The sequence below is a fragment of the Lepisma saccharinum genome, chromosome 21 (assembly GCF_977018435.1).
Source record: "Lepisma saccharinum chromosome 21, izLepSacc3.1, whole genome shotgun sequence".
Taxonomy (NCBI): domain Eukaryota; kingdom Metazoa; phylum Arthropoda; class Insecta; order Zygentoma; family Lepismatidae; genus Lepisma; species Lepisma saccharinum.
The window spans coordinates 6,172,087-6,244,175 of NC_139249.1; the positions used below are offsets into that span (position 1 = coordinate 6,172,087).

A 72,089-nucleotide genomic window follows, 5' to 3' on the forward strand; every position below is an offset into this window, starting at 1 on the left:
CCCTACAGTATTGCATACCTTTTCCCTGTTCTTGCGTACTGGTTAACCTTGGAAAAACCGGTTCTGAAAATCTACCGACGCGTTCTCTGATTGGTGAATCAGGTTCTCGCGTTCTTTCTTTGTTCTGGCGTTCTGACGTCATTTGACCTTGACCGCACTTCCCCCAAATTCCTTTCTCCTCTACCTGCGCGGAGTTCACCCTTGTCTGTCTGGCGTGTCGTACCATCGTCTTTAATACAATAATAACATACATTATTACATAGTGCACTATATTTATTACCGTTACATATCGCGGGTTCGAGTACCGGGACCGTCTTCTTTCGTACCATTAACACCTTTCATAGCGGTTCATAAACCGTAAACTCTTATTTTCAATACTATAAACATTAATATTATCGATTTATACATTACATACTTTGCAGTAATGTATATAAAACCATATGCATAGCGTTTAGTACCTCTAATTACCTTCTATATACATATTTTTCATAAAATAAATAATTATATATTCATAAAAGTTATAAACATGCAAATACATAAATGTAAAATATTCTAAGTACATGCTAATTAGTTCTAAGTACGTGCGAATTAATTAAAACCCGTGCAAATTAGTTATAAGTACGTGCAAATTAATTGCGAATATTAAATAACGACCGACCTTGGCGTATATCAATACTACTGACCGTATTGGCTTCCTTAGCAAGGAGTGGAAATTTAAATTTCATTGCTAATAAAATCTGCAGGGAGTCATCCTCTGAATTCACCTCAAAACAATTAACTAAGTGATTGTGAAAGTCATCATAACCACATAAAAATAACTATTTGGGTTAAAACTTGTTCAAATATGGAGTCCTCCTCTTTCAATGTAACGTCGTTGCCTTGTGATCAAGGTGTCCCGAATTCGATACCGCGTTTAGGCACATTGCACAGTGGTTCGGATCCCATTTCCAACTGCAGATCTAGTCCCGATTAGCCAATCTGTGCATAAAGTAGATTTTAAACAATTCAAATTATTTCAAGGTAAAACACGACTAAACTGACCAGACGCTGCTTATTGAAATGTAACTTTGCTCTTATTTTGCGGGGAAACAAACATTTCGCATTTTGTAATTAATTTCGGATTTTGAACCCAATTTCGCATTTTATCCCGATTTGGTCACATTTTGCAATTATCGCGATTGCGAAAACATATCACCTCTAGTAATGTGTCGTGTTGAAGGAAGCGTGAACCTAGCACTCCTAACCTAACAAAAACGCCGAAAGTTGCTATCAGCGTCAAACTTAATACTCCTAACCAAGAGCGCCCGCAGAGGAGGCCAGAGGTGGCATCATGTGGTCCCCTTGAGATATCAGGAAAATGTACGTAACTGGAATGGTAAAATTGCAGCGTGAAAACAAAGCCGAGATGTGTCATGAAAGACAGCAGAATAAGTGGTCTCTTTGCACCGTGAAAAAGTATAAAAAGACAGAGAACTGTTCATCAACAGTGACAGATGTTTGTGGAAAGGAAGCAAGTTGAATCCAGTTTCTATTTAAATAATGGACTCAGGTCTGAGCTTGAGAACAATGTCAAGGTATTTCAAATTCAATTCCAATTTTACGATTTGAAAGAAAAAAAGAGTGTTTATAATGACTGAGGGTCAAGACATGAAATCTTACTCGGCCCTCCAGTGCTCCAATTGGAAGTTGCTAGAGGTTGGTCACTTTTGGGAAATTGATTGATTGATTTAGTTTATTTTACTTGGCATTTATGCCACATTTGGCTCATTTGCGATGACATGATTAAATTGATGAATGGACATTCACGAACACACAAGCCGGGATTCGAACCCAGGATCCCTGGCGTCATAGCGCGATGTGCTAACCACTCCGGCTCACTTTGGGGAAAGGTGGAGGTAGGGGCAACATGGAGGAAATGCAGCGATTGGGGATGCCTACCCAAAGTATTCTAATGGAAGATGCTGTTTGAGAATTGTCTCAACTTGGGGATAGCATTCCCAATGTTCTCCCCACTTTGAGCACTTCTTCCCCCACCCCTCCCCAAGAAATAATTCTGGGAGCGGCCTCGCTTCTAACCTAACAACATATGAAGCGTTAGGCAACGCCTCGTCTTGTGTGTGTCGTTTTGGATTGTCATGTTGAGTAAGGGTCTGCCTCTTTTCACTTCACTTGTGCAACCTTGTGTTCTGACGTCAGACGAGGAATGTTTACGAGGTTAGGTTAGGTAGCATTAGCATATATACAATGACAAATTATCATTTAGGGTTAGAGAACTGCTACCTTCATTTGGTGCAAAGGTACATAAACCTTAATCTTAAAACTCAGCTAGCTTATCTACAGGATAGGGTTCTTTGTAGACAACGAAACCAGACAGGATGCCTTCCAATGGAGACGTTTAAACGAATATATTATTTAAACACAGGATACATGGAGTAAGAATTTTACATGATAAGCTACATTCTTCTATAATTTTCTCGTTACAGTCAATTTTCATCTCAATATTCTTTTTATTATTTATTTTCTTTATTTGGATATTCTTCTATATGTACTTCCTTCGTAGTGGGCAGATCTGGATCGGGACTTCCTTCTCAATGGGCGGTCTGGACTTCCCTCTTAATGGACGTTCTGGGTCGGGACTTCCTTCTTGATGGACGGCCTGGATCGGAACTTCCTTCTCAGTCTGGACTTCCTTCTCGATATTGAGGATCTGGACTTCCTTCTGGATATGGAGGATCTGGACTTCCTTCTTGATATGGAGGATCTGGACTTCCCTCTGGATTTCAATTGATTTCGGTTTTGACTACTTACCGAATTCCTTTATCCTTTTCCAACTTTTTCCTCCAAGCTTTGGGAATAATACTAATATCCTCCCTTGGGGCTGCAATTGGAACGCGCCACCACTAACTAGGTACAACAGAGTGTATACTTGGTGCAGCCGATTGACATGCGCATCCAAGTAGGTGCTACAGTTAAACTGCGCAACCAAAAAGTGCTGTGGGGCGTCGATCAGAACGCGCTCGCCACTGATGTAAACAAAATTTCCCCTATAGGAATGGTAAATCAATCATACAGATGCAATATCTGTTCGAAGACACAAACTTGTATCAGTGCTTTGACTTCCTTAATTTTCATATTAACTTACATGTGATCATTGATTTGATTTATAAGATATATATATTAATTTACTTCTTTCATATTTATTTTTTGTCTTCTTATAATATATTCTATTGTTTTTCATCTTTCCAATTTGCTTTGTTCTCATTTATAAAGTTATTCACATATATTATGCCAATTCTTAACCTTGCACGCCTGGTGCTGCCATCTCTATTCGTTTTTGGCAAACTATTCACATTACTTGGTCCTATTGGGTACGTAACAGAACTAAACCTAGCTAGCCTAACCTAACAATGTAGGCATTTAGCCTAAAATTAAAAAGCTATCTCCCGTGACGTCAGAACACAAGGTTGCTAAAGTGTTGTGCAATAAGTGAGACCCGTTGAGTAAAGCCTTCAGGCTGGGCTGCTTCAAGTTAAGGTAACACACAGACATCACTTCGATCACCATAACACATTTTCGATTCTCATTCCACGCACGTGATGTAGATAGCAGCAGTAGTCCGTATCAAAGACGACAAAAAAGTGCAGTAAGTAATCACCGAGACACTAAAGTATGTGGTAACTGACATCATTAGAAATCCAACCATTTTAAAATACCTGTCCACCATGATAAATTCAGAATTAAACAACCGAAACTTGAACCTAAAATAATTAATATTTATTGGCTTTTATCATTAATATTTTGTCTATACGAAGCGGTAGGCAACATTCAGTACGTCGTTTTGCATGCTATATATTCACTTGCGCGAAGATTTCGAGCTGGGCTAATAGTATTTCAATACTATTAAGCGCAAAAGAATATCTCGCTCAACCACAGTTTTCAATAGGCTTATTTTTTTTTCTCTTCAAATTTTGCCGCTCTGGGCGCTGGCACGGTTCGCCCTCCCCTTCCGCCGGCCCTGCTATGAACTTGGTCACCTATCAAAGCATGGCAATTTTAACACAGAAAACAATATGCATCGCATTAAGCAGCAAAAATGACAGCCTCCTCTATGCAATTTCTACAAGAACACGTGCCGGAGCCAAAAGTTGAAATGCTGTTGGAGCCACATAATTTATTTATTTTGAACAATTCCACAATTATGAAATATGAACAATTTGTGAATTAAACCTGTTGAAATATGTAAAATTAAGTATATTTTCCTTAAATATGTAAAAGTAAGTATTTATTAAAGTTAGAAATATGGAAAAATATTGACAATAAAATGAACTTAAATCACTACAAACATTACTATTCGCAAAGATATCACAAAATTTCAGCGATATTTCGTCAAACTAAAAGTATGTATTTACCTATAAATCCTAGCCCTGATTATAATCAGTAGATAACATTGAACACAGCTATGGGTTCGGTAAATTGTCTACAGTTCAGAAGCACCCGCACACAACGTCAAACCGGTCAAATACTTAGTATAAAATAAAAATATGGTGCTTCCAATCCAACAAAACTCACCGTCACTTTACCTGCCTTTCTCCTTCCGTGACAGAAATAGTGCTTCATTATTACAGTTGACAACACTAGTTACTAGCTAGCCAATGAACATGCACTGCATAAAAGAAGCAACCACTACACCGTGCTATATTGCCACATTACCGTCCCTGCCGAACGGTGTGAACCGCGTGCTGGAGCTCTATTCAATTGTTTTCAATTATGTTTGTGTGTCCAGGAATGGAATGACAATATGGCAACAATAGCGAAGGTTGGCGAGCATGGTAGAACACGTGAATGCTAAGAGAGAGGGAGACGAAACGAAAATTGGTATCTACGCAACGGCAAAGACATGTATGTTGTACTGTAAGCTTCTTTCTACACAGACCACGCGTCCCTCCAAGCAGTGTTGCCAGAATGTCAATATGAAAATACGGAAAAAAATGACAAATTGAAAATAAGGGTAACAATATTGCCAAGGCATAGTATATAGCCTTAACACACATTTCTACTCAGTTTTTCATCTTCAGAACAGTTCTTTCTTACGAAAAGAACCACTAGGTACACAAAGAACATACTTTGTTATTACTATCGTAGCCAGTGCCGGATTAAGGTGGGTGCTATTGATGCTGCAGCATTAGGTCATTCCCGAAATAGGCCCAGATGAAAACAGACAAGAATTTTCCGAAAGCTGAACAGTTTTCTTTTCCTATATTAACCTGAAAATAAATCTTAGCATGAAATTTGGAGCCCCAATTTCGGACGCTTATACACGGCGTTACTTATTATACAGTTACCAGTGGCGACGATTATGGAGGGGCGAGGGGGGGCAGTTGCCCCCCAAATTTTCGCCACTTTTGCCCCCGCACTATGCTATACCTTATATACAAAGGGAAATATACTGTTTTGCCCCCCAGTTTTGCTCTTTGCCCCCCGGTTTTGGAACCCAATCGCCCCCACTGACAGTTGCTATTATTATTTGCGCTGTGACGTAACTATAACGTCGTTGTGTTATTGTTCACTGAAGCATCAGGCCCAATTTCGTCTTAATCCGACCCTTAGCGTAGCCGTCTGATCAAGGGGTCCCAGGTTCGATACCATGTAGAGCCACATTGCACAGTGGTTCGGATACCACTTTAAACTCTAGTCCCAGTAGCCTCTGTGTGCATAAAGTGGACTTAAACACCAAATCAATCAATCAATCAAAATGTTTGTGAGTGTCCCTTCATCAGTTTCATCGAGCCATCACTCGTGCACATCGTCACGATTAGCCAAAAGTGGCGGAAAGGAGACGTAAAATAACAAAATTACAAATGTACATTTTTTACTATTTTACGTCGCTTTTTTACCTCTCTGTTTAATAGCGACGATGAAAATGAAGTCTGAACTACATTGCTCCACAAAACTTAAGGAACACCAAGGGATTATGAGAGGAAGTAGAGTCTTAGAGAATATTGTAAATCTTGAGAATAACATTACAATAAAATATGCACATCATCGTCCCAAGTTTATTTAAGCTTTGCCACGTTACACTGGCGTAAGCAGAGGGGGGCTGATAAAACTTCAGCCCCTCCGAAAGCAGGGGCGATTTCTCCATGTAGGAAGTGAGGAACTTCCTACAGTTCATTTGTACTTATTTCGAGTTCTCTACTTTTTAGGAGTTTAATGCGTTATAAAATTATGAGCGCAATGTACGTACAATTGACTAGATTAGCTACTGTCAAGAGTTGACTTGGCCACAGGCTTTCTGCCGCTCGCTGAGAAACCACGGCGGTCATCCTACAAACAGATGGGTGAGGGGTGGAAGGGGCAGTGAAGGGAAGGGCGTCGAGGTTGCGAAGATCGGCGAGGACTGAGAAACCAGCAAGTTGTTCCTCAATCAGCGTTGCCAATCCCAGCAAAATGGTACTAAACCAAGCACAGTTTGATATTGTTGGCACTTATCACCCTGCTTTTCACATAATGGTAAAATCTGCAAACGCCAGTCCATGGGAGAGGAAAAATCGAATTCAATGGAATATGTTTTCAGAAATAGAAATAATATTATGTCCAAATCTTATTTCTACTTCACCAGCGGACATGTTTCAAACGAAAGGGAGTATGCCGATCCAGCGGCAAGCCTTTGTACAAACATGCCACGATCCATCTTCTATATTTTCTTCATCCTGCCCGATTTAGTTTGTCAGGAGATTTTGTGGTAGGAAATTCGGTGGAAATTTGGAGGTAAACAATTTTCTCTTTTAAGTTCTATGTTGAACCCATGTTGTTTGTTGCATAATTTTAAACAATTTTGGGGAAAATTTATACTATTACATAACTGTTAAGAATAAGTAACGCAAGTTCAAAACTCTAGAAAAGTAGATGCAGAATTACAATTATCCGAAAAAAGTCATTAATAATAAATCCTAGCACAATTTAGAAACATTTAGCATAATTTGGAAGTTTAAGCAGCACTTTTTGTTATCGTGAATCCACTCGACGACAGGGAGGGAGAAGAAAATTGAAATTCTTGAAAAATCTGAAATATCGTTAATGTTATTTTCGTCGATGTTTATAGGTTCACATTTAAATATTTCGTAGTACAAAGTGAGGAGCAAGGGCCCCTTTCCCTACCTTGAGCATAGGCCTGCAGCTAACATTCTAAATGCAAAGGATAGAAGCGATACGTGTGAATGTAATTGAACGCATTTTTCAAGCCTTCCTCGGTTTACCATAAATTCTTCCTACACTCCGAAAAAGTCACGAGTCGCCACTGTCCGAAATAGAGAAAAAAAATGCGTTCATAAGTTCGCAATTTCCGTGAAGCATTTGGTCCAGAGTTCCTCATTTTAGATGAAAATGCTCGCCCGCACCGCGCACGTACTGTGTCGGAATTCCTGGAAACAGAAGACATCACCCGTATTGAGTGGCCTGCATGCTCACCGGACCTGTTCAAGGCTTATGAACACCAATAAGGTACAGATGCAACATGCAACGAAAATGACCAGCAACATTGCATAATGGTACACAGGGTGAACCCTGTTTTTGTGTTTGTTTCCTTCTCTTCCCTTGGTGTTCCTTAAGTTTTGTGGAGCACTGTAGAAACTGTTTATGGGCATCCATGCCTGACTGGGATTTGAACCTGCGTCTCCTGGCTCAATAGCCCTTACTCTAACCACTCCGCTATTGAGTCTGGCTACTGTGTTTCTGGATGCTAAAGCATTTTTTGCTCTAACGACTATCACCATGGGTTTCCTAAGGTGATATCCAACCTGGACGAAGACTTGAGAATCCTGTGTAACCTTATGGAGCAAATTTGGTCACGATTTTCTCGACTCCTAGTACATAGAAAATTTTCAAATTTTACCTGAACTCTAAAAATGGATGTTTATAAAGAACGACTTTTTGATATTTTAATTTAGTGCTTCAACATCTTCAAAATTAATTAATTAATTTTGCTATTGAAATATAGTGTTCAAATGGCCAAACATGTGGGACCACATACATTTTTCACAGATCCTGTTGTGTTTCATACGTGGGTTGTTCTTTTTTTTTTATTCACATGATTTCTCGCGCTAAATTTTAATTTTATGTTATATTGTTAGCTTAATGTACACGTGCTTCTAGTTTCATTGTTTTGACTTCGGTTGTGCGCCTGTGACAGGCTGAGACGTTCAGTTCCGCCCACGGCAATAATGGAGGCAACGCGCTGGACGAACAATACGCTGCTGCGTTCTTGGACGTCTGGAAGAGGGGCAAGGGGACCACGATCCTCACCCCTGGAAAATTAATGTCCATTTAGAAATTATATATTTCACACATAATTTCACGTCAATCACAGTAATTTATGTTAATTATTACAAGTATGTTGAGGGAACATGATAATTTCAGGCTGAAACAGTGTTTTTTGAGGGGTCATCACTATTGGGGGGAAAATGTGCCTCCTTTGCACCCCCCCTGGAAAAATTGCCTTTGCCTAGAAAGAATCCCGCGGAACGTCCATGGCTGCGTTATAATTTTGCTTTCGTCTGAACAAATCGTCAACTGAGGCCTATGGAGAGATTTTTCTTCCGTATAGCACAGCTAGTAGAAGGCGATTCTGAAGGACCTATCAAAAACGGCTACCAGCATGTCTTTGAAGACTGGGAAAAACACTGGGACAAGTGCATCCCCGCATCTTTGAAAAGGACCATCAAAATTGTGGGGATGATTGTTGTAAAATAAATGAATGGTAATTCTTTATTGAACAGTCTTCCTACATAAACTCCGTTTATGAAAAATGATTCCAGCAACAAAATGTTCCACCATTTGTTTCTACAAAGACAGAATCTGTGGAAATGGCCCTTTGTCGTGTGGAACAGCCATGTTCCAATTAAAGTGAAAGAGGCTTCACCAAATACTTTATTTCTACACGAACATATCTTCTGCACACTCGGAAGAGTCCAACCTGCAAACTAGTTCGTCTTTACAAGGGCAGTAGAGGACGTACACGTTGGTTAGGTTGAATCCAGGGGTGTTGGGGTACGCCACTGTCATGTTTTGAGGCTGGTTCATTGGTCTGCACTTTCCACCTGCAGGAACATACGACCTACATACTGCCTCGCTGTACCTGGACATTCCTGAAAAGAAAAATGAAGCAGTTAATCTTTCTGCAGACGCAAGATACATGCTTCTTTTGTTTATTTTATATACGAGGGCCATTTCTTTTTCAACCTCCGATGGACCATAAACATAAGACAAGTGTAAGTAAAAAAATGAATTTATTACCAAAAGTTATGTACATACCTGGTTACGTTTCGACATAATCGTCGTTGTGATACAGGCATTTGTCATATCGTGGGATAAGCTTTCCGATCCCCTCTGCGAAGAACGTTGCCGCCAGTGATGGGAGATGGGCCTGAACGTTGTTTTGAAGCTCCTCATTGTTGTGGAAGCTTTGGCGTCCTAGCCAGTTATTCAATGCAGGGACGATATGAAAATCACTCGGCGCTAAGTCGGGGCTATACGCAGGGTGATGAAACACTTCCCATTTAAACTGCTCCAGATGGTGTTGTATAACGCGTGGCGCAACAGCCTATTGAGCGCTCGGACATACCTACCGACTGCCGCCCTCACTCCCACGTGATCCTAGTCACTCACTCACTCCAAGTTGGACATTATCCAACAAGTTACGGGGTGACGTGTGGTCAGCACGACGAACCCCAGTCGTTATTATAGGTTTTCATGACCGGTCATTTCGTAGCTCCCCATTTCCTCACTATGGTGCATTATCCCAATTAAAATTGTAGCCATACAAAACTTCTATGTGTATTGCATTTGCCATGGTGATATACTTAGGTGAAAAATTTGGTCATGTTGGTCACATATGCTATCCGGTTTCCCCCTCTTCCCTGTATCATGCATATGTGTGTTTTATTCGTGTCTCGCCGTCCGTATTTGTTTTAAGTGTGTGTTCCCATGTTTAAGGACGCCCTGTAGTACATAGTATGCACGTTAAACTGGCTTCTTTAATGCATACGAACCTTGAAGTGAGCGCAGTGGAACATTCACGCCATAAAGGTCTACTTATTTGCTATGAGGCAGCTAAGCTATACGAATGTATAATATAGGGTGGGGCAGTCAAACGGGAAGATTTATAGAATTCACAAAAAAAAATAGAGAGGGCAAATGTTATTTATTTTTTGAACATGAATGTACTGTACATGAGTGAAAATTACTAGTGTACCTGAAAAATGTTCATTTTTTTAAATATGGTGTCAGTAAGATGTCCCTAGTTTTGCACACATTGTCGGAGTCTCAGAGTAAATCCGCCCATGACGCTTCGTAGCATCTCCAACGGAATGTTGTGGATCTCTTGCCGAATTCGCTCCTTCAAATCATCCCTGGTTCTTGGGAGGCTTGTCCTTGAATACTTTGGATTTGAGGTAACCCCAAAGGAAAAAGTCAGGAGCCCGTAAATCGGGTGAACGGGTAGGCCACGGAATATCGCAGAATGTGCTGATGAGACGACCATGAAAATGCGAGTCTAAGCACATCCATAGACACTCTGGCAGTATAGCAAGTTGCACCATCTTGCTGGAAGAGTGCTTCTTCATCTGGGTCATAGTCATCGAGGACAGGCAGCATAACGTCATGGGCGGATTTACTCTGAGACTCCGACAATGTGTGCAAAAAAAGGACGCCATCTTACTGACACCATATTAAAAAAATGAACATTTTCACACTAGTAATTTCAACTCATGTACAGTACATTAATGTTCAAAAATTAACTAATATTTGCTTTCTCTATTTCTAAAACTTCCCGTTTGACTGCCTCAGCCTACATATATAACACTGGTTCAGTTGATGCGAGTTTATTTACATAATGTGCAAGCACCTCAAGACTACATAAATCTAGTTTGTTATAAAACTCGCTGAAAGAAAAGCATTTCTCTTATCACTTAGCCAGTTTGATGGATATTCATTCAACGAACTAATAAATAACTGAATTAGTATGTTTCCTCTTTAAAGATAATCAAAATGACAATGATTCACTGTTAAATCACTCCTCCACGTGTAGTATGGAAGAGAAAGTTCATGAAATAGATATAATTATGTGAGCGAGTGCAAGTTTGGAACTTAAAAACAGATTGGAATGTACTTAGCCTTCTCCTCCATATTGTGGTTGATCGGACACTTTAACAAAGTGTTGTGTCAGAATCCAAACTGCGCTATCTGAAGGGTGCGAGGTCGCACCTAGGCTTCGTTATTACGTCATTGACCTTTAGTGGCAATAATATACGTGATTTCCATCAAACTGCCACAAATGAAAGTGATATAAACAAATTGACGGTTCCGCGCGCACTGCGGTCCATAATAGAAGTACATACAGTAGACTCGCGATTAACCGAGGCTCCGGGTTAACCGAGGGAGTGGTTGGAAAACATCGCGCTTCATAACGCACCCCCTGTTTGTTTAAGGAGTCAAGTCACCGTCCGCGCTGCACGTGTTAATTACATTGTCGGTGTATCCGATTGTTTCGGTGGTGTTTAAGTCTGTGTAGGCCTATTCTAAGCGAAAAAGTAATCTTCTCATTTATGTTGTATTAGTAATAAATAATTACTATACAGTTTTAAGTGTTGTTTCGTCATTTACGACCTATTAGCACATTATCTCCGTATTATCCGAGTTTTTCCGTATCCGAGGTAATCTCGGTCCCAATTAGCTCGGATAATCGCGAGTCTACTGTAGCTGGAAGCATAGGCGTAGCTACGGGGTGTGCCGGGTGTGCCTAGGCACACCCTAATGGGCTGGTTTATCAAAGAGAATTAAAGACAGATATTTCAAATTAGAGAGAAAATAAGCGGCAGTTTATAAGAAGTTGAAAATGTCATTACTTGGTACAAACGTGTGCATTATCGCTGATGAAACGAGTGTCTATAGATTTTCGATTTTTTTATGTCATTGGAGAAAGAAGATATTTACTGTATTCTACTCTGTACTGCAGCGTCTTTCTTCTATACCTGTCACAAGCTGCACGTGTGAGAGAGCTTCCTCCAAGCTTACCCAAGTTAAAACTAAATTAAGATCAACTCAGAAGCAGGATAGATTGGAAGCCCTGCTCTTGCTATTTGTGGAACAGGAAAAAGCTTAGTCTATTGATGTAAATGAACTTATTGATGAGTTTAAGAACATTGTACCTTTTGACAGACGTCTCTTGTTATAGATGACGTGTATTCTGATGTATTTGTTTGTAACATTTATGAACATTTTGTGTGGGTGTAATTTCTATGCAATTTGATTTTTTCTACTACATACATTCAGAAATTTTCAACACTGTCATTTAGTGAATTTATATTCCTTTACAAACATCAGTGCAGTTAAAGAGCCAAGTGATTGTGTTGCAAAGTATGCTATTAAAGAGCTACAAGACCTCATTTTTTCCTTTGTGCACACCCAAATATAAAGTTCTAGCTACGCCTATGGCTGGAAGTGGCTTGAGCAAAGTCAAAGCACTGGGTGCTGCAGGAAAAAGTATATGCTGCTGACCCGGGCTACTTTTTCGTGCGCCACCCTGTATAAAAGTACAAGATGTGGACCCAAAAGAGCGAAGTTTGCAACACTACACTGATTGTTCGTTTCGATTACTTACCGATGACACAGCATTCACCTTCCGCACAATCATCAATTGACTTGCATTTGACTTCAGGTGGCAGCTCCATGGACTGGTCCTGAACTGTAAAACCCACAACGAGCAAAGCAACCACAATCGCTGCTATTTGAGGCGCCATTTCTCCTGCGAAGAAAAACCTTTAAGAACTGATAATGGCAGGAACTCAAGGCGCCAACAGGTACTACTTGTAGCGTCGAAATATCACCTAGAGATTTTATTGTGTGTTCCTTGAAACATCTACCCACATAAGCTGCTGTTCCCGCCTGCGTGGGTTTAACTTTCTCAACAAGAGTTCACTTCCATACGGGCTATAAATGCTTTCCTTCAATACTTGTCCTTTCGTTCAGTAATTTTGTGAGATTTAAGACGCCCGTATTGCTATTAAATTATGTAACAATCTCTATTTACATACGGGGCCTTCCTGATGGCGTAGTGTAACGTCGTCTTTGCGGATCCCAGATTCGATGCACAGTGGAAGCACGGAGTCCACCTTAAACTGTGCGTCCAGTTCCGATTAGCCTATCTGTGCCTCCTCAGACGAAAATGTTCCCTTCGTTTGTGCCCGAGTGCTCTCGTGTTCAGTGGCGTAGCAACATATCGCGAGGCCCTGGACGAGATTAGAATGCGAGGCCTTAAATTTGAAACCTCAAGGTGAATCGAACAAAATCTTTAGAGATATGTCAGCAAAATATCATATTTAAATTATAATAAATTACTGACGAAAATGATGTTTAATAATTTTATTCACCGTAAAAATGTATTTCTCTGTTTTCCGGGAGCTGTAGAAAGTAAGGAAAAACTGTTAATATTATCCACGCCCTCCTTGGGTTGAAAACAACGCAAGCATTTAAATTCCTCATACTTGCTTCGTGGCAGTTGGAGGTGCCTTGTTTTTAACATTAAAATCTGGAATGCAAGGTGAAGAGAACGAAAAGACAGGACAAATTGCTTCTTATTCAATAAAATAATAAATGGGTAAAAATGACCAAGCAAGTCATCGTGAATCTTTGTGTAAATGTTTAACATGAGAAATACGACAATTTTTACTTCTTTGGGCGATTACGGCCCGTTTCGCCTTATTGCGTTCTCACCTCCCCCAATACAAATTTCGCGTGATTTATGTAACACTAACTTTATAAGGCGAAACGGGAAATCCCATTTCGCCTTATCCTGTTTCGCCTTACACACAAAAAAATTCCCACCAGGAAATATTATCGACATGAAAGGTCATTATTATTAATGTATTATTAACCTAACGTAACCTAACCGATAGAACAATCAACATCAAAAGTTCCGCGCTCCCATTATGAATTACCCTTCAAGTCGATAACATTCCCAGGTGGGAAATTTCTTGTGTATAAGGCGAAGCAGGATAAGGCGAAATGGGATGTCCCGTTTTGCCTTAGAAAGTTAGTGTCACATAAATCACCCGAAATTCTATTTGGGGAGGTGAAAACGCAATAAGGCGAAACGGGAGGACACGCTTCAGGCCCCCTTGGGCTTAGGGCCCGCCCACCTGTATGTTACGCCCCTGATTTGAGGTTTTCATGGAACGCGAGGCCCCTTCAAGTGCGAGGTCCCAGGCGGTCGTCACTGCTGGTGTTGCGATATTTCCCTCCTCTACTTCGCTGTCAAAATCTCCAAAAATGTTAAATATTACGCCTCTACTTTCTCTGTGTACTGTGTCTTGTGAACACTTTGCACTGCATAAATGTGACAGCGCCGGATCATTTTGGCATCGCTGATCGCAGAACACAATAGAAAATAACAATTGAGAGCAGTTGCACATTTTGTTTGCAGCTGCTGGCAACATTGTGTTCGATTCTTTCCTATGGGTCTCCCTTATCGCACAACGCGATTCCAACCTTAGTTCTCTTAACATAAATAACACATTTACAGTGCATTTACACTGAGAAAACCAAACCTAACAGATAAGACCTGACATAACAACGTAGGCATTCCGCGTCTGACGTCAGAACACGAATTTGGAATCGTGTTGTGTGATAATAGACACTCCTTTCGTATATTCTATCAAGGTTCAGCAAAATGGATTTTCATAAACTTCCTGAGACCTGTCAAACATGCGGAAAAAGAGATTTCCGAATCCCCTTTACCCTCACCTTCTGCCTTTTGCTAAATTCGAACTCTGAATAAAACTAGTTAACGAATTTAGTACTACTGTGTAATTTATACAGCTCAATTTAGATGCTCTATTTTAACATTTTTTAAAAATTAATTCGAAAAATTTTCACTCACAATGTAAAACTAATCACATCACAGGAAGTGATAGAAAATTCTATGAAAATACAATCTAACACTGCACCTGGGACAAGAATGCTGTTTAAAGAATCATGCATAGAAACTAAATCCTACACCGCGATTCACTAAGTTAAACATACCAGTAGTCGTTGAAACTGTCAGACTGAAAGAAACTAATAGTTTGTCTGTCAAACTCGAAGGTTTTGTCTGCGTCCTAAGTTCGTAATATCCTGTACTCGATATCAGAAATGTAGGACATTAAGATATCTGCTGACGTTTTCCTGATGTATCTAGTAGGTCCTTTCCTATGACCTTCCAGATACAGACAGCAAGCGCCCCCTCTATCGTTAAGTGCAGTCATCCATAATGGTATTTTGATGTTCACTGTATTCTGATATAACAGTGTTGCCATTAGGGGAGAAATGTTAGTCACCATAGGAAAATTCTGAACTAGGGGGAAAGAATGTTAATATTTCAATGAAGTCTTTATCTACTATGATAATGTTATTGTTGTTGTTGTTATTGTTATTGTCATACTTTAGTTCTACTATTAAATTATCATAATTAAAGTATCGTAAATTTAAACAATGGTGACTTTGTTCAGTTTAAAAGCATTAAAAAAAATGTTCGACTAGTTAGCTGAGAAAGTTATTATGAATATAAATACAGTGAGGCCCGTTTGTATTAAAAAGGGTCTTTCTCCATAAGTTCCTATGCTTTGCTGTGTTGTTTAACTTAATTGTAAAGAAAAATAGACAATAGATTGATTGATTAATTGATTTGGCGTTTTAAGTCCACTTTATACACAGTAAGGCTAATCGGGACTGGACCTACAGTTTAAAGTTGAATTCAAACCACTATGTGCCTCCACCGGGTATCGAACCCGGGACCCTTGATTACAAGGCATAGACAATAGATATCTTATGTAAGCACATATAATTAATTTATAGTTAACATATCAATAGATATATTCACGTAGCGAAACACAGTAAATATGTTAGCTGGTATAACTGCGGAAAGGGAATATGTGTATCAGACAAAAGTTCAAGTAAAATACACTCTCCTAACTTTGTAGTGCTGCAATTTCCTTCTTTATACAGCATTGTTGTCCAAGGTGCAATTTTACATCCATTATTCAACTGTTTTTTAAAGTATAATTTTATGTTCCTTCATGTAAGTAGTCTTTAATTCTTCGCAGTGAAGGTATACTTTTTTAATTTTACCAAACCTTAAAATGAGTCACCAAAATTGAGCCGTATAAATTACACCGTGCAATTAAATTCGTTGATTGTACTACAAATGGAAGACGTACAGTGGGATCCATAAGTATTGCTCAGCAAATTGTCCATGACTCTATTTTCGTTGGTTTTTATCTTCATCCTAGAGGGTACGAAATCCCCCCCACCAACAATCTTGGCCTCAAAAATCCCCCCAACAAAAATTTCCTGGGGGAGAGTTTTTGTTATAACAAACAAAAGATAAGCAATTATTTATAATTTCAAATATACTTTACTAAGAATAATATCGAAAACACACACAAATTAGTGTAGTTGTGAGTGTTGAATGCTTTCTCTCTCTCAAGAGGTCATTAACAAATCTACATCATTACGCACAGTAAAAGTAAAACAAGAATGCAAGAAAATAATAACTATGAAATCTAATTGATTTATCATAAAGCACAAAATGAACAAAAACTCACACATAATAAAACCACTTGAACTATTTCATAATTTATTAACATCTTTAACCAGTTAGTAAAGGAATGTATTAGCTGCTTTGCAATATCCGATATGTATAAAACTAACAAATTAATTTCCTTCATGTATAATTAATAATAATAGTAATAATAATAATATATTTTTAATTGAGTAATTTATTTTTACTTTTAATAACATTACAAATATCTATCGTATAATTTACACATATGTTTGTGGGGGGTTGTAGATGAAGATCTTTCTCCCCCCCAACACCAGTTTTCAATGATTTCGCACCCTGCTCCTACGTATTCTTAAGGAGTGTATTTTTACGTCTACTGGTTCAGAGGTTGTAAGCAGATTGTTTGGTGTTTTGTGTCAGTTCTTGAAGCTCTCATTGCGTAAAACAAAGGGAGTAAATGTGGTGATGGACAATTTGCCCGGTAATACTTATGGATCCCACTGTACTTCATGTAAAACATTAAAAAATACAGCAGTATTGCGCAAAGTGGCCCATTCATGGTCATTACACATCTACGTATAATATCAATTGATCATAGCTGATAATTGTATGTATATTGAGCTATCATGTCTGTTGTTATAACTAAGCAATGGATGGTCTAATCGGGGGGAAACATTTAGTATTCATTATAACCTCCATAAGATAAAGATGGCTTCGTTTATGGACGACTATATATTATTGACGTTTGGTATGAACTATATGCATAACATGTGTGTATAACAGTTGGGCTGAAAAGTTCGTAGGCTGACTCATAGATGGCGTTACTAGAATTAAATCCATGTGATTTTTACTTAGTACTAACCTTCAAAAGATACGTGTATAAATTTCACAGCTGCCGGATAATTAGTTCGTGAGATATAGCATTGTGAGTGAAGCAGCTTTTGTTATTGTGAAAAAATGGATAAAAAAGAATTTCGTGTGTTAATAAAGCATTGCTTTTTGGCAAAAAAAAATACTGTTGAAGCTAAGGCTTGGCTTGATAAACATTATTCGGACTCTGCACCAGGAAAATCAACCGTTGAGAAGTGGTTTGCTAAATTTAAACGAGGCGAAATGAGCATCGAAGGCGATGCACCCAGTGGACGCCCCAAAGAGGCTGTTACCGACGAAAACATCAAAAAAGTCCACAAAATAATTTTAAATTATCGTAAAGTGAAGTTGATCGAGATAGCTGAGACTTTAAAAATATCAAAGGAACGTGTTGGACATATTGTGCATGAATATTTGAACATGCGAAAGCTGTGTGCAAAATGGGTGCCACGCGTGCTGTTTCATCAAGACAGTGCACCGTGTCACAAATCAATGAAAACGATGGCAAAATTATATGAATTAGACTAAGAATTGCTTCCCCATCCACCATATTCTCCAGATCTGGCCCCCAGTGACTTTTTCCTGTTTGCAGACCTTAAAAGAATGCTCGCTGGAAAGAAATTTAGCACTGATGAAGAGGTAATCGCCGAAACTGAGGCCTATTTTGAGGCTAAAGAGAAATCGTACTATAAAAATGGCATCGAAAAATTGTATGACCGCTATAATCGTTGTATCGCCCTCGAAGGCAACTATATTGAATAATAAAATCGAATTTTGTCAAAAAAATATTTTTTACTATGTTAGCCTACGAACTTTTCAGCCCAACTGTTATATATACACACAAATATGCATAATATTTGAACTTATGTCGACGAATATTTGAGCTTAGAACATAAAAGTCTGAGAGTATTATTAGCAGCAACTTTATTTTCACATGCTCGAGTCTGTTACACATGTCGCTGTTTTAGTTCCACACACTAGGTCTCCAGAACAAGGGCAGTAGAGGACGTACACGTTGGTCAGCTCCACTCCATCGGGGTTGTTCGGGTAATACACGGTCATATTCCGCGGCTCGCTTTGTGGTCTACAACTGTTGGTGGCGGGAACATGCGGTTTGCACCTTGGAATGCTGTAGCGCTCCATTCCTGAAAAAGCAGAAAAAAGCCTCTTAGATTCATACAAGAAAAAAAATGGAATCACATCTATGCCATTTCCAGTAATGTCGGTGGTGCTTTCCTAAATTGAAGGGTTTTTCTTCCGTCATTCTGAGGTACGTTGACTAATTTTGCTTTTCGCTGTAATGCATTGCCAGACCAATCTGTCGTTCAACGACTCTATCTCTCTCTGTCTTCATTTATCTCTGTCTTGCTTCTTTGTTTCTCTCTCCTTCTGTCTTATCTCTCTCGTTCTCTCTCTATTCCTTTTTCATCCTTTCTTTTTATCTTTATATATCCCTCTAATTTCTTTTTCTTTCTCACTCACTCCTTCCCTTTCCCTTAATTTATTTCTCTCTCTTTATCCCTATAATTCTCCTTTATTTCTCTCTTTTTCTTTATTTCTATGTGTCTCTGTCTTGCTTTTTTGTCCCCCTCTCTCTCTTTCTTTTTGCATTTAGTATCTCTCTTTCTTTCATTATGTCTGTCTTTCTGTCTTGCTTTTGTGTCTCTCTCTCTTTCTGTCTTGCTTTTTGTCTCTCCCTTTCTATCTCTTTCTCTATCATTTTACTTCTGTCTTGCTTTTTTGTCTCTCTTTCTTTCTTTCTTCATTTCTATGTCTTTCTGTCTTGCTTTCTTGTCCCTCTCTCTCTTTCTGTCTTGCTTTCTCTCTCTCTCTCTCTCTCTCTTTCTTTATTTATTTCTATGTCTTTTGTGTCTTGCTTTTTGTCTCTCTCTCTCTCTTTTCTTTATTTCTATGTCTTTCTTTCTTGCTTTTCCTCTCTCTCTCTCATTCTTTCTCTATTTCTGTCTTTCTGCTTTCATCTTTTGCCTCTCTCCCCCTCTCTCTCTCTTTCTTTCTTTATTTCTATGTCTTTGTGTCTTGCTTTCTTGTCTCTCTCTCTCTTTGTGTCTTGCTTTCTCTCTCTCTCTCTCTCTCTCTCTCTTTATTTATTTCTGTCTTTCTGTCTTGCATTTTGTCTCTCTCTCTCTCTTTTCTTTATTTCTATGTCTTTCTGTCTTGCTTTTTTCTCTCTCTCTCTCTCTCATTCTTTCTTTATTTCTGTCCTTCTGCTTTCTTTTTTGTCTCTCTCTTCCCCCCTCTCTCTCTTTCTTTCTTTATTTCTATGTCTTTCTGTCTTGCTTTTTTTTCTCTCTCTCATTCTTTCTTTATTTCTGTCTTTCTGTCTTGCTTTCTCTCTCTCTCTTTCTTTCTTTATTTCTATGTCTTTCTGTCTTGCTTTCTCTCTCTCTCTCTCTCTCTCTCTCTCTCTCTCTCTCTCATTCCTTCTTTATTTCTGTCTTTCTGCTTTCTTTTTTGCCTCTCTCTCCCCTCTCTCTCTTTCTTTCTTTCTTTCTATGTCTTTCTGTCTTGTTTTTTTTCTCTCTCTCTCTCATTCTTTCTTTATTTCTGTCTTTCTGTCTTGCTTTCTTGTCTCTCTCTCTCTTTCTGTCTTGCTTTCTCTCTCTCTCTTTCTTTCTTTATTTCTATGTCTTTCTGTCTTGCTTTTTGTCTCTCTCTCTCTCTCTCATTCTTTCTTTATTTCTGTCTTTCTGCTTTCTTTTTGTCTCTCTCCCCCCTCTCTCTCCCCCTCTCTCTCTCTTTCTTTCTTTATTTCTATGTCTTTCTGTCTTGCTTTTAGTCTCTCTCTCTCTCTCTCTCTCATTCTTTCTTTATTTCTGTCTTTCTGCTTTCTTCTTTTGTCTATCTCTCCCCCTCTCTTTCTTTCTTTATTTCTATGTCTTTCTGTTTTTTGTCTCTCTCTCTCTCTCCACTCAAATCTTCTACCTTATGTCTCTCTTTTTCTCTCTCTTTCTCTCGATTTAACCATTTTCTACCTTGATTTCTCCCTCGTTCTTTCTTTCGCTCTCTCTCTCTCTCTCAATTTTCTTTTTCAGCAATAATTCATGGCATGCAACGGGGTAAAATCAGTAGCAAGTGTTCTGCAATCTATATCTCCTTCTCCTTAATCACTCACTATATTTATAACGTGTTGCCACCAAATTGCAGAAGCGGACTAGGTACAGTGCGATCCATGAGTATTACCGTGCAAATTTTTCATGACTTCATTAATTTATCTCTTACATCCTATGCGTTTTTAATCGATGGATTTTTATTATGATGGTGCAGGTGATGAACAATTTGCACGGTAATACTCATGGATCCCACTGTACGTGTGCTTTAACTAGAATATCACCGCTTCTTTATCAAAAACGTTAGCTGAATGAACAAGACTTAATACGCAATATAGGCTGCATTGGAGTAAAATAAGTCCATAGTTGCTTTCTCTACTAGATATTGACTGTTGGCAAGCCCAGATACCCCATATTGCTAAACCGTTGCGGCTGTTAAGTTTGGCAATGCAGTGTAAAACAAGACAAATCGTCATTATGGTAACAGGCTTTCCTTGATTGGTTCAATGAACAACGCATCCTCCTTCTACACGCACTTAAAATTGAAAAATGCTCAATGACAGCTAGGAACTCTCATTGCTCGGATAATATACCCCCAAATACTTCAAGACTTGCCATCCTATGTCCTTATGCAACACATTCCACTTCAAGAGAAAATACATTGTATCAAATTAATAGCACGGCAATTGTTATCAACGGTTTATTTTTTGTTACATGTAAATCTTTGTTACACATGTTGCTGACCGTATTCCGCAAACAAGGTCGCTTTCACAGGGACAGTGGAAAAGGTACACTTTCATCAGTTGAACTGGGATCTCATTTGGATAATATAACGTAACATTATATGGCTCATTTCTTGGTCTGCAGTCTTCCCCTGCAGGAACCAGCGACCTACAGGCTGGTATGCTGTACCTGTTAAGTCCTAGAAGATGCAAGAAGTTATGCAACCTCAGTATAAAGAACAGTATCTGATTTTACTGTATTATTGGAGTTCACATGCATTACTCACGCCCGAATGTCAGGTGTTTTCTCCCCATAAACCAATACATAATCGAACTGAGAATATTAACTTGTAAAACCAGTGCACAATATTTTCCAACTGAAGAACACCATCTTGAATTAAGTTAGTAGACTTGCTGTAACCTCTTCCAATTTTTTATACCAGTCATTATTATTTACAACTTCTAAGTATACACAATAGATTTCATTATCATATAAGCAGGCCAGTCGCCTGATAATGTTCGCATGAGCACGTAAACACTCATGTATGTGTCTTAAATTACGTACATATAAACGCACACACACATACGTATATTTATTCGAAAAAATACTATGTTTGATGTACGAGTATACACACACTTTTTACTCTGACACGACTGCTTTCACGTCTCATAACGTTGGTAGCACTGACTCCCACGGTGTTCCACGGAGGGCGTTGAACACAATTACTGTGCGTGTTGCATAGAGTTGACAGCTATGGGGCTGTTGGCCACTATACCCCGAAGATGTTCACTTCGTTGTGCGAACACTGATGCAAGCGGTAATACTTTTTACATTCGGCACCAGAGTGCAGCATATACAAGACATGTCTAGGAGAACTCGAAAAGGTCTGTGCTACATAGTTGCAACCTTTAGCGAGAAATCGCTAAACCTGGAGGAATTTAAGGGAGAGATGGACAATTTCTCCTGGGTCCTTCTTGTATTACTTCAAATATAGCGTGATTTTGGGGGGAAATTGTCGAAAATAAATTGAACTGTTATTCTCACTTTTTCAATTGAAGAGAGGAGTAAATCTGCATTCAGTACAAAAACATTATTGTGAACACTCATATGCGAAAGGCACGGGACGCCACTGCATATAAGCTGTTCCAGTCCTGAAAAAATATTACATGCTTGCAAAATTTGTAAAGAAATCAGTCAAGTGCCAAGAAATTTGAAAAAGAAAGATGTGACTGTAAGGAGCTTTATACACAAAATTAATTAATCAGAATCTTGTTATTGACCTGTAAAGAATAATTTCGAAATAGTAAAGGTTAGGAGAATTCACAATAACAAAAAAGATACTTGATAATACGTTCTCATCACATATTTTTAATTCAAATTGTAAAGAAAAATGTGATAACTAGACAGTAATGTTCAGCTCGCCTTTGCTTTAAATTAAAACAATAAACTCTACATAGATATCGAAAAATACTAACAAAGGAGATTACAATTGTTCTAAATTCTCTAAAGCAATTGCCACATTGACGAGAAACACTAAAAATCGCGTAAACTGTAAAATTGCTTGACTGTTTACCAAGCATAATCACTTTAAACTGCTTTTTGAAATAATCGGCATTTCTTACGGGGTGATACCGATTGTAAAAAAGAAATGAATGTGCCTAACTATAAGACTTTGGCAAGTGCATTGTTTACTAACCAATGACGCAGCATTCTCCTTGATTGCAGTCTTCAGATGATCTGCACATGATGTAAGGTACAGGGCGGTCGATCTGCCTTGAAGCTACAAACGTGCATAAGGCGGTCACAACCACTGCAGCAGCTATAATTCTCATGATTGCTGAAAAAAATATTAAAAAAACAGTCCCTCATTATCACTTATTCCTTGCACATTTAAATGTCACGCTTAATGTTGGCCACAAAAAAACGTTAGCAGTTGTTCATTGTTAGAATTACAATGTTGCCAGTACCATGTGATTTAATTACACTTTTGTTTTAGTTATTCTGCCTTCGTTTCTATCCTATCATCCATTTCATCTCTTTATCATTCGTTCTCATTGTCGCGATTCTTCTAAACTAACAAGACATCAATTGATTGATTGATTTAATTGATTATACTTTGCTTTTCTGCCACCTTTGGCTAATCGCGCAGATGAGGATGAATGGTGATAAGATGAAAGGACAATCACACACATGTAGGCCTATTGATTGATTGATTGATTTGGTGTTTTAAGTCCACTTTATGCCCAGTAAGGCTAATCGGGACTGGACCCACAGTTTAAAGTGGGATCCACATGTTGGCCTGTAGACAACACAACAGAAGCTCTACAGACAATTATACTGGTTGCAGATCGAGGCGCCAGAGCCTCGTTGGCCTGCAACATTGCAGTTACTGGGATGTACAGTAGTATCCATGAGTATTAACATGCAAATTGTCCATCACCATGTTCTTGCACTTTATTTGACCCAATAAGAGCTTCAAAAATTAAAAGAAAACTCAATAAAATTTCTGCACCAGCATACAAACCCATCGCTTAAAAATACATAGGATGCAAGAGAAAAATTAATGAAAATAGTAATGGACAATTTGCACGGTAATGCTCATGGATCCCACTGTACTCCGTAGAAGCAAGCTTGACATTTGGGTGACTTCAATGAAGGCCAGCCCTTACTTCCCAACAAGACATCAAGTAACCAGACTGAAATTCAAAACATAGTAGAATAAGTGGTAAATCTAGAACTACAAGTAAGATATTAAATTTCGAAAATTCGCAAGTATCTAGGACATTTGTAAAGCTAGACACACAAACAAACACACCCCAGCCTCATCTGGATTCAAATTACCGGGAAAAAATTAAGTAATCTGCCGCATCTGTCCCATTGTCACCTATCGAACATCCATTACCATAAACATTTCTCCCAAACAGAACCTCAGCAAAAAATAACCTATTCGCTAAACAAAATAAACGCAAGCATCCTGAGTTCTTGAAGTCACCTTTCAACGAATGTTCTTGTCAGCCTCCTAAACTGTTGTTTTTCCGCTCTCTGATAATCCGACGGCGATTGTGTGTTGCGAGGGGAGGGGGGAGGGGCTGAGGGCGCTTTAGGCCTGCAATCAGTCTATCTTCTACTTTTATTTAAAACTGAAGAACAACACGACACCCAGGTGTCACGAATTCAAAGATGGACGGACACTTGATTGCAGGATTGACAAAATGTATGCTTTCTTTTCGAAAAAAGTTTTTTTGTTTTCAACAAGAACCGAAAAAAACATGTTTTAAACAAATAAAATGTTTAAAACATAATGCCAAGAAGACTTGTTTTCTAAGAATAATAAGGAATCTGTTAATAATCCAAGGAAGGACTCTATGTTCCTAGTTTCAAAGTAATCGCTTGACTAACTTCTTAAAATACTTATTTTTGTTAATCTTAAAAGTTAAATCTTTCATGTAGGCTGTTCAAGAAGCTTCAAGTAAATTCACAGTTGCCAGGCCCCTCTCTAGCCACGTGGTAGCTACTCTGCTTTTCGGAATACGACATTTTTTCGTGAATGCAACAAGATATTGACATTAACAACTCTGTGAAGTGTATTAAGTGAAGATCAAAACTGTTTCATCCATATAGTATTCAATTTTAATTATTTTTAAACACTTCTAAAAAAAACATACCCAGACGTTTTAAAGAGTCCCATGGGTACTCATCACGATATGTTTCTTTGTTAACTGATTATACATTTTCAGCCATTCAACAGATTTTTGTGCAGAATAAACAAAATTACATGGAATTATGACGAACTGTCATAATGTATTCTGGAAACTTGAGTTTCGTGTGTGTTTTGCTCGGGTATAGTAGCCCAACTCAAGTTCTAAGACGATGAACTCATCAAGTGCAGAGAATTCACGATAGGTGGAATGCCTATGCAATATGAAAACTTTGTTGCTTTAACAGTTACGCGAAGAATCGCTAGATGGCTCTGACCGTCGGGCGCATTTGAATTGTAAATTCCTTTGTTTAAGATCCGATTTTCTCGCGGTTTCCTTATGCACAAGGACATTTTGATGTGTCGGTCACTGCACGCATGGGCAATTCGCAGTTATGGCGCAAAATAATAAAATATACAGCGTTTTGATCGAGATGCCTTTGGTTAATTATCAGCAAAAAGTTTATCTTATTGAGCATTACTCTGGGTTCCTTAACGCATATACATATCTGTTAACGTGTGGTATTTAAATCATGAAAAATTGTTGTTTGGAAAAGACAAATGTGCTCTGCAAAAATGACTAACAGTGATCGATAGGGGTGTGCAGTGGTGGAGAAGGACTTCCGGTAGAAGAAAATGGAGTGAACAGAGTTATGTCACGACAGTGCAGGAAAGGAGAATGGTTTCAGTGCTTTCGGGAGGAATCTGACATCTGCACTTAGGATAAAACGGCAGATAATAGCATGAAGTGAAAAGCACAACGCAGAAAAAAGCGTTGAAAAGGAATCGAGCTCTCGGTTACAAGAGAGTTAAAGTGTGGACTCGTGCGTGCTGGATTCTTCGTTCCCGACACACCAGGTGAGGAAATTAAATTATCTTAAGTGACTTTGAGAGGAAGAAAATTCTCGAAAATCGTGTTTACTACGTTTAAGCAAAGTGTGTTTAAGAGATAGCTATCTTGCGTGTGTTGGATCTTACGGGAAACGGTACTAGTACACGCCACAGACCATGCGTTATTTACAAAATGGCCATCGACGCCATGTCTGAAAAGGGCTCTGTGCACATGTAAAACGATCTATTTTCGTGCAAGAAACGCATAGCACTTGCCAAAATAAACGAGAAGCATGGTCCAAGATTGGTTCTATGTCAAATTAGGAAGTAATTAGGACTTTTGTAATTCCTTATATAGCATTAAAGGTGCATGCTAAATGCATGGTAATTTTTCGATCACATATCGACAGTTATTTCACGTTTCCTAACTTAATGAGGACAGATTGTTGATGCTTTCATACTTAGGAAATATGTGTTAAATTCAATTCAATAAATAAGTTTACTGTTTCTTGTGTTCATATTTACGTACTACAGCATTTTCTTCCATTTGTATTTGGTTGTTAATGAAAATGTTTAAATGAAAAATTCTTCTCTTTCAGAAGGGGGGAATTTCGCATGTGTAAATTGGGTTAATGCTGTTGCTATGGAAAGTGGTTATTGTTAGATGTAAATGATTTAAAATCCTATTTGAAATCTGAAGGTATAAAATTTCAATCTCACCAGCGTTACCAGGCAAAGTTTATCAATACAAATAATTCGAACTAATGACATATTGAACGTTTCAGGATCGTTGAGACTCAGTTATTGAGTCGTTGGATATCTGATCTAAATTAGTAAATTGAGCGAATGTCCATTAGCTCGTCGCAAGATTATGAGGACTCAAGTGCAGAGGGGCTGCGTTATTGAATTTTTTGTTGGGTTTCAAGTAGGTTAATATTTAGTGGGTTAATTGCTTTTGTTAAAGCTAATATTAATAATGGCAACGGAGCAGGAACCGGTTACATTAGATTCCTTGTTCGCCTTTATTAAACAGAGTGAGGAAAGGAACAAGGAATGTACTGAGTCACTCAAATCAGAACTCAATGAAAGCAATCAGTTGCTCAAATCAGAACTTGCTGCTCATACAAGTAAGGTAGTGGGTAAACTGCAGTCTGATCTAGAGGGCACCAGTAAATGCATATTAGAGCTGCAGCAAGAGGTAATTAAAGCAAGTGAGGGTCTGCATGATCTCACGTTTTCAGTATCACAGTACAGGGCTGAGTTGGTAGAAAAAAGGCATGAGTCTTTGACGAAGGAGTTTGATTTGTCAGGGAGTAAAGTTGAACTGATGAATGGTGTTGTAACTTCTTCTGCGGTCACCAATTGCATGTGTACTTCACATTCGGTCGAACATGACCACTGCACAGGCACTCTGACTTCCTGGTCAGAAAGTTATGCACAGAGTACCAGCGAAATGAACCGAAACAGAACGTTAGAGCAAGAACACCACAAGGGTAATAAAGGAAAATATTTGATAAGCGAGGAGTGGTCTTTTGGGGTGTCGGGTAACAGAGACGAGTCTTTCCCTGTCGGCTTTTGCACAAAAGATGCATCTTTCCCAAAACCGAGCTTGCAAATTCCATTACTGGGTGTTGGTTGTAAACAAAGTGGTTCTCTAGGTTCATCTTCGTTGAGTAAGCGTGTCCACACGGTGCAAGTTGATACAGGGTGTCCGGAAAGTAAGGTGGATTCTCAGTGTCTACACTCAAATTCAGTATCATCTCAGAACAAATCTATCCTGTCTGTAGTGTCTGTTGGGGAAAATAGTATTGACTTACCTTTAGTGCCCATAATTCAAGATCATTCGGTACACAACGTAGTCATACCAGTAGTTGGTTATCCATTGCAGACTGTTGGGAGGAATTCGGTAATCGAACCCAGAAGTTGCATTAGGTGTGGCCCTATGCGAGTCCCCATGCCCAAAAGAATTGCCAGTATGGCATGTGTCGTTTCTTTCATGAAATTAGGCACTGGTTATTCAGTCAGATATGGGAGGCGCATCAGAGTTAAAATGAAGTCACCTACTGACTCACTTCCCAAGAAAACTTTGGTAGTAAGTCGAACTGTTGCTGGAGGAAGAGTATCTCTCCATCCAAGCCATATTAGGAAGAGAAGAACAAAAAGGTATCCTCGGAAAAGTACCAATACAAAAGTTTTGGGGGAAATTTTGAGTATTTGTCTTCTCTTGGCTTTGTCTCTTTGGTACAGGGTTAGAATGATCTGGCATCGCACTCATGTCAGAAGAAAATGGCATGGGATGCATATATTGAGTATGATTGCTCAAAGATGAAGCCTGATGAGATCATCGGAGCGATCATCACTCTCTAATCAGTGATAGTAACTTTACTTTGTACAAAATGTAAATATTAAAGATAATATATTTAATTTGACGGATTTAATAACGAATGTGTCTTTGGGTAGTTTAAAATAAATATTTGAATATAAATGTCATTTGAATACTAACTTGTGTTTATTTTGAAACGTCAGTTCAGTTGGGGTCTGGTGTCAAGTTTATAGCTCAGGAAATATATCTGATGGACGGTCTGTTGCGGAAAATTTGAAATGGGAGCATTTAACAAGTCAAGCAGCCTCACTATCATTTTGGAGCCAACAGCTTTTAAGTGGGCAGTATCATTTTGAATTTGTTGTTACATGTGCATGCAAGTTTCATTGTAAAATTTTGTGCGAATTTCTCGGGTAGAATCGTGTTGATTGGCGTTCTAAAGAAACACAAGGGAACATCAGGGACACTGGATGTTGTATTTGTTCGTCCTTGGGAAAATACGTCTCCACACATAGAAAATGTGAGAACGATAGGGTGTCGAGGGGACATTTGCCATTAGTGTCGGCTTAGTCCTGACACAAGTTCGTCTGGAGTCTGTATTTTGGAGAGTTTAAGTAACGACATTCAATAGGTTTGATTTCTCTGTATACATGACATGGTGATGGTAGGCGGTATCTGAGATATGCCACCCGATGGTAACCAGTATTCAAGAGGGAACAAATTAATTTCAATTAATCTTGCATAGCAGCGTGAAATTCTAAGACATATAAAACGTATCTTTGGTTTACTCAGGACGAGTATCCTGGTTCGGTTCCAGTAGTAATAACAAAAATGTTAGTGGTACATTTGGTGGTAGTGATTGCGCGCCATGTATTTACGGGGCTGTTGACGTCATCTGTTTGATGTAGCTTCTGGCTTTGGTGAATTCTCCTGGCACAGTCGCCATTAAGGTTACTGAGTTTGTCCAAACATCGAATTGTGTTTGTAAGAAAAACATATTTCCGGCTATCTGACACACCAAATTTTGAGTTTTATGGGATCTATTTTGAATGTAGATATTGTGTAAAAGAAATTTAACATGTTAAAGGGTTCTGGGATGTTTCAACTGGTTAGCAAAGTATATTCTCAATTATGCCATGGTGGCATACCCGGTGGTTAATAGCAATGCCAATACCATTGTGAATAAATTGTCAAAAGTGTACTTTGTTCATTTGGGGATTCCTCAGAGTTAGTTTCGGATAATGGGCCACAATTTAAATCGAAAATTTTTCAGAATGCAATGAAAACATGGGGGGTACAACTTGTTTACACTCCGGTGTACCATCCGAGCTCAAATTGGGTAGAGCGCTATCATTCGGAATTGAACCGTTTGATGAGAATACTCTGTAATTCCAATCACAACAAATGGCCGGAAAAGGTACCTGAAGCTCTGCGCCTTCTGAATGGTTCCATTTCGTTACAAACAGGATATTCTCCAATGGAGTTGAGATTAAACATGACAAAGAGTTTGACCGATATACCGATGCTGGGGGTCGATGCTAACAATGTCACGTGGAATGACAAGCTAGTCATGGCGAATCTGTCTAGTCTTAGTAAAAGGCAAAATAAATTGAAGCAACATAATGCTAAGATGGATGCTAAACCTGTAGTGGGAGAGGGTAAGCTAGTCTTCGTTAAGAATCAGACCTTAAGTGGTACAGGAGATAAGGTGATAAGAAAATATTGTGACCTCTTTGTCGGCCCTTATCTTTGTGTTAAGAACAGTAAAGATTCCACGCTTTCATTGATAGATTGTGTGACAGGAGAAAAATTGGATCACCAGTGGATAGAAAATTGTAAAGTTTGGAATTGTTCAGGGGACAAGGTAAAAATGTGGGTGAAAAGATTACTAGATTTGAATTTGGAAGGTGTGGATGAAATGCTACAGACGATGGGGTTTAGCTGTAAATCAGACGTGGTAGTTAAGGACAGTGTAGATATAGGCGGGGTAGGGGAAGTTCAAGGTTAAAATTTCTCGTATGGGTAAAGTGAGATTGAGCCTGCGGCGGGCGAGTTGACCAAGTAGGTGAAATTTATGCGGCGTACTAGCATGCGAGATGAGCCTGAAATCTTCCAGATTGCTCCAAAATAAGGTGAAACGTTTACAATAGTTATTAGCTCAGATAGAATGATTCCAGAATCGAATTAAGAGTTGTTTAGGTAATTCCATGGGGGTGTTGTTGAGTTTGCGGGTGGGGGCAGGTATGATGCGGTAGAGGTCAAGTTAGGTTATGCTTGCGGCGGGCTAATAGTCAAGTAAGTATAATGTTGCGGTGGGCCTAGGCATTCATTTGTTTCCAGCTCCAACCAAAAATACAAGCCACTATGTTCTGCAAGACGCCAAAACACATGCGGGGTTCCTTCTTTCTGGAGAATGATGGAGTCACCAGAGTTGGTGATCCGGGATGTATCATATTGTAAACAATATAGTAATATGTCTGTATATATCAAATATGTATATTAGTGAATATGTATAATATGAATGTTTATTTGATGAAAGTCTAACTTTAGTATTGTAACAAAAGTATTGTGTGAGGGTTCATCCCAATGTTGGGCGCCATTTATGACGAACTGTCATAATGTATTCTGGAAACTTGAGTTTCGTGTGTGTTTTGCTCGGGTATAGTAGCCCAACTCAAGTTCTAAGACGATGAACTCATCAAGTGCAGAGAATTCACGATAGGTGGAATGCCTATGCAATATGAAAACTTTGTTGCTTTAACAGTTACGCGAAGAATCGCTAGATGGCTCTGACCGTCGGGCGCATTTGAATTGTAAATTCCTTTGTTTAAGATCCGATTTTCTCGCGGTTTCCTTATGCACAAGGACATTTTGATGTGTCGGTCACTGCACGCATGGGCAATTCGCAGTTATGGCGCAAAATAATAAAATATACAGCGTTTTGATCGAGATGCCTTTGGTTAATTATCAGCAAAAAGTTTATCTTATTGAGCATTACTCTGGGTTCCTTAACGCATATACATATCTGTTAACGTGTGGTATTTAAATCATGAAAAATTGTTGTTTGGAAAAGACAAATGTGCTCTGCAAAAATGACTAACAGTGATCGATAGGGGTGTGCAGTGGTGGAGAAGGACTTCCGGTAGAAGAAAATGGAGTGAACAGAGTTATGTCACGACAGTGCAGGAAAGGAGAATGGTTTCAGTGCTTTCGGGAGGAATCTGACATCTGCACTTAGGATAAAACGGCAGATAATAGCATGAAGTGAAAAGCACAACGCAGAAAAAAGCGTTGAAAAGGAATCGAGCTCTCGGTTACAAGAGAGTTAAAGTGTGGACTCGTGCGTGCTGGATTCTTCGTTCCCGACACACCAGGTGAGGAAATTAAATTATCTTAAGTGACTTTGAGAGGAAGAAAATTCTCGAAAATCGTGTTTACTACGTTTAAGCAAAGTGTGTTTAAGAGATAGCTATCTTGCGTGTGTTGGATCTTACGGGAAACGGTACTAGTACACGCCACAGACCATGCGTTATTTACAAAATGGCCATCGACGCCATGTCTGAAAAGGGCTCTGTGCACATGTAAAACGATCTATTTTCGTGCAAGAAACGCATAGCACTTGCCAAAATAAACGAGAAGCATGGTCCAAGATTGGTTCTATGTCAAATTAGGAAGTAATTAGGACTTTTGTAATTCCTTATATAGCATTAAAGGTGCATGCTAAATGCATGGTAATTTTTCGATCACATATCGACAGTTATTTCACGTTTCCTAACTTAATGAGGACAGATTGTTGATGCTTTCATACTTAGGAAATATGTGTTAAATTCAATTCAATAAATAAGTTTACTGTTTCTTGTGTTCATATTTACGTACTACAGCATTTTCTTCCATTTGTATTTGGTTGTTAATGAAAATGTTTAAATGAAAAATTCTTCTCTTTCAGAAGGGGGGAATTTCGCATGTGTAAATTGGGTTAATGCTGTTGCTATGGAAAGTGGTTATTGTTAGATGTAAATGATTTAAAATCCTATTTGAAATCTGAAGGTATAAAATTTCAATCTCCAGCGATCTGCACGCGTCACCAGCGTTACCAGGCAAAGTTTATCAATACAAATAATTCGAACTAATGACATATTGAACGTTTCAGGATCGTTGAGACTCAGTTATTGAGTCGTTGTTGTCTGGTCTAAATTAATAAATTGAACGAATGTCATGTAGCTCGTCGCAGAATGAATGAAAATCCAAAGTTACAAAACACGCAAATACCCACAAACTATCAAACATCAAGTATCAAAATGCGTTTTAAACAAGTCTGAAAAAAACATGTTTAAAACACATTGTCTTAAATGTTTTATAAACATTTGTAAAAAGACAAAGTCGTGTGTTTTAAACGCTTAAAACAAGTTGTTTTAAACACTTTTGTTTTAAACATGCCAACCCTGCTTGATTGATTCGGAGAAACTGTCTTCTTTCATGACTATGGATAAAGTTATCATGAGTTCGTTTAAAAGGCTAGTTCGTGTTCAACACAACCCGAGCACCACAGAGGATTATACTGGCTGTGAGTCCAGACGCCAGAGCCTCGCTAGTCTGCAAAATGCTCACCTACTATAGGTAAACAAATGCTAATGTAATTTGTTTTTCAAAAGTAGTTGTGGAACCAGAAAGTGTTTTGTACACTTGTTGCGAAATCCAAAAATGCAATAAAAATTCGTGAAAAATAAAACAATTTAAATACAGTCCAACAGTGGAACTATGAACGCTCGTTAAGGACAATTTTGGTGAGGAATGATGATTCATTATGTAATTTTTATTATTAATTTTCTTACAGGTATTAATGATAATAATGTGCAATTGTAAATACGTATACGAATGTCCAACATTGGATATAGCAAGTTAAAATCGCACTTTGGCTACCATTTAAAACTGGGCTAGCGTTACATAACGAGGTTTAGCGGACATAATGTCTTTAGTGTATACTGCGCTTTAATTTGGGCGTCTGATGTAATTAAATGGATCTAACATGTTCCCTTGGGAGATTTACTGTTGCGCCATCTCTACGTGAATCTTCCAAGTTTTGGTGTGAATTAACGCATTGCCCGGTATCTCGCCTACAAGAAGCGAAGAAGTTGTTCTGATTTATTGTCCAGAAGGTAAAGATTTCCTTCCTTAGGAGTTTGTTCGTGATTTATGAAGGCATCTTTAATGGCTTTACATTCTCCGGAGGCAATATCTTGTTGTTAAATACTGTTGCAGACTTGTACTTCTTGAAAATGTTATCTTCTCTGACTTGTATGCAATGTAGACCAATCTGTTAGTTCGTTCGTGTGTCTAGAGATGGCGTTAGCAGTGTTGCTCAACTTCCAAGGCTGATCAACTTGCAGTGAAGGGGCATTCAGACCGAAGCGACAAGCGACACGATTTCCCTCACAAGAAACCATTCACTGCACATGCGCGAACGACAAACCGAGTCGACACGATGCACGGTATTCAGCAAACGGCCCAGGCCGAGCGACAAGCAATCAACAAGCGACACGTTCATCCTTTCTTGTCGCTTCTGTTTGAAAGGTTTCATGTATTACTGAGGGTTCGCTTCCAACCGACACATATCGCTTGTCGTTTAACACTGAAAACTCCATGAGGAGTGGATAACGGAGGGGGTTACTTCCTGAGGCTCCACTTTTTCGAGGGGACTTTGCTCGTAGAATCCATTGTTTACAGCTGTCTGAGCTGAGGAGTCTGCGAAGCAACGCCGCGCATAACGGTAGATAAGGGGAGAAAGCAAAGCGGTACTCGCTGCTACAATGGTTGCGTAGTTGCCATCGATACAAGGTGATGGTACAGTAGATAGTGGTTTGGATCCCACTTAAACTGTATGTGCGGTCCAGATTAGCCTACCTGTGCATAAAGTGGATCCATCCTTCGGGTACCTACATCTTCGAGTATTAAACTATCATTCATTTCTTCCTACCAACCTCGAATCTTTAGTAAATATTAAATACTTCGTGAAGTAATAACTAAGGCAATCAGGTTCAAAATATTTAATACGAACTCAATTTATAATAAAATGCACTAGTTTCAATTAAACCAAACCTTGATGAAACTGTGAGCAAGTTTAGAAACAAAACAAAGTTTGTGTGTAACCCCACTTTGCGGTCAGGCAGTTCAAAGTGTAATCCGAGCCACTGTGAAACGTGCCTCCAACTGGAATCGAAGTTAGGACCTCTTGATTACAAGGCATTAGCATTACATTATAGGGGATGCTCTCACGAAAATTATGCAGAGGTAACATAACATAATCTAGCATTATGACACAGTCGACAGCCTTTTTTTTTTTTTTTTTTTACTGAAAAGATGCCACAGCTGAGCTGCAACCTTGAGCCGGGAGAGGAGGGGTGTTTGGAACAGGTCCGTCGACCCTCCCTTCGAAATTGCATCGTTCATTTCAAGTTACAAAAGATCAGAGAGATTGTTATTTTTGTTGTTAATAACATAAATAAAGTTCATTTAGTTAGTATTCTAACAGAATAACCAAAGTAAGAGCTGCATTATGGCTAGAGTTGCAAAAAAGAATGGACAGTTTGTTGCGATAAAAAGCCGGCTTTTTAAAAATAAAAAAAAATTAAAAAGAACAGGAAATTTTGGCTTTTTTTGTTTTTTACCAATTAGAGCTAACCTTGAAGTTACTGTTTTGAGTTTACAGGTTTGTAGCGACATATTTTACAACTAGCTAAAAGAAATTTTCAAGTCAAGAGACAGATATTGGCCAATCCCAGTGGACACATATTGCATAAGGGTTCAGATACAATTTTAACCCTAGCTTACTAAGAAGGGGAGGGGGGGCTTGCAGACCCACCACCTTTATTTTATATATATATCAACTGTTTGAAAATAAATTACATTGTTTCCTAGGATGTTCCCAATATATATTTATTACATTTGTTCATAAAAACAAATGTAATGTAATGTAATGTAAGGCAAATTGCACTTGGTGCGCATATCAGGCGCCATCTTTGAAAGTGTCTCATTCGAGACACTCATGCCAGTGACAGTGTACACTTGGTTGGTAATGATGGTAATTATTGTAATTGTTATATTTAATAAACAACCACACTTCTACAAACTAAAAAACATTAATAAAAATTATTATACATTTTGTGAGTTTTAGTTAATGATAAAATATATGTGAGACACTCATGCAATAACTGGTTATTATTTTTTATTAATGATAGCAATTTTTGTAATTATTAAAATTAATAAATAACTGCATAATCAGCAAAGGAAGCAGTGATTCATTAATAAAATGTTTTCTTTAATTTTAGTGATAAAAAAGTATGGGCTTGTGAGCCTCCCTCCGGTATGTAAGTTTGTCGTATGGCATCGGTACGCTAGGGTTAAAACTAAGCATGTAGTCCTGATGAGCACATCTGAATATGAAATGGACTTAAAACAAGCTTTTACATGTTTGTGTCTCAATTTAAATGTTGGTGTCATAAAATATGAAACAAATTTTAATATAAAAATATTCGATGTTTCGGGACAATTAAAAATCTTTACTGTTCACAACACATATTCAGAAGTATACGTATTATGTGAATTTGTGTATATATCCTGTTTAACAGAGCTTTGAGATGGAAGCGACACGTGGCTCTGGGAAACGAACCATTAGAAGTAAATTCAACCTTTCGAAACGAAGCAACATAAACTGCAAGTGTCACTTGTCACGTAACGTTTTCTCAGGGAACTTTTAGACCGAAGCAACAACTGACATGTGTCACTTGGAAGCAGACCCTCAGTAATTCATTCAACCTTTTGAACCGAAGTGCGCCAACGAGCTAAACATGTCACTTGCATGTTGCTCAGACTACACTGTTTTCTCAATGGCGTGCATCGTGCTGCTTCGGTCTGTTGTTCTTGCATGCACGGTGAACGTTTTTCTTTATACTGAAGGAGACCGCATCGCTTGTCATCTGTGACTTCAGTCTGAAAGCTCCTTCATTGGCGCGCATCATGTAGCCTCGGTCTTTGTGTATGCTTGCTTACAGACTGAAGGGGTCCACGTCACCTGTCACTTCAATGTGACACCCCTACTGTCATGTGTTCCTTTGGTCTGAATGTTCTCTATACTTGACAAGATTGTTAGCTACTTCATAAGAGATTAAGATTTCATTTAGCCTGTAAATCACAGAGAATAAATTGCAAGTACTGTTGATGGAAAAAGGCTAGCTTTTTGATAGGAGGTTCCTTTTATACTCATGAATGGGCTTCTGGAGGGGAATAAAGTAATGCTGTTGCTTTGTAATAAGAAAAGGTTTGAGGTTCAATCCTCAGTGGAGGCAGAGTGCTTCGGATCTTATTTCAAACTGTAGTTCCAGTCCAGATTTGCGGCCAGTCTTATTTGCTTCTATACTTCAGTTTTAGTGCCAGTGTTTTTCAACCGCCGTGGCGCAAAAAGTCCGTTGCACCCAGGGGTGTACGACTAATTTTTTAAATCTAATTTTATATTTGACAGAAAGTCTATACATAATCGAACAATGATTATGCCATACTTGATATATTAATATTAATTTCCATATAAAGTTTACAGATCAGAAATGTATTTATGAGTGAAATACTTGGGATCAGGGCATTGACTTCTGAGAAATAAATTTACTGGGCTGTGGCCTCACAAAGGTTGAGAACCACTGCAATAAGCAGCCAAAATACATCACCAGTTGCTCCATGACCAGGGTTAGCGGCCATTTAACCAAACTATACATGATGTACTGGAAAGCCAGAATACAAATATATATTTTACTGAACATAAAATTTAATGTAAAGAGATCTGATACTAGATTTTCAAAAGGTAGAGCAGTATTTTGTCTTTTTTGCCGCCCGCGAAGCCAGTTTGCAAAATACATTAATTTTATGTATTTTTATTAAAATACGTTCTATTTTACTGAAGGAACGGAAGCTCTGCAAAGAGAGACAATATCACAAGTAGAATTGATTCGATCAAAGAATGACATCGATGTTCGGCAATAGATACACGTGTGAAAGTGTTTTTTCTTCAATGAAGTTCATCAAGAACCGCTACAGAAGCCGACTGGCAGATTCTTCACTGCTTCACCTTCTGAGACTCAAATGCAGAAATTGAAGTGGACATTCCAACTTTAAAAATAGAAGCAGATCGGCCTCAATTTTCACATTGAACACTTAATATGAAGGATTCATATTTGTATGGTGTGCTTTTCAATTCTTTCAATTCATCCATAAGTATTGGTTTTTTTGTGAAATAAATTGTAATTATACAATTTTGATTTGTGATTCCATTGTTTTTATTGCCTCATTTTAGAAATTTAGGTCATACGAAAGAATCTCCCCCCAAAAAATGCGGCCCGCCAATAACCTGCTGGATATAATTTTGGCCCTCGGACCTTTTGAAGTTGGAAACCACTGGTGTAGAACGTAAATTACTTATTTTTAATTTTACTTCTCCTACGCCAAAAACATCAAGTCTCATCTCCTACACTTATAGCCTCATATGCCCGTAGTTTATTTTGTTTGTTCCTATAATCGACACAAATTCCATGGACATTGGACACTTACACAACACAGGCTCTATACTGTCCTCAGAAAACGTTTACATTGACCGAGTGGTCTGTCGAGTTTACCCGCGAGTGAAAAAATCGATCGGAGAGGAAGCAACTTGGTCGAGTCGCTGTCCTCCGTGGGCAGCCACTCGACTGTCATGACTACTGGAGCGAGTACTCCAGTTCTCTCCCAAGTTGTTTACAAGGGGAGAGCAGCTTGCATTACCCTACTCGCTCCAGCTACTCTCCCGTGTACTCGGCCAATGTAAACCAGGCTTTAGATCGAAAAAAAATTGAATAAGAATACAGGAACCAGGTTGTATTTCCATATTATACCATTTAATCCAAAAAATAAATTGTTCCACAGTTTTCAAAATTCCAAAAATTATAATTTTAGGTATAAAAACATAAACCTTATGAGTAAAATTTTCCACTGACTTTTACAGCCTTTCTTCAATGAGGTATGCAAAATCTAACCACAAAATACAATGACTGTCAGTAAACTGTACGATTTTTTTAAAAAAAATTGTGAAATAACAATTGTGTTGGATATTCACTCATCTGTTGGGCTGAGTAGTAAAAATCTCCCCTATTATATAAGAATTTGGAATAATATTTGTCTACTCTTAGTTTATGAGATGTATTACTGTATAATAACAATTATATTTTCATTGTTTATATATTTTATTCCCGGTGGAGGCACATAGTGGTTCGGATCCCACTTTAAACTGTAGGTCCAGTCCCGATTAGCCTTATTGTGCATAAAGAGGACTTAAAACACCACATCAATCAATCAATCAATATATTTTATTCTCTTGGTTATTTCTTCTTAGTGATAGAGATAGGAAGAGAGTTAAACAGAGAAACAGAGAAAAAGAAAAGGAACCGATCGATATAGAACAAAAGGAAAGAGGTCAGGGTGCGAAATCCTCGGGGGACAGGGGGGATTTCCCCCCACCAATAATTTTGGCCTCAAAATTCCCCCCCAACAAAAATTTCCCGGGGGGATTTTGTTATAGCAAACATGTGATAAGCAATTACTTTTAATTTTAAATATACTTTACTAAGAATAATATCGAAAGCACACAAATTAGTGTAGTTGTGAGTATTGAATGCTCTCTCTCTCTCAAGGATCATTAACAAATCTACATCAATACGCACAATAAAGGTAAAACAAGAATGCAAAACAATAATAACTATGAAATGTAACTGATTAAACGTACACATAATAAAACCACTTCAATTATTTAATAATTTATTACCATTTTTAACCAGTTACTAAAGGAATTAGTTAGCTTTTATGCACTACCTGATTTGCATAAAAGTAAAAGAAATATCTCCTTTATGTAATTAATAATAATAATAATTTAATTTTAATTGAGTAATTTCTTTTTACTGTTAATAGCATTACAAATATGTATATCGTATAATACACACATGTTTGTGGGGGAGGGGGTTTGAAGATTAAGAACTTTCTCCCCCACCAGTTTTCAATGATTTCGCACCCTGAAACAGATACAAGGAAAGAAAATAAAAGATAAGAAAGGAGGGAGTGGGGAAGAAGGAAATGGAACTACAAAAACCAGAGAGAAAGGAAGGAAGAAAAAGTGAGGATGAAACAGAGAAACGTAGGGATATAAAAAGAGAGAGAAGGAGAGATAGAGTAAAAAGGGAAATAAAATAGGATGAGAGAAAGGAAATAGAACTGAAGAAAATAGGAAGAGAAAAAGATAGAAAAGAGATTAAAGAGAAATAAAGGAGACAGAAGATGAAAGCTATCGATAAAGACAGAGAACTTAAAGATATAAGCATGAGAAAGAGAAAACGAGATATACAGAGAGGATAAGAAAGAATATAGAGAAATAAAAAAAATGAAATGTGAGAGAGAGAGGTAGCATGGAGAGGATTGAGAAGAGAAATAGACAAATAAAGAAACAGCAACTTGACGTGTTTCTTTTTTAAAATCCTTGGAAAGGAATTGATAAGATCGCACGTTCACTCATGTTTCCCCTTCAGTGAATTCATATTCCCTGTCAGTCTCTCTTACAACGTGTAATTAGATGGAAACAAAGAGCCTCGGCAAAGGCAGCCTGTTTTCGAAGTAAATGTTGCAATTCAGTGTTAACAGTAATACACACACTATCATCATAACTCGGCTTGAAAACAGAAAATTATGTTGATGGGATTTTGCAGGGTAGTTTCGTAATCGATACCCGTTGGAGGCACATAGTGGTTCGGATCCCACTTTAAACTGTAGGTCAACTCCCGATTAGCCTGTCTGTGCATAAAGTGGACTTAAAACAACAATTCAATCAAGCATCAAATCGTTTTGTAAACATTCAATAAATCTTGAAGTATCCCAATGGGCGAAACGTTAGATTTGTCAAACTGATTCACAACACAGGCAAGAGCTTTAAAATTATTTATTCAGGAGTCCCGAATGGGATAGTAATTTACTAATTTACCGTGTGCTGCTCTGTCTATGCATTAACTGCAAGATATGCGTTTACATAAAACAATTCGGAAACTCTATATTGTCTGGAATGTCTAAAATATGTACACTTTATGTTCTTTCCCTAGAAATATGTTTCATGTGGTAAAGGTAAAATTAAGCATTTTTATGTTAAATAAGACTTCACAGATTACATTGCAACCATTTGGTTGGCACTCCTACCAGGTTTTGCTGACTTCCGAAGCAACAGAAAAAATATGTTTTTACCTAAAAATCCGCTCGCTACTAATCGCGAAGGTTATAATATATTAAGTGATGGCGATTTGCACACACACACACATACATACACGTATAGGCTATATTTTTAAATAATCGTTTTAGTTCTGGAAGGGAAGGCAAAGCCATCATCGCCACCACTGCTTGTGGCTCAGGATCAGTGTGGCTCAGACTATAAGTTTACGTCTACATGCGTTGTCTACACGTAATCTACGCGTAGATTACATTGGGTTGTAGTTTACATAGACTACGAAGACAATCTAAAGTGCATTAAAATTAATTTTCAAGGGTTTCATGAAAGGAAAGTGACATTTTCAACTATATTGGTTCCTAACGAAATGAAAAGAATCCTATTTACAACAAATTTCTCTTCACTTCTATTATCAACTATCGAAGAAGATAAATAGTATGCAGAAAACAACAACAGATGGCAGTCGTGAGGTAAAAGTGGTATTTTCCCCATAAAACACTAGAATATTTCCTATATTAGGTTTCTTCCTAGGTGAGACATTGTTCTAATTTGGAAGAATATAAATGAAAATTTCTTCTCACACATCAGCAACTGATACGCAGTATAACTTTCTTCTAATTCCACGACGCCCTTTGCTAAGTTATCACCTTTCGCCATGTTGTTTACATGGATTACGTAATCTAAATGTATAAAATAGTCTACGTGTAGAATGTAGACTATCGTTGTTTACTCGTAGACGCACATCACTGCTCAGGATACTGAAGACGATAGAGATATTCTCATGCACAAATAATAACGGTAAGTCGTGACTAAAACCTGAGAGGGCTTCTTTTCAGCCGTGACCTAATATGTTGTCACCATCCGCCACGATTTTTTGATCGGATAACAACTTATGCATTCGTCACAAGTTAGCGATGGACAAAAACTGATATGTTATTTCCCGTAGTTCAGTGTTGCCAAATGCAACATTCTGAAAGCGACGGGTGATTCATGGGGTTTCACAGGAGACGAAGTCTTCAACCGGATGAGGTTGCTGTAGATAATGATCTATTTAAAGTATTTACGTAACATGGTTTTTAGTCCAAGGTGCCTTGTAAATGATCGGTAGTTTTCCATTGTTCTACCACTGTGCGAGATAAGCTCTTGATTTGGGGGGGGGGGGTGCCCACTCGGTGGCGTATTTGTGATTACATTTCGGGAGTTATTTTTTTGAGTATGAAAATTTGTATATGTTACGATTCAGTGAACTAAGCCTGGCGGTTCTAAGTACCTTTGGACTGGTACCAATTTAGGTAATTAAATCTTATTTAGAAATACAGTAAAACCTCGTTAATCCGGACTAATGGGGGGATAAGTTGACCGGTTTAACGAAAGTCCGGATTAACTGAATAACCTAAAAGAACAGTAGAAAGTGCATTAAAACTCCGTTTATAGCAACAAAACACATTTTTTATGGTATATTTAAAGGGCATAGGCTTAAATACACTATACAGTACAGTAAAATGTTACGGATCAATATGACGAATGCGATTTTTGACTTCTAGCCACATTCAAAACCTTGCATATATATATTTGCCTGTCCGGATTAAGCGAAGACCGGCTTATCGGGGTCCGAATAAACGAGATTTTACTGTACTTAGTACATGCAATTACATTCTATGAAATCCCAAATTCATACACAAGGAGAGCTATCGAACTAACACCGAAACCTTGGCCAAATTTCTATTCCCAAGTTCAAACTTAATGCTCAAGCAACCAAGGGCGCCATCTGGATTTTTCTCAGGGGTAACAGAGTCACAGAAACTATTATTATTATTATTATTAGTAGTAGTAGTAGTAGTAGTAGTAGTAGTAGTAGTATAACTATTACAAAAAGGTAAAGGTAAAGTGCTCCCCTGTGCATAGCACCACGCCATGAAGGCGTATAGGGGGTGTGGGGGTAACGCCCCACACTTTCTTGATCCGGTCGTGAGTGGGGGTGATGTGAAGGACAGCCTTTACCCCCCAGGGTTTCCCCCAGGTACCCATGTTATTCGACGCTGGGTAGGCGCCGGGGCCGCTTCCATCGTTAGAAAAGTTCCCGGATTTGAACCGGCCGGGGATCGAACCCGGAACCTTGAGCATGGTAGTCAGACGCGTTACCGACTGAGCCACCGCGGCCACAGTAACAGTATTACTATTACTATTATTATTATTACATTACTACTACTACTACTACTACTAATGTTTTTCTTTAAAATTACGTACATTTGTAATTCCCTTATTCTGTATATCTACATACAATTTGCATAACTGTATACTTAACATTAATTCATGTGGGACAAAGAGCGCTTTTTTATAATCAGTGTAAAATATACTGTAAGCTTAAATGTAACCTTTCTTCAAATAATAATAATAGTTCCTGTAACTTACGACCTGTAAGTCACAGAAAACAATACTTTTTGTTATAAAATATCTCTACAATTTTACCATTCGAATTACATTAACTCTTTCCAGAAATCTCAAGGGGGGGGGGGGCACGGCCCATGCATGCAACCTACATACAAGTTTCTTGTGAACACTCTACGTGTAAAGTATCATCAATATGCCATGAAAACGTAAGTAGAAAACAGCATGTTGTTGTCTCGGTGAGGTTGGTCAGTTGCAGAATGAGGTATTTCTTTAATTCACAAGGCTGCATACTTTTGAGCAGAGAGATATTTCATGACTGGACCGTTAATGGACACGAATGATTTTTTGTGTTATACCCTGTCCCAGCTAACTGTGGAGCAGGGCCGCGCATAGCAGCAGAGGAGGGGGGAAATCGAGTGGTGAAAGCGCAGCGTTGCCAACCGTACGGTCCAAACCTTAGTCCGTACGTTAAATGTACGACTTGTGAAAATTTGCACTTGCTGTTTTATCTCTAATATTTCCATAAGAAATTTTTAATCCAAGCGTATGGCCCGTTCGTCATGTGCGTACGGTATTATCGTTTTCAAAAGTTTGCAACGCTGCAGAGTGAAGCAGGGAAATCGGGGTAACTCCAGTCGCCCATTACGCAATCCCGTTTCTCTCACTCTTATTGGTGGAGCCGTCTCGCGTCACTACTTGCGCAGAGACTTGTTCTCGTTCGCCTGGTCTACAGTTAGCTGGTACGGAGTTTAGTTACACGTTTGTTACATACTACATGCTTTCAATTTAATTTTCCTTGAGGGGGATATAAACATCCCAGGCATGGATAAATTGCCGGGATACATTTTGTTGTGAGGGGTAAATCCCCTGCATCCCCACCTTAATTCGCACACGGTGTTCTACCCACATGAAATTGCTTTTGGGTTGCTGTTGTAAGTCTACTGTATGCGCAGATAGTATAATTAGGACTGGACCAACAGTTTAAAGTGTGATTCGAACCACTATGTGCCTCCACCAGGTTTCGAAACCGGAGCCTCTTAATTACAATGCGAAGACACTACCTGTACGTCATCGGGTATGGTTGCCTCGACTTGCATCATGTTGATTCTCTATACACTTTTTCTGTGATTGCCCCAGTTGCACTTCAAGACGCTGTGACGCAGTTATCTTCAGAGCTGCCAAATTACTAAATTGCCCTCTCAATTGTTTCGTTCCATTCAAGGGCGTACCTAAAGGGATGGATGAGATTGCACAGGGAAACTGGACCGTAAATTAAGAGATGCTACGAGCATCGCTGTAGTCGAGGCAGCGGCGTGCCCAGGATTTGATTTTCGAAAAGGAGGGGTTACGTACACTTTTTCTGGTGGTCGGCTCTCATTTTGCCATCTTTTCCTCCCTTTGACGTTCTCTTTTTTTTAAGAATACTGGGCCAAAGGGGGGTTATGACCCCCACCAACCAACCCCCATTGGACACGCCACTGTGTCGAGGGTATATTCGTCTCGTTTGTATTTATTTATGGATGAAACTTACTTCCAACACCAGACTTAACTTTGTTTAGTAGTTCAGTCTCTTTATGTACAGGCGAAAGAGTCCAACCTATTTTTTTTTATTTTTGTGTTATTTACTAATTACTATCATTACATCTATATATCATCGTTTATATGTAAGGTGAAGCTCATATGTTTTTCCATGGTTATTTTCTTGGTTATCATGTGTAAGCTCTAACCTCACCTGTCAGTTTACTACTTTATACTTCTTTTTCATATCTAATCTTATATTAATTTTTATATTACTGTAACACATATTATCATATTATCATAGTATTGTACCTTTTGAAATCTGCTGATTGCATATTTTGTGTACCAAACAGTGTTATAATACAAGACACTGTAAGTGGGCATTTGCCTGTAGTGTCATGTCTTTAAATAAATAAATAAATAAATTACTCCAGTGAGCTTATTATCCTCAAGCGACACGTGTCGCTTCGGTATGAAATCTCCTTAAATAATGTTCTTCCTTTTCCCCAAAACAATTGTCGGCGGACTTTGAAGGCTCTCATCGCTAAACGTGTTGTATTTTTATTAAACACTGAGAGAACGAAAGAAAAAGTGTTGATTTTTCTATTCATTGTTTGTTTTTTACATAAGTACAGATTTCACCACGATATTCACTTTTAGTGTAATTAGTAATATTATTAAAATTGTGAATAAACTGATAAGAGTATCAAATACAATAACTTGCTGTCAGTGGCGGCGATGGGGGGGGGGGCTTTGGCGGGACGGTTGCCCCCTCCCACATTATACCATTTTAGCCCCCTCCCCCAGTCTTGGCACCTTGCACCCCCGCCAAATTTTGTAACCCAATCGCCCCGATTGCTTATACGATAGCCTACAAAATACTGCTATAGCCTTTATTTTTAAATTAAATCATTAACATACGCGTTGTATTTTTTTTTTTAATTTTAAAAATGTCTTCTCTATTGCAATATGCCTCCTTTATGCCAATTATGGGTATACCCATACTGTCTAGAATCCATTTATACTTGCTGATTTTCTCTCCCGGTCTGGAATTGAATTAATTTACAATTCCTGGGATCTTTAACTACCCTGGGATTGTTAATTATCCAGGAACACATACATTCTAATAGGTTGTGTTGGGTTCCGTAACAAGACCGGAACCTTCTTTCTCTCTCACATTTTAAATTCGGCCCAAGTTGCGTATTGTTTCATTTCAATACGGAACTTGTACCCTATTTAAACTGATCCGGGAAGAATGTTCCTGGATCGCATTAAAATTGAGCCGGGAAAAGGGTTGCTGGACCGTATTTCAATTCATCCGGAAAAAGGTTCTTGGACCGTATTTCAATTCATCCGGAAAAAAATGTTCTTGGACCGTATTTCAATTCATCCGGAAAAAGGTTCTTGGACCGTATTTCAATTCATCCGGAAAAAGTTCTTGGACCGTATTTCAATTCATCCGGAAAAAAGTTCTTGGACCGCATTTCAATTCATCCTAAAAAAAAGGTTCTTGTACCGTATTTCAATTCATCCGGAAAAAATGTTCTTGGACCGTATTTCAATTCATCCGGAAAAAGGTTCTTGGACCGTATTTCAATTCATCCGGAAAAAGGTTCTTGGACCGTATTTCAATTCATCCGGAAAAAGGTTCTTGGACCGTATTTCAATTCATCCGGAAAAGAAGGTTCCTGGAACGTATTAAAATTCATCCGGAAATGAGGTTCCTGGACAGCATTGAAATACTTTACAGATGAAATGGTTCTTTACGGTCCAGAATCCGTTTTCGCTTGCTAATATTTTCGCCTGGACCGGAATTGAATTTATTAAAAATTCCTGGACCTTTAACAAGCCTGGATGAGAGTAAGACCAGACTCTTCGAGACGAGACAGAGACTTGGTGTCCGAGATGCTCCGTCTCTTTTGAGACCTCGGCTTCCGTATGGTAATGAAATACTGGCGTAAACCAAATTTTCTTTACTATGCGACCTCTTCAGACATACGAAGGGGATAGATACCTGATTTGTTTCAGAGAAAAGTCACTATTTTGTTTTTAGTGATTGAAAAGATATTGAGGTACGATTTGTGTACGTACTACAATCTGCATATAGGGAAGAGTTGTCTAAAACGGGGACGTCGGGTCAAGTGGGGACGTTCGGTTTCTTTCTCATTAATGCAGTTACCTGGGACCCAAGACGCTACCATCATTCCTGGCAGTTTATATGCCAGTTTGAATCTAGTCGTGGACGCGGCAGCCCGACCTTGTTTTGATTTTGCCTCTACTATATTGGGTCTTATCATGTCATCTTTTGAACATTCAATTTTGATAAGTACTGCAGAGCATGCTGAATGGTGGACTCACAGTTTGTAGGAAATGGGTTGAAGCCCCGCCTAGGGAATTTCTTTTTATCTCTTTATAAATTTTGTGTAATCACGATTAACTAAAAATAACAGGAAAGCGACAGAAAATTGGAAAAATGAAATAGAGTATCAAACATTCAAATCGATAAGTGTGCAATTGACAAATGGAAATTAATAGCACTGTCTATTTTTGTGTCTGTTATATTTTATAATGCCTTCTAAAGTGATCTTAAAGAGTTTTAGTAACTTTATATTCGCTCCCTACATGTAGTATCGTGTTACTTTTCTCATCATAAACTTTTATCTTCCCGTATATATGTAAGAAACTAAAAGTTAAAATATACAAAACAGTAATTTTGTCTGCAGTACTATACAGGTATGGATGTGAAATTTGGTCCCTTACATTAAAATAATATAAATTATGAGTATTTGAAAATAAATTCCTTAGAAAAAATTTGGACCTTAAAGGGATGAGGTGACAAGTGAGTAGAGAAGATTACATAATTTAGAACTGCATAATTTGTATTCATGTCTAGATATTATCAGAATGATTATATCAAGAAGACTTAGATGTGCAGGCCATGTGGGACGAGGAAAGAAGAGTTTATAGAATGGTAAGAGACCTGTGGGAAGATCAAGACGAAGATGGAGGGACGGGGGTGCCCACGGGGGGAATTCATGACGCGTCTGCGTCATGGGAATTTTTGGGGGGGACAAAATTTCATAGTTTACCTACCAATTCTACATATCTTCATACAAAAATGGGGACATTTAACATTTGTACTTGGTACAGAGTCTGAAGAAGACCTTGCTAGAAGGTTGAAACGTTACGTTTAGTTTATGTTTTATAATAAAATAAATTTCTGCCTTGGTCAGCATATTGAGATTTTCATATCATGGAAACAAGGCTTAATGGTGTTAAAAATGGGGAGATCGTTTCGTTTGATTGACTTGTTATTGATTTTTAGTTATGGTTATTAGATGTTCAGCATCTACTTCATGATTTAACAACTTCCACAAGAATACCTACTATTTCCTGTAGCAAACATGAAAGTGAGCGGTACATTTTCTTTCTTTAGTATTTTAATATCAACTACAATGAAAAGTTTCGAATGTTATGCGCCTTTCGATTGTTAGCATCTCAGCCATAATTGTAACATACTGTCAGTTTTCGTTGTCTAAAGCTTACGTATTTCGAAAATTTAATTTTTAAAAAAATAAATTAAATTAACCACATTAAAACAAAAATCAATAACTGCGTGTTTATACAAACTATATTCGTGTGTGTATGGGGGGGAGGTATGATGAACAATTCTTTTGGGGAGATTTTGATGAACGACTTTCGAGGGGATGCGTCCATGGCCTTAAGGGGGTTGGGCACCCCTGTGGAGGGATAATGTTGAGATGGACCTAAAGGAAATTGGTAAGGATGGATTAGAGGGGATTGATCTTGCCCAGAAGAGGGACAGATTTGAAGGATTGTGTTGCTGCAGCCATAAACCTTCAGGTTTAAGAAGGCTAGAGAGTTAGTTACTTAGATTAACAGAAGTTTCATACCATTGAAATCTTAGAGATTGACATATCTGCGTAGGAAACCAAAGAAAGTGCAAAAACAATGCAAAAGCTTACCTGCAAGAAGACAAACCGGTGAAGCGACGCACTATGCTCAGCTTAAGGACGCTCCGCCAATAGATTCGTAAGAATCACGAATAAACGTGCCGTTAACAAGCAGGCTGGTGGTTTCGTGAATTATGACGTTGATCTTACGTAACGTAATCACGCCTTCCCCTTCGCACGCATGGGGAGCAAGATTTTAATGAGAAGGTCATGGGAGTGCTTCTTTGCTTTTTCAATATACAAAACGGAAGTGGATGGATCTTCGCCAAACAGTGATGTCAGCTTCGTCTGCCTAGTTAATTTAACTCGAAGTCCCTGCAATTGAACCACGATTAGGGGTGTCCTGATAATGCGACAATGTCATCGCTGAATTCATTGCAAAGGGCGTCTTCGTTTAAGAGCTGCGTGGGCTGAAGCCCTCAAACAAGTTTATTGTGAACACTAATATACGAGGTGTGGCTAGAAAGAAACCTGATTGTTGCTACAAAATCTTTTATTGGTTATTTTGTACAAAACGAACATTAACCCCTTCAAAGTACTCGCCTGCACTATCGATACACCTCTCCATACGAATCTTCCATTGCTGGTAGCAGTGCTGGAAATCATTTTCTGAAAACATGTTCATGACCTCCGTCGTTTTTGTTCTCACAGATTCAACGGTCGTAAATCTGATTCCTATCAGTGCTGATTTTACCTTTGGGAGTAAAAAGAAAAAAGTCGCACGGAGCCAGATCCGGCGAATAGGGTGGATGTTCTAACACTGGGATCCCATTCTTGGCCAAAAAAGCCTTGAATGACAATGCTGTTTGGACAGGAACATTGTCCTGATGAAGAATCCATGACTTGCTTTTCCACAAATCAGGTCGTCGTCGTCTTACTCGCTCACGAAGGGTCGTCAGCACCGTAATGCAATAATGTTGGTTGACAGTTTGACCTTCGGGTACCCAATTAACGTACACAATCCCACGGATATCGAATCAATTCACTGACATCTGCAATGTTTGATTCCGTTTTTGACGTGCAAGGCCGTCCAGGATGCAAGTCGTCCGCGATCACTTCTCGTCCTTCTTTAAAACTTTGGAACAACTCAAACACTTGCGTGCGTGATAAACGCTTATCTCCGTGCACTTCCTTCAACAAACCTTAAGTTTCTGTGGCGCATTTATCGAGTTTTATAAGAAACTTCACAGTGATACGCTGTTCCACTTTCACACTTAACGTTTTTCCGGCGGAGCACAGATGTACGGTTCACTTCGTCCACAAGCTACAGCGGAACTGATCGCCGCGCACCCTGGCAAATCGCACCGTCGATAGGCAGGACATCACGTTATATACTCATGTACCGCTTGACCTTGACGCGCTTGCCGTTTGTCGACAGCAACATCGATCCGGGTTTTCTCTCGAGCCACACCTCGTATGGAAAATATCAGTCATGAAAATTTAAGTGGAAAGCAGCCTGCTGTTGACTCAGTAAGGTTGGTCAGTTGCAGAATGGTGTCCCTGTTAATCGACACGAATGTTTTCTCGATTGTGCCTGTTACATGGTTTGTATACTTTTGTCTGCCCGCCTGTGCTTTCAATTCCATTGTCCTTGAAGAGGATAGAAACATCCCTGGCAGAGATAAAAATATTTCTCTTTTGCCGTGATAACATATTTTGTAGGGAGGAAGTCCCCGGGAACTCCCCGTTAATTCGCACACTGGTGTTATGAGTTCCAAACAATAATTTCTCAGTCCTGGGCGGTAGGTCCAGAATTGTACACAGCCAATTGACATTTACACTAAATTTTACTTACAATAATTTTTCTAAACTACACCATAGAAAAAATAACCTCTGCAATTTCTCGCATTTTTCAATTTAAGGCAGAATAGATTTCCAAAGTTGCGAGGCTACCGTTACGCTCAAAACACGGTCCGCCATGTTGATACGTCATCTATTCGCAGCTGGTTTGCCGAGAGATCAGTTGCCTGCGTAGCCAATGGAGAGACAATGTGTGCGGCAGTTTAACGATCTGTACAGATTAAAATAATGAAATAATGGAAGATGAAGCAATAGCGGAAGGCTATCAGACTATGCTTTGTAATAATCATTATTCCATTAAATATCCCTATTGCCCACGTGCAAGAGAAATGTAAGGTGTTCCACGTCCGTCTTCTCAAGTCATGTTGCTTCTAAAATTTGTTACTGAGAAAAATTTCCAAATATAAATATTAAACTTATATTTATGGAAAGTTACCATAACCACTAACCAGTAATGCAAAATAAGAATGAGATAATTGTGCGGTATTCAACTTTTCACATTCTTCACTTTATTTATACAGAATATTTTACTTTATTTAAAAAAAAAGACAATTTCAGTTTGGGTTTCCTTTCTGTGTGTGCAGTCATTGTACATTGTGATCAAATATCTTTGTGCACATAAAAAATTCCAATGTAGAAGATTAAATCAGTTGCACAGGACATTTCAATACTTAGTTTATGTATAATGATTGCAAGGAAATAATGTGTATAACATTATATCACATACTGAAATGGTAAAGATTCTATTTTCCACTGCGAAATAGCTGCCTCATCTCATTACACGAGCGCGTTGGTGGGTTGACTCGCAACCTTACCACTAGGGATGGTATAGAAACGAGACGAGACATGGAAGTCTCGGTCTCGTTTCCAGTTGTGTATGCCAGTCTTGTTCTTGGTCTCGTGTTCGTTTGCAAATGTCTCATTGACGGTCTCGTTTCGATTTATAAACATCCGTCTCCTGCTCGTCTCGGTTTCGAAGGACAATTCTTACTCTTCAGTCTCGAAAAATATAGATTAACAACATATGCAAAGGGTCACCGCACAAATATTCACAGTGCACAGTGGTTATAGAGACAAACAACTTTTCTTAATGACTGACAGGTGTTCTTTAGAATGTAAAGAAGGAAAAGACAACTTCCACGTTGACTTTATCTTCTTAACATTCAAATAAACGCGTATCAATGATGTTTTTGTTTGACGCCTAGTTTCGACGCTACGAACCCACGAAAAATGGATATTATCTTGACTATATATGCAAACCAAACGGAGGATTCAGAATTACCACTAATGAACTGGCATTGTAATTATTATACACCAAATTCATAACTTTGCTGAGGAAATTCTCTAGTAAAGTAAATTCTGTTTACATTATTCTTTCAATATCGTACCAGAGACTCGAACGAGAATCTCGGACACTAAGCCCCAGCCTCCCCTCGATTCTCCAAAGGTGTGTTTCGTAGGGTCTGTTCTCGTTCTCGTTTCGATTTTTACAATACCATCTCGGGCTCTTGTCGGTACTAACCCTACTACTCACAACCAAATGATCCAGGTTTAAATCTCGACCTGGGCATGACTGTTCCTTTCATTCAAATGGAAATTATTAGGTGCAAGATGTTTGCCCGAGCTTTTGTGGACAGCGAGAGGGTAGGGGGAGATGCTTCTATGGTTAAAGAGATATTTTCCGTCTCGTCTCGTCAAAAAAGACGGGACAAACGAATATTTTCGAGACGAGGGACGGTACGAGATGGCATTTTCACGAGACGAGACGGAACAGACGAAATTCTCGTCGTGCCTCGTGGACAACATTAGTTATAGCTCTTGTCGGGCGCTCTCCAAGCTGGCAAGGGGAAGTGGGGAGCTAGGAAGCGACCAATTCAGCGCGATAAGAAACGCAGCAGCAGGGTTGTTAAATGTCCAGGAACTCATACATTGGAATGTCACGCTGCTGTTGTAGAAAGCGTAGCACAGGGAATAAATAACAACGCTGTTGTTCTCTCGTGAGCCAGGTTCAAAAACTCCCTTGTCGAAGAGTTGATGTACATAACGCAATGGACTATATTAGCATCGCGTCACATTGAGCTCAAACAAACCCGTTACGTGTTGCTCCGGCATCCGATCCAGGAATCGCAGCCAATAGGAGCCGCCCAGCAGATATCACAACAGGGACAGGTAGTGTTACCAGAAGTACAACCAAGTCAAGGAACACGCGCGAGAGAATGGGGCTGAATGGAGAGGGGTAACGTAACTGCAGCGTTTGCGTTTCGTCCATTTCTACCTTGTACAGTGTAAAACTTTAGTAAGGCCTCACTGAGACCTCACCTTTTACAAACAAAACAAACAAAAACTGATATTGAATTGGAAACACTGCATCGTCAATGCCGAAACTCTATGCAAGATAAGGAAGAGCTGTACAGCTGTCAGTCGTGAACACCACACAGGAGAGCAATGTTAACCATGAGTCATCAAGGAATAAGCACAGCGTTTCTTTCTGTGGTCATTCGGCCTCAGAAGAAATATTTGTTGTCCATTTTGAGCTCTCAAGAAATCAGGATCTGAGCTGGCGATTTATTTCCTTCATGAATGAAAATAGGTTGTTCATTTTTTCGTTTCTTTTCTCTCTTTTGTCATTAGCTCTAAAACAAATATAAAAAGAAAACGAGCAAAGAAGGTAGTTTCTTTCGGCACGTGACGTGCTATTTTTACGACCATATTAAATCCCTCTTGTTTACTTTCAACGATAAGGACGAATGTTGGAGTGACCAGAAAAAATGAACGAACACAATAAGCTCTTAAATATTACCAAACCTTCGAAAATAGATGCCGGCCCCAGTGGCAGAGTGGTTGCACATCGCGCTACGACGCCAGGGGTCCCGCCTTCGAATCCTGGCCTGGGCATGGATTTGTGAGTCTCCATTCATCAATTTCATCATGTCGTCACTCATCCCCATATTTGATTGAGTTTGTGTTTGAAGTACACTTTATGCACAGTAGGGCTAATCGGGACTGGATCTACAGTTTGAAGTGGGATCCGGGTATCGAACCCGGGAACCCTTGATCACAAGGCGACGATGTTACCACTGCTCCATCGGGGAGGCTTCCCTCATATTTGCAAATTAGCCAAAAGTGGCACAAGAAGCGAAGTAAAATAAAGCAAATCAATCAATCATCAATCGAACATAGGGTCTCCGGTTTCATAGAGCAGTATGCAAAGCACTCTGTTATGAAGACCCTCAAAATTGTAATAATAAGTGGAACAAAAAACCTAATATTAGAGTATTTTAAGAGTGTAGGCAGATTAACAATTCACGTCAACCTACAATAATTTCACCTGTATTGTGTGACATGGTTCTGCCCTAATATAATTGAACGTGCTCTTGCGATAATAGTTACACATTTCCGTCTTGCAACACACTACCTCGGCTCGGCACGATATGTGCATTTCCTTGTCCATTTTCTGTATTTTTTTCTATTTAGGATATATTACGTTGCCTTTTTGCCTCTTGGTTAATGAATGACCAATTGATAACATGAATGTGATGGGGCAAACATGCCTTAATCATGGTTCGAACTTAAGACCTCTGTCTTCAAAGCACGTTACAATCTGCCACGTGTGGCTTTTCATCTCCAGTCACCATTAATTTCAAAAGGTAGAAAATGACGTTACTCAAACAAATTGTATAAATAATTTTCATGACCATAAACATTTGTTTCACTTGTTGAGAGAAATCCGTACCCTCGTAACGTTATAAGTAAACGTCGACCTAGTTGATGTCCCAGGAACCCTTCCTTGCACGAAAATCACACGGTGTCCACAGGATTTACGACTGAACGCTAACTAAAGTAATAGAAATGTGCATCACCATTTCCATTAATCGTTCACTCTTCGTATATTTTGAGGTCAGCTAATTCGAACATACGACCCTAAGACAGCTACACACTGCCAAAAAAACTGCAGTGTCAACAAAGTAATTACTGTATTTTATATATATAATTTTTGGTAATGGGATATTTTTCCCTTCAGCTTCTTATTTATGTTTGATTTGGTTTATTTTACTTCGCTTTTCTGCCACTTCTGGCTAAACGCGACGATGAGGATGAGCGATGAAATGATGAAGGGACACTCACAATGAACACCGAATGAACACAATGCCAAGACGGTGTTTGAGCAAGCTGTGTCAACCACTCTACCGCGGAGGCCGGAATCCTGTTTAGTTAGGAGAAATCGTTCCTTGACAGTGAACTAAGAACAGTTAATATGTGTTATGTCAGAGTTATAATATTTTAAATTTTTAACAATCAATTGGGATTTACTCTTAACCATTTTTTGCCTACATAAAAAACTTCCACACAGTTAAGATCGTTTACACTAAGGACAACAGCGTTGGTCTATGCTTTAAGGAATAATTAAGCACACTATGAAGACGGAAAATAATAATTCACATGACTATAGTGATGCATTACATCGGTGAAACATTAATTTTCGATCAGGAAGAAATATTGAAAAACGCAGGAACACTATGACCAATTGATTTATTTATTTTACTTCGCTTTTCTTCAACTTGTGAGTAATCACATAGATAAGGATGAAAGGTGTGTTAAGATGAAATTTGTGAAAGGCAATCACAAACGTAGGGCACAGCGCAAACTCCTCAGACCATTATATTGGCCTTGTGTCTAGACGCCAGATCCATGTTAGTCTGCAAAATACACTCCATGGTCACAATGACGTAAGCATTCGTAGAATAAATTTGTATATCATTCTCCCCCCCCCTCCTCCCAAGAAACGTGAGCTAAACTAGTGCGCATTCTGTGATATGTTCATTACTTCTCAGGAACCACACGCGGCCTTCAACTAGTTTATCCTGAAAAGAATTGCGGGTTAGGATGTTAACATACTTCAGGGACAATATCCAAAGAATACTGTCATATACGCAGAATGTAAAAGATTTCTATTTTCTCATTTCTACTACAACCCTGGCGGAAAAAAGGCGGCTGGAGCGTGGTGCTGATCGTATCACCTCCAAAATGGCAGAGCTTGAGAATATGCGGTGCCCTACTACCACGTCCCCTAAATGTGCCTTCATGGCACGTTGCTATACGCACGAGGAACTTTACCTAACCTTTACTACTACTAACTACTCATGCCAGGAATTTTGGTATTTTTTATACTTTTTTATTTGCCCATTGCTAACTTGGATTATTCCCAGCCATAACAGCAATTAGTCGATGCAATAAAAATACGCCAAACTTAAAAAGAAACGGGTGGTGGCGCGCCCGCGACACACACCCACACATACACAGAGGAGGGGGGGGTAGGAACACAAAATTCTTCCACAAACTGCCCAGATCATGCCTGACACGACTCCAACAGAAATCTTTCCGGAAACAAGTTTACGTACGCATAGGGTAGTAATGGCCTTGTCTGCAACTGCCTTCCCCCACTTTCTTATCCAATACGGAGCCATGAAGTGTTTCCAACTACCTTCCAATCTAACTAAGAGGAGGGAGATCTTTTTTTAAAGTTCGCCAGTGTACCTTAGATTCTCGAGACAGCCAGCTCCTGGATTATTCTTTCATGCTCACAAGTGGATAATTGTTTATCGTCAGGTCCGTAATCGATCCAAGTTGCGTATTGTTTCATTTCAATACGGAACTTGAACCCTATTTAAACTGATTGGGGAAAAAAAGTTCCTGGAACTTATTGAAATTGAACCTGGAATAGAGGTTCCCGGACCGAATTTAAATTGATTCAGAAAAAAAGGTTCCTGGACCGAATTTAAATCATTCAGAAAAAAAGGGTTCCAGGACCGTATTTAAATTGATCCGGAAAAAGGTTTCTGGATCGAATTGCAATACGATACAGATAAAAAGGTTCTATGCGGTCCGCTTGCTGATTTTCTCTCCTGGACCGGAATTGGATTTGTTAAAATTCCTGGACCTTTAATAACCCTGTGCAGCAGCCTGTAGAACGAGGTCTGCGTAATACTTTCTCCCGCCACGTCATACCTCTCGGCTCCACCGCTGTTATCTAGTTGGTCTGCAGCGTATTCCCCGCTCCCCACCTCCCCTGTCAGCATGTAGGACGCCCACCGTAAGAGTAGACAAGATCTGTAACATGGTGGAAATTAGAGAGGTTGGGTGATACTTAACCCTTAAACGCATAGTATTACCATGTGGTAACTTTCAACATTCGCACACTTTAGTGTCTATATTGAGTGTGTAGGAAAACCTAGTGCCAGAAGTCGCTGTAGGAAGCATAGGGCCTGTGTTTGAGACCAGGTAACAGCATTGTTGTGAGAGGATTTATTTGTTTTGGCTTTCGATTTTGTTATTCAAAATGTCATACGCTGGAAAGTAAATATGGTGTTTTTACCTAATTGTCTTTCATTATGGACTTCTGAATGTTTTCAGCATTTAGTAAACACATGTAATTTAAAACTTATGATGTTTTCTGTTCAAGAATTTGCATCACTTGTTTGATTTTTACTTATAATGGTGGCGTTACCATATGGTAACGCTATTCAGATAAAATAGCTACTGGCCTTTTTAACAATCACTTCATTTATTCTATTATTATTGCATGTAGAGCAAGAAATTATGGAAAACATTCCTGCAAGTCATTTATTAGAGGTAAAACTTTAAGATTTGGTTACAAATCCTGCCTGGTGCTTGAAAACCTCCCGTGGATACCTATTTCGTTTTGATATCTATCAAGGCAAGAGTATAAGAAGATTCCACTGACATTGAAACAAATTTAGAAAGACTGCAGCCCCTCTTATCCATACGCTACACGAATTTCCGAGACAAAAAATCTCCCAACTTGAATTTGGATGGATACCGCTCAAAACTAAGTATTTACATCATTTCGGTGCACCTAAGGGAGTTTGGCGGCCCATTACAACACAAAGGGAGGTTTTGAGAGATATGTGCTGTGCTGGTGGTCCACCAGTAGTGTTCGCGTTAGACTCCATGTTTCATACGTTTCTATGACAAGTGCCTCCCCGATGACGTAGTGGTAACGTCGTCGCCTTGTAATCAAGGGGCCCCGGGTTGCATACCCGGAGGAGGTACATGGCACAGTGGTTGGTTCCGATCCCACTTTAAACTGTAGGTCCAGTCCCGATTAGCTTGAAACTTCAATTCAACTCAATTCAAAGTTTCTATGACAAGTGAATATTCAAGAGTGATAAACAATATGTGAGTATATAGTAATCATTATGTACTAAATAGATATCTGAGCGCCTATAGTTCAGAAAATGTGAGATTAATGTACAATGGATCTATAATATTTGTATTATTTAAAAAAAATAATCAAATTTTGAAAGTAATTTTAAGGTTAATTAAAAAATGTCCAAGTTTACAAAAATAAATCAATTTGTAGGGGTGAATGCATAGCGTTACCATATAGTAACGGGACATAATTCGAAAAAGGGATAAAGAAAAATGTCAAAAAATGATTCAAAATCACTTATTAGTACATAACAACAGATATTTGACTAAAAACAAGATAGTGTCCTCTTGCACCCCGAATTCGAACACTGCTTATCGTCATTCATCTTCATTGTCGCCACTATCCAAAAGTGGCATGAAAAGTAAACGCAAGAGAAGAGAAATACTAAATTAACCATGCGTTCTCATCATATCCACCGTATCCATCATATCCACCGTATCTACCACTTACATTGAAGAAATTTACGTGTAAACCCGAGTGTTATAAAAGCACTGTTATTTTTAAATTTGTGAAGAAAATATTATGACAAAAATGAGTGTATTTCCAGAAAATGCATTCTTGTAACAATATTTTCTTGCCAGTCAGAACCTATCTATTGGAAATGAACAATGCAGTTTTCGTGTTTGTAATGATGCGATCATTACTGGATCCTTTTTTATGTTATAAATTGTGTATGTCTATGTATTCCTGTACGTTTGGGTTCTTGGCCGTTGGGGTAGGTAGATGTGTCGCTGGACAGCCGACCTGCGGTAAGTTTCCAGTAACGGGTTAGGTCATTAGCGGGGCCTATAAAAGGAAGGGAAGGGAGCAGTCGGCCTCAGATGTTTCGGTGCAATACGGCGAGGTAAAGAGGTGTCGTTTCTCTATGGGGCGAAACGAAGAATCTTTCTTGATACTATGAATCGGCGGATACTTTAACTTTCTTTCTTTTAATACACACACTTGCTCTTTTCACATTATTCCAATAGTTCATTTCATGTGGGAAACCGGGTACACAACACACATACCTTCAGCCACCTTTTTTGGTACTGAAGGTTATATTTTTTTTACTCGTGGAGCCAGTGGCTACGCAAGTCTACACACTCTCTTCGGGAAGGGGGGACAGGGTACACCGGAATGTAATTTTGTGAATAACGGCCAAGAAATAACTTCTGTAAATATATTATGAATAAACCTATATATATCTAAAAGGAAATGGGCGTTTAGCTATAATTTGAAGAAGTACGTGTCTATTGCCTAAACTAGCATCCACAGAACTTCAGGTACTGCAAGTTTTGAACCTCGGGACAAGGATTCAAAAATGTATGGTAGTGTATATTGTGTATGTTGCTGAGAATCAGCTTAAAAGCACAAAATGTACCGTTACATACTGGGGGCTCAGTTAGGGATATTTTTTTGTGAGCTGTACTGAGGGCATATGTTATTGCGAAGTGGCAAGAAAGTAAGAGTAGCAGGCGCGGTTGGCCTTATAGCGCACAGGATCAGTGAACCCCCAGTAATATACGGCATTTACCTCGAGAATGGACAATAAACAATGTCTTTACCTTTTGACAATTTTTCGCTAAAATTTCTGCACAAGAAGTTATGTATTTGTGTCCGTAACACGACAAATTCTTTTGCTGAGAAAGAGAAACCGCGAATCGGTCGCCCTCGTGCAGACCCTCAGCTGAACCCCCACAGGAGAGCTCCTGCCATAGTGAAGGTTTGGGCGGCAGGCAGAAGCTCGGGGTAGCTATATGGGCAAAATATATGGCAAAGGATACTGAGGAACCTCGATCTCCAACCAACGGTCATGCGCAGTTCGTGCTCTCTCAGAAGCCGCAGCAGAAGCCAGAAGGCACCGTCCTCGCTGCGAGTGAGGCCCAGCTGGTTCCTTCCTTCAAGTTGCCCTGTGTGGTTCAAGTTTTAAGCGCATTCGTTACATATTCTATCTTCTCTGTTGAATAATTTTTGTTCCGAAGCTCTTGGCATAAATGCAAAATTCTGGCAGAGAAGGATGAGTAGAAATGAATGAAAGCTGGAATTAGACACGATGAATTAAAATAAAATAAATACATTACTAAAATAACTCGTGCATGCATTCAGACTTTTTCCTTAAAGATGGAAACACTTCGGATATGTGAAAATAAAAGAATGGCGCGATCTTAGACAAGAAAGGAAGACGTGACAAACCCTGTCGGTGATGTTTCAAAATTGTAAGTTTCCGAAGTGCTTGGATAGTTGTTGCAAAGTATTGATGCTCCAAAGGATGGACTATGTTACGTCATTTGATGCAGTGTAGGTGTTGCTGTCTGCGCAGGTAAGAAATGACCGCTAAAATGCATACAATTAACGGAAACATACCTTCTCGTCTGTTGAATGAAATTAGAGATAAAGCGTGTGCTGGTCGACCAACTCCAAATTTGAAGAAAAGAAAAAAAGCTGTAACGTCCCAATGAAAGGGTCTCAGGTTTCTAGTACGTACATACCATTGGTTGCCATTTCCCTTCAATAATTGTAGGACCATTGTGATTAGTCGTTTTATAATTTTATAATTTATGGACTTCCGGAAGGGGAAAAGGGGCCACACTCGCCTGGAAAATTAATGTCAACCTAAAACTATTTATTATACACATATAATTTCATTTCAGTCACAGTAATTTATCATGATTATTATAAAGACGTTGCAGGGACTGAAGGAGTGTTTTTGAGAGAACAGCCTCGTTTGTCCCCCCTGGAAAAAAATGATCTTGCTTCCCATCCCTAGAACAAATCCTGAGGACGTCCATGATGTACATAAAACCCGAAATTTCTTTCATAGATGCACAATTTATTGTACTTAGTTTTAGCCCTAAATTTATACGCACACCTCTACTATGAAACCTCATTCTATGAAAAAAATATGTACCAATCTTTTAAGCCCCCCATCCCTTTGTTTCCCGAAGAAAGTCTATTTGCGGAAGCTGAATATGTGTCATATGACTTCGGTGAACCCCCAGGAAAATAATGCACGAGCCGCGCCTGAACAGTAGACAAAATGGCAATTTAAATAATGTCTGTCAACCTGTAGTAGCACCATTTTGAATTCGAAAAATTCCTATGCCAGGATGATCTATGGGTTTTGTATAGTTTTGAACAACCTTTAAAAAGTTTTGAATCCGATTCAGTTTCTCGTAATAACGAATTCAAAAATGCTACTACAGGTTGACGCCTCAGTAGCACTTTCACCAAATTCAACGGAAACGATGCCATTTCGTAGTCTAGGTTATGTATCGTTTTGAACAACCTTCAGAAAGTTTTGAATCCGAAGGACAACTTCAAAAATTCAATTTCAAAAATGCTACTATAGCAGCACTTGTTTTGAATTCGAAAAATTCCTATGCCAGGATGATCTATGGGTTTTGTATAGTTTTGAACAACCTTTAAAAAGTTTTGAATCCGATTCAGTTTTTCGTAATAACGAATTCAAAAATGCTACTACAGGTTGACGCCTCAGTAGCACTTTCACCAAATTCAACGGAAACGATGCCATTTCGTAGTCTAGGTTATGTATCGTTTTGAACAACCTTCAGAAAGTTTTGAATCCGAAGGACAACTTCAAAAATTCAAATTCAAAAATGCTACTATAGCAGCACTTGTTTTGAATTCGAAAAATTCCTATGCCAGGATGATCTATGGGTTTTGTATAGTTTTGAACAACCTTTAAAAAGTTTTGAATCCGATTCAGTTTTTCGTAATAACGAATTCAAAAATGCTACTACAGGTTGACGCCTCAGTTGCACTTTCACCAAATTCAACGGAAACGATGCCATTTCGTAGTCTAGGTTATGTATCGTTTTGAACAACCTTCAGAAAGTTTTGAATCCGAAGGACAACTTCAAAAATTCAAATTCAAAAATGCTACTATAGCAGCACTTGTTTTGAATTCGAAAAATTCCTATGCCAGGATGATCTATGGGTTTTGTATAGTTTTGAACAACCTTTAAAAAGTTTTGAATCCGATTCAGTTTTTCGTAATAACGAATTCAAAAATGCTACTACAGGTTGACGCCTCAGTAGCACTTTCACCAAATTCAACGGAAACGATGCCATTTCGTAGTTTAGGTTATGTATCGTTTTGAACAACCTTCAGAAAGTTTTGAATCCGAAGGACAACTTCAAAAATTCAAATTCAAAAATGCTACTATAGCAGCACTTGTTTTGAATTCGAAAAATTCCTATGCCAGGATGATCTATGGGTTTTGTATAGTTTTGAACAACCTTTAAAAAGTTTTGAATCCGATTCAGTTTCTCGTAATAACGAATTCAAAAATGCTACTACAGGTTGACGCCTCAGTAGCACTTTCACCAAATTCAACGGAAACGATGCCATTTCGTAGTCTAGGTTATGTATCGTTTTGAACAACCTTCAGAAAGTTTTGAATCCGAAGGACAACTTCAAAAATTCAAATTCAAAAATGCTACTATAGCAGCACTTGTTTTGAATTCGAAAAATTCCTATGCCAGGATGATCTATGGGTTTTGTATAGTTTTGAACAACCTTTAAAAAGTTTTGAATCCGATTCAGTTTTTCGTAATAACGAATTCAAAAATGCTACTACAGGTTGACGCCTCAGTAGCACTTTCACCAAATTCAACGGAAACGATGCCATTTCGTAGTCTAGGTTATGTATCGTTTTGAACAACCTTCAGAAAGTTTTGAATCCGAAGGACAACTTCAAAAATTCAAATTCAAAAATGCTACTATAGCAGCACTTGTTTTGAATTCGAAAAATTCCTATGCCAGGATGATCTATGGGTTTTGTATAGTTTTGAACAACCTTTAAAAAGTTTTGAATCCGATTCAGTTTTTCGTAATAACGAATTCAAAAATGCTACTACAGGTTGACGCCTCAGTAGCACTTTCACCAAATTCAACGGAAACGATGCCATTTCGTAGTCTAGGTTATGTATCGTTTTGAACAACCTTCAGAAAGTTTTGAATCCGAAGGACAACTTCAAAAATTCAAATTCAAAAATGCTACTATAGCAGCACTTGTTTTGAATTCGAAAAATTCCTATGCCAGGATGATCTATGGGTTTTGTATAGTTTTGAACAACCTTTAAAAAGTTTTGAATCCGATTCAGTTTTTCGTAATAACGAATTCAAAAATGCTACTACAGGTTGACGCCTCAGTAGCACTTTCACCAAATTCAACGGAAACGATGCCATTTCGTAGTCTAGGTTATGTATCGTTTTGAACAACCTTCAGAAAGTTTTGAATCCGAAGGACAACTTCAAAAATTAAAATTCAAAAATGCTACTATAGCAGCACTTGTTTTGAATTCGAAAAACTCCTATGCCAGGATGATCTATGGGTTTTGTATAGTTTTGAACAACCTTTAAAAAGTTTTGAATCCGATTCAGTTTTTCGTAATAACGAATTCAAAAATGCTACTACAGGTTGACGCCTCAGTAGCACTTTCACCAAATTCAACGGAAACGATGCCATTTCGTAGTCTAGGTTATGTATCGTTTTGAACAACCTTCAGAAAGTTTTGAATCCGAAGGACAACTTCAAAAATTCAAATTCAAAAATGCTACTATAGCAGCACTTGTTTTGAATTCGAAAAATTCCTATGCCAGGATGATCTATGGGTTTTGTATAGTTTTGAACAACCTTTAAAAAGTTTTGAATCCGATTCAGTTTTTCGTAATAACGAATTCAAAAATGCTACTACAGGTTGACGCCTCAGTAGCACTTTCACCAAATTCAACGGAAACGATGCCATTTCGTAGTCTAGGTTATGTATCGTTTTGAACAACCTTCAGAAAGTTTTGAATCCGAAGGACAACTTCAAAAATTCAAATTCAAAAATGCTACTATAGCAGCACTTGTTTTGAATTCGAAAAATTCCTATGCCAGGATGATCTATGGGTTTTGCATAGTTTTGAACAACCTTTAAAAATTTTGAATCCGATTCAGTTTTTCGTAATAACGAATTCAAAAATGCTACTACAGGTTGACGCCTCAGTAGCACTTTCACCAAATTCAACGGAAACGATGCCATTTCGTAGTCTAGGTTATGTATCGTTTTGAACAACCTTCAGAAAGTTTTGAATCCGAAGGACAACTTCAAAAATTCAAATTCAAAAATGCTACTATAGCAGCACTTGTTTTGAATTCGAAAAATTCCTATGCCAGGATGATCTATGAGTTTTGTATAGTTTTGAACAACCTTTAAAAAGTTTTGAATCCGATTCAGTTTTTCGTAATAACGAATTCAAAAATGCTACTACAGGTTGACGCCTCAGTAGCACTTTCACCAAATTCAACGGAAACGATGCCATTTCGTAGTCTAGGTTATGTATCGTTTTGAACAACCTTCAGAAAGTTTTGAATCCGAAGGACAACTTCAAAAATTCAAATTCAAAAATGCTAATATAGCAGCACTTGTTTTGAATTCGAAAAATCCCTATGCCAGGATGATCTATGGGTTTTGTATAGTTTTGAACAACCTTTAAAAAGTTTTGAATCCGATTCAGTTTTTCGTAATAACGAATTCAAAAATGCTACTACAGGTTGACGCCTCAGTAGCACTTTCACCAAATTCAACGGAAACGATGCCATTTCGTAGTCTAGGTTATGTATCGTTTTGAACAACCTTCAGAAAGTTTTGAATCCGAAGGACAACTTCAAAAATTCAAATTCAAAAATGCTACTATAGCAGCACTTGTTTTGAATTCGAAAAATTCCTATGCCAGGATGATCTATGGGTTTTGTATAGTTTTGAACAACCTTTAAAACGTTTTGAATCCGATTCAGTTTTTCGTAATAACGAATTCAAAAATGCTACTACAGGTTGACGCCTCAGTAGCACTTTCACCAAATTCAACGGAAACGATGCCATTTCGTAGTCTAGGTTATGTATCGTTTTGAACAACCTTCAGAAAGTTTTGAATCCGAAGGACAACTTCAAAAATTCAAATTCAAAAATGCTACTATAGCAGCACTTGTTTTGAATTCGAAAAATTCCTATGCCAGGATGATCTATGGGTTTTGTATAGTTTTGAACAACCTTTAAAAAGTTTTGAATCCGATTCAGTTTTTCGTAATAACGAATTCAAAAATGCTACTACAGGTTGACGCCTCAGTAGCACTTTCACCAAATTCAACGGAAACGATGCCATTTCGTAGTCTAGGTTATGTATCGTTTTGAACAACCTTCAGAAAGTTTTGAATCCGAAGGACAACTTCAAAAATTCAAATTCAAAAATGCTACTATAGCAGCACTTGTTTTGAATTCGAAAAATTCCTATGCCAGGATGATCTATGGGTTTTGTATAGTTTTGAACAACCTTTAAAAAGTTTTGAATCCGATTCAGTTTTTCGTAGTAACGAATTCAAAAATGCTACTACAGGTTGACGCCTTAGTAGCACTTTCACCAAATTCAACGGAAACGATGCCATTTCGTAGTCTAGGTTATGTATCGTTTTGAACAACCTTCAGAAAGTTTTGAATCCGAAGGACAACTTCAAAAATTCAAATTCAAAAATGCTACTATAGCAGCACTTGTTTTGAATTCGAAAAATTCCTATGCCAGGATGATCTATGGGTTTTGTTTAGTTTTGAACAACCTTTAAAAAGTTTTGAATCCGATTCAGTTTTTCGTAATAACGAATTCAAAAATGCTACTACAGGTTGACGCCTCAGTAGCACTTTCACCAAATTCAACGGAAACGATGCCATTTCGTAGTCTAGGTTATGTATCGTTTTGAACAACCTTCAGAAAGTTTTGAATCCGAAGGACAACTTCAAAAATTCAAATTCAAAAATGCTACTATAGCAGCACTTGTTTTGAATTCGAAAAATTCCTATGCCAGGATGATCTATGGGTTTTGTATAGTTTTGAACAACCTTTAAAAAGTTTTGAATCCGATTCAGTTTTTCGTAATAACGAATTCAAAAATGCTACTACAGGTTGACGCCTCAGTAGCACTTTCACCAAATTCAACGGAAACGATGCCATTTCGTAGTCTAGGTTATGTATCGTTTTGAACAACCTTCAGAAAGTTTTGAATCCGAAGTACAACTTCAAAAATTCAAATTCAAAAATGCTACTATAGCAGCACTTGTTTTGAATTCGAAAAATTCCTATGCCAGGATGATCTATGGGTTTTGTATAGTTTTGAACAACCTTTAAAAAGTTTTGAATCCGATTCAGTTTTTCGTAATAACGAATTCAAAAATGCTACTACAGGTTGACGCCTCAGTAGCACTTTCACCAAATTCAACGGAAACGATGCCATTTCGTAGTCTAGGTTATGTATCGTTTTGAACAACCTTCAGAAAGTTTTGAATCCGAAGGACAACTTCAAAAATTCAAATTCAAAAATGCTACTATAGCAGCACTTGTTTTGAATTCGAAAAATTCCTATGCCAGGATGATCTATGGGTTTTGTTTAGTTTTGAACAACCTTTAAAAAGTTTTGAATCCGATTCAGTTTTTCGTAATAACGAATTCAAAAATGCTACTACAGGTTGACGCCTCAGTAGCACTTTCACCAAATTCAACGGAAACGATGCCATTTCGTAGTCTAGGTTATGTATCGTTTTGAACAACCTTCAGAAAGTTTTGAATCCGAAGGACAACTTCAAAAATTCAAATTCAAAAATGCTACTATAGCAGCACTTGTTTTGAATTCGAAAAATTCCTATGCCAGGATGATCTATGGGTTTTGTATAGTTTTGAACAACCTTTAAAAAGTTTTGAATCCGATTCAGTTTTTCGTAATAACGAATTCAAAAATGCTACTACAGGTTGACGCCTCAGTAGCACTTTCACCAAATTCAACGGAAACGATGCCATTTCGTAGTCTAGGTTATGTATCGTTTTGAACAACCTTCAGAAAGTTTTGAATCCGAAGGACAACTTCAAAAATTCAAATTCAAAAATGCTACTATAGCAGCACTTGTTTTGAATTCGAAAAACTCCTATGCCAGGATGATCTATGGGTTTTGTATAGTTTTGAACAACCTTTAAAAAGTTTTGAATCCGATTCAGTTTTTCGTAATAACGAATTCAAAAATGCTACTACAGGTTGACGCCTCAGTAGCACTTTCACCAAATTCAACGGAAACGATGCCATTTCGTAGTCTTGGTTATGTATCGTTTTGAACAACCTTCAGAAAGTTTTGAATCCGAAGGACAACTTCAAAAATTCAAATTCAAAAATGCTACTATAGCAGCACTTGTTTTGAATTCGAAAAACTCCTATGCCAGGATGATCTATGGGTTTTGTATAGTTTTGAACAACCTTTAAAAAGTTTTGAATCCGATTCAGTTTTTCGTAATAACGAATTCAAAAATGCTACTACAGGTTGACGCCTCAGTAGCACTTTCACCAAATTCAACGGAAACGATGCCATTTCGTAGTCTAGGTTATGTATCGTTTTGAACAACCTTCAGAAAGTTTTGAATCCGAAGGACAACTTCAAAAATTCAAATTCAAAAATGCTACTATAGCAGCACTTGTTTTGAATTCGAAAAATTCCTATGCCAGGATGATCTATGGGTTTTGTATAGTTTTGAACAACCTTTAAAAAGTTTTGAATCCGATTCAGTTTTTCGTAATAACGAATTCAAAAATGCTACTACAGGTTGACGCCTCAGTTGCACTTTCACCAAATTCAACGGAAACGATGCCATTTCGTAGTCTAGGTTATGTATCGTTTTGAACAACCTTCAGAAAGTTTTGAATCCGAAGGACAACTTCAAAAATTCAAATTCAAAAATGCTACTATAGCAGCACTTGTTTTGAATTCGAAAAATTCCTATGCCAGGATGATCTATGGGTTTTGTATAGTTTTGAACAACCTTTAAAAAGTTTTGAATCCGATTCAGTTTTTCGTAATAACGAATTCAAAAATGCTACTACAGGTTGACGCCTCAGTAGCACTTTCACCAAATTCAACGGAAACGATGCCATTTCGTAGTCTAGGTTATGTATCGTTTTGAACAACCTTCAGAAAGTTTTGAATCCGAAGGACAACTTCAAAAATTCAAATTCAAAAATGCTACTATAGCAGCACTTGTTTTGAATTCGAAAAATTCCTATGCCAGGATGATCTATGGGTTTTGTATAGTTTTGAACAACCTTTAAAAAGTTTTGAATCCGATTCAGTTTTTCGTAGTAACGAATTCAAAAATGCTACTACAGGTTGACGCCTTAGTAGCACTTTCACCAAATTCAACGGAAACGATGCCATTTCGTAGTCTAGGTTATGTATCGTTTTGAACAACCTTCAGAAAGTTTTGAATCCGAAGGACAACTTCAAAAATTCAAATTCAAAAATGCTACTATAGCAGCACTTGTTTTGAATTCGAAAAATTCCTATGCCAGGATGATCTATGGGTTTTGTTTAGTTTTGAACAACCTTTAAAAAGTTTTGAATCCGATTCAGTTTTTCGTAATAACGAATTCAAAAATGCTACTACAGGTTGACGCCTCAGTAGCACTTTCACCAAATTCAACGGAAACGATGCCATTTCGTAGTCTAGGTTATGTATCGTTTTGAACAACCTTCAGAAAGTTTTGAATCCGAAGGACAACTTCAAAAATTCAAATTCAAAAATGCTACTATAGCAGCACTTGTTTTGAATTCGAAAAATTCCTATGCCAGGATGATCTATGGGTTTTGTATAGTTTTGAACAACCTTTAAAAAGTTTTGAATCCGATTCAGTTTTTCGTAATAACGAATTCAAAAATGCTACTACAGGTTGACGCCTCAGTAGCACTTTCACCAAATTCAACGGAAACGATGCCATTTCGTAGTCTAGGTTATGTATCGTTTTGAACAACCTTCAGAAAGTTTTGAATCCGAAGTACAACTTCAAAAATTCAAATTCAAAAATGCTACTATAGCAGCACTTGTTTTGAATTCGAAAAATTCCTATGCCAGGATGATCTATGGGTTTTGTATAGTTTTGAACAACCTTTAAAAAGTTTTGAATCCGATTCAGTTTTTCGTAATAACGAATTCAAAAATGCTACTACAGGTTGACGCCTCAGTAGCACTTTCACCAAATTCAACGGAAACGATGCCATTTCGTAGTCTAGGTTATGTATCGTTTTGAACAACCTTCAGAAAGTTTTGAATCCGAAGGACAACTTCAAAAATTCAAATTCAAAAATGCTACTATAGCAGCACTTGTTTTGAATTCGAAAAATTCCTATGCCAGGATGATCTATGGGTTTTGTTTAGTTTTGAACAACCTTTAAAAAGTTTTGAATCCGATTCAGTTTTTCGTAATAACGAATTCAAAAATGCTACTACAGGTTGACGCCTCAGTAGCACTTTCACCAAATTCAACGGAAACGATGCCATTTCGTAGTCTAGGTTATGTATCGTTTTGAACAACCTTCAGAAAGTTTTGAATCCGAAGGACAACTTCAAAAATTCAAATTCAAAAATGCTACTATAGCAGCACTTGTTTTGAATTCGAAAAATTCCTATGCCAGGATGATCTATGGGTTTTGTATAGTTTTGAACAACCTTTAAAAAGTTTTGAATCCGATTCAGTTTTTCGTAATAACGAATTCAAAAATGCTACTACAGGTTGACGCCTCAGTAGCACTTTCACCAAATTCAACGGAAACGATGCCATTTCGTAGTCTAGGTTATGTATCGTTTTGAACAACCTTCAGAAAGTTTTGAATCCGAAGGACAACTTCAAAAATTCAAATTCAAAAATGCTACTATAGCAGCACTTGTTTTGAATTCGAAAAACTCCTATGCCAGGATGATCTATGGGTTTTGTATAGTTTTGAACAACCTTTAAAAAGTTTTGAATCCGATTCAGTTTTTCGTAATAACGAATTCAAAAATGCTACTACAGGTTGACGCCTCAGTAGCACTTTCACCAAATTCAACGGAAACGATGCCATTTCGTAGTCTTGGTTATGTATCGTTTTGAACAACCTTCAGAAAGTTTTGAATCCGAAGGACAACTTCAAAAATTCAAATTCAAAAATGCTACTATAGCAGCACTTGTTTTGAATTCGAAAAACTCCTATGCCAGGATGATCTATGGGTTTTGTATAGTTTTGAACAACCTTTAAAAAGTTTTGAATCCGATTCAGTTTTTCGTAATAACGAATTCAAAAATGCTACTACAGGTTGACGCCTCAGTAGCACTTTCACCAAATTCAACGGAAACGATGCCATTTCGTAGTCTAGGTTATGTATCGTTTTGAACAACCTTCAGAAAGTTTTGAATCCGAAGGACAACTTCAAAAATTCAAATTCAAAAATGCTACTATAGCAGCACTTGTTTTGAATTCGAAAAATTCCTATGCCAGGATGATCTATGGGTTTTGTATAGTTTTGAACAACCTTTAAAAAGTTTTGAATCCGATTCAGTTTTTCGTAATAACGAATTCAAAAATGCTACTACAGGTTGACGCCTCAGTTGCACTTTCACCAAATTCAACGGAAACGATGCCATTTCGTAGTCTAGGTTATGTATCGTTTTGAACAACCTTCAGAAAGTTTTGAATCCGAAGGACAACTTCAAAAATTCAAATTCAAAAATGCTACTATAGCAGCACTTGTTTTGAATTCGAAAAATTCCTATGCCAGGATGATCTATGGGTTTTGTATAGTTTTGTACAACCTTTAATCGGTGTTTCAAAATTACGAGTTCAAAAACGCTTCTTCAAATTTGCAACTCAGGATAAGTTTCAACCAATTCTACCGTTGAATTTTCCATTTCTTAATACACTCAGGACTGTTCACATTACACTAGAAATTGTTTCATCTTAACACGTAATATTGATGTTGATAGTTCCTTAGAAAAGGGGCCACGCTTTATAATTTTTTGCGGATTGAAGGAGCGAAATACTGATAAAATAGTGTGGACAGATATAATGTTTGAGTTTTACAAGCACGTATTCTCTGGCCCTCTTACTCTCATTCTCTCTTCTATTTTTTTTGTTTTTCTTTCGCCTTTTCTCTTTGCTGCTGCATCACTTCTTATTTACCCTTTTCCACCATTGTCCTCTTGTAATCCAACCACATCGCCAGGTGTCCCAGGTTCCAATCCTGGCCTGGGCATGGATGTTTGGAGTGTCCATTCATCAATTTCGTCACATCATCACTCATCCCCATCTTCGCAAGTTAGCCAAAAGTGGCACAAATAGCGAAGCAAAATAAAGCAAATCAATCAATCAATCAATTGTATTACAGCCCTCTCTTCCGCTTTCACCGTTTTTCTAATGTTCTTGTTAACTGTCTCATTTTTAGTATCTCTATCCATTCCAATCTAGAAAGAAGTAGGGAAGGGACTCGATGTTGTCCCCTGTTGTAAAGCAGCTTGTCTACCATTCCTATCTCTCCTGTTTCAATCTTCACATAATCTCCCTATTTCTCCCTCTTGAGTTTCCCTAGCTCCGGTCTCCGTGGCGGAATGCATAGCGCGTTTCTCGGTTTTGAATCCCGGCCTGGGAATAGGTGTCCCTTCAATCAATTTCATCTTAGCATCACTCATCTTCATCTTCGCGATTAGCCATAACTGGCAGAAAACCGAAACAAAATAAAATAAATCAAACGAAAGTTTCCTAGCCTTCATTGTATCCCTGTCCATGTATTTCAGTTGCTCGCTGTGGAGTTTTCTCTTTAAGTTATACTAGTATATTAGGTGAACCAAGCAAATTACATTAATTGATATGAATGATTTGTATCATTTAGATTATTATACTGGCTTTGAGTCCAGATGTCAAGGTTTGTTAGTCCGCAAAATGCAGTCTAGGGTGTACTAAGTTAGCATTTAGGGAACAGATTAGAGTATATTGTTTAATTCATGCGACAATTATGAAAAATATGGGAAATTTTCTTTACAAGTGCAAGTGACACCCATGTTATACTAGAGCCGTCCGTAGGAGAGGAGCAAGGTTTCACACTTCATGGATGGAAGCAAACGAGCAGCAAAACATTTTGAAATGTAATTTTAGCGTTTTATATTCTGAAAGCAACTTATGCCAAAATTCGAAGTTTACAGTTGCACCCTTAGTTACTACTACTAACGCACTTTTCAAAAGGAAATGCCTTGTTTTTTTTCTTGCTATACAAAACAATGTTGTGTGTGCCGTATATTTTCAAGGATGATGACAAAGAGACAGATATTGACAATAGGGTTCTTGCGTGTCAAATCATCACAACTCCCAGCCCTAGCATCTAAGATTTTCATAAATTTTGGTAGAATGGTAGAGGACATGAAATATCTTACATGTGTAAAATTTTAGCCCTCAATGATACACGGTGTTCCTGCAGCAGGGATGCCAACTTCATAAAAAAATGTCAAATTTATTCTTACAAGGCCAACAAAAGATATCATGACTTTTATTCTAATTATGGTGTAACTTTCATCTTGGGCTTGTTTTGGAACTAAGGGAGCATAGGTTTCGTAAAAAATAGTCTTACATAAAAAAAGTTTAAGTTTCTTTACAAGCTCACATGATGTGACCTTTGACTTCGAATACCTAGCAAAACGGATCTTCAATTTTGGTGGGAATAAGGTATGTTATGCAGTTAAGTGTAATGTCTGTTTGGTGTACGTTTCATTTAGGGGTTGATTTGAGAACAGGTATAAAACAAATCTGACAGTAGTATATGCTACATTGAGTGAAACACCTTAGAACTTAGTCTAGTAATGTCGTCTGGCAACTAATTGCAACAGAAATGAAACTAACTGCCTCCATAGTAAAAAAAAAAGTGACGAATCCGATTTTGAAGAGTTTACAACTCTCTAATCTGTAACTTCGACGACATCTTGAAA

The 72,089-nt window shown here is 38.2% G+C and overlaps 2 protein-coding genes across 2 annotated transcripts; both read right to left on the bottom strand.

Moving 5' to 3' along the window:
• Positions 1–8,794: 8,794 nt before the first annotated feature.
• Positions 8,795–12,845, bottom strand: LOC146004393 (astakine-like). Its single transcript, XM_083143207.1, has 2 exons — positions 12,656–12,845; positions 8,795–9,143 (listed from the first exon to the last, which is right to left on the bottom strand). The coding sequence occupies exons 1-2, from the start codon at positions 12,792–12,794 to the stop codon at positions 8,932–8,934; spliced, it is 351 nt and encodes a 116-aa protein (XP_082999333.1). The 5' UTR covers positions 12,795–12,845; the 3' UTR covers positions 8,795–8,931.
• A 5,222-nt stretch (positions 12,846–18,067) lies between these two features.
• On the bottom strand, positions 18,068–48,470 carry LOC146004091 (astakine-like). The gene is made up of 3 exons (XM_083142723.1): positions 48,273–48,470; positions 22,949–23,089; positions 18,068–18,606 (listed from the first exon to the last, which is right to left on the bottom strand). The coding sequence occupies exons 2-3, from the start codon at positions 23,082–23,084 to the stop codon at positions 18,392–18,394; spliced, it is 351 nt and encodes a 116-aa protein (XP_082998849.1). The 5' UTR covers positions 23,085–23,089; positions 48,273–48,470; the 3' UTR covers positions 18,068–18,391.
• Positions 48,471–72,089: the final 23,619 nt, after the last annotated feature.

Excerpts from the sequence above, each read along its gene's own strand:
- LOC146004393 (XM_083143207.1), bottom strand. The coding sequence starts at position 12,794 with ATGGCGCCTCAAATAGCAGCGATTGTGGTTGCTTTGCTCGTTGTGGGT. Across the intron at positions 9,144-12,655 it reads AGGTGAATGCTGTGTCATCG|GAATGTCCAGGTACAGCGAG; the intron begins GTAAGTAATCGA and ends TTTTCTTTTCAG.
- LOC146004091 (XM_083142723.1), bottom strand. The coding sequence starts at position 23,084 with ATGAGAATTATAGCTGCTGCAGTGGTTGTGACCGCCTTATGCACGTTT. Across the intron at positions 18,607-22,948 it reads AGGAGAATGCTGCGTCATTG|GAATGGAGCGCTACAGCATT; the intron begins GTTAGTAAACAA and ends CTGCTTTTTCAG.